We start from the raw sequence: 67953 nt of genomic DNA, 5'->3' as shown, positions 1-67953 counted from the left end.
CTCTAAAACATAGTAAAAGGACACGGCAACAATATTGGAGACACAAGAAAATGGAGGAAAAAAAAAAAAAAAAAGGCCATAACGACACTAGGGTCATTTCTGTAAGCTGTGGCTTTGAAAGTGGTGGATGCACTTGGTATTTGGTGAGAAACACCCTTGATTCAAATCTTCAGAAGTCCAAAGCAATAAAATGTAATCAATCGAGTTGTTCTATGCCAGATGTGAATAGCAGGAGTAATTTTAAATATTAACTCTCGTCTTATTCTTATTTTATTGGGCTGATATGACATTGTCTATCAGCCTTTGGATTTATTTTATTTTTTAATAAATGTTGGTCTGAGAGAGGATGAGCATTGCCACATCAGTCTAGTAAAAAATAAATTGAGTATGTAGCATTTCTCGAAGAGCAGGGATGCATTTGTTCCTCCAAAGCCAAAAGAGTTTGACAAAGTCCCTCAAATTGGCATTTTCTTTGGAGTCAAAGGCATGAAAACAAAGTTAAATATAGGATACAACTAATGTATTTTAAGTTGAAGATATTTGAGGAAATCTCCACAAATCTTTTCCTTTTCAAGTAATATAAACCCATGAATTGTTTCATTTATCCATGTAAAATCCAGTGTGAAAAAGATTCGGGAAAAAAGAAATTGTCTTGCATCAGCTGATTTGATGTTTAAGCAAGCAACCTTACTGTGCCCTAATGCCCTTGTTCTATACTATCATTTAGGAAAGCACACAATAAATTATACGGCTTCCACTTCAGTTATATAGGGAACAAGCAAACCACAATTACTCACATGTTGTATGGCCAAAACTGCAAAAATTGCTTCAATAGCTCTAGCTGCTCTGTCGGAGGTGGGGTCCTCAAGGAAGGACAACAATGGTTCTTTGAATAGGAAGCGTTCGGGCGAACCAAAAAAAGACTCTTCCACAACTTCCTCAACTTGAATGGATATGTCGAGTACCTAGGTGGATGCCGAATGAATTGCCAGTGCATAAGAGAAAGGGTGGCGTCTGGATGATCCCAAGTCCGTCGTCCGGGGGGTTCAGTTGGCTAAGTTGGGCTTCCAAGTAAGAGAATGAAGATGAAGCTCAATCCCTCATCAATGTTTTCGTCTGTCAAGAAGGGGTATTGGGCCAAGTCGTTGGGCCTCCCTCTACTGGTCTTTAGAAGGTACGCGCCGCCAAAGGTGAGTGAGGGATGCCAAGTGGTTGATGTAAGTGAGCTCGAGGGGGATTCCTATAAGGGCGACAATGGTTCTTAGGAAGAATCCGCGAAAAAGGGTCATGATCCTACGGTACATTGTAAGTGAAGTTCCCGAAGATAGGCCAAGAAGCTATAACTGTAAGGTGGTCAATGCTCAACCTGTTTCAAAAGCTCCAACCTCAGATGACATTGGGGTGATGTGAATGAGTGTTTCCATGTCCGAATTTTGAGGTTATGTATAATTTTCCACAACTCAAGACAATAGTACAATTACTTTCGTGGTTATCACAATATTACCAGTATATTTATTTATATATAACCGCGTGTAAGTCTACATGGGCATTTTTACGACACCTTAATGATTATTAAGAATGAACAAAGAGAGCTCGTGAGATATACGTCTCGAAATATTGTCACACGAGCACTTCCTCGCTTTGTACATTAAGTTTTCACTTTTGTAAGGCTCGCTACTCAACAAACTCTCCTCACAGCCTCACTTACGCTCAAGAAGGAGAAGTTTGGTGAGAAGTTATGAACGTTTGGGCCTCTATTTATAAAATTTCTTATTGATGCTATAGTGCTCCGTCAACCAAGGTCTGGTCTCAGTCGATCGGGGTTGTGGCTAGGTCGACCAAGCCATCATGACTCGCATTTAGTCATATTAGGTCAAATCAGAGACAGGTCGGTTTAACACAACGGTGTTGCGGAGGCTCTGGTGACTGAGCACCCAAATTTCCCTATCAAAATCCAGAGCCTGCCATGTGTCCTATCATAAGTCCAAAATCTCGGTCGATCAGACTTCTCGATCGATTGGGCTTACTTCTCGGTCAACCCTGCCTTCTGTAGAAAATCCTTAACTTGTCATTTTGGCTTCATTTTTCTATTTGTTTTGCCCTATCTCTCCCAAGTCCTTTCGTTCTTAATTGATCGCACATGGTAGTGATTTGGGAAAAACGCGCATAAGACCCTAATCTAGAAAGCTATTTTCTACGCACTCGCTATGGTCACTGAGCCAAGCTTGGTGAGTGCATGAAACCATCGTTTTCGCTTCCAAAACACATTTTTCTTCCACACTCTATCTTATTTTAACCTTAGTGGGTATTTTATACATTTCTCCATTACCTTAATATGTAATATGTACTTTCACTTCCTGGGTGTTACATATGGCAACTGGGATGATATTCCACAAGAGAAGACGGATCATGACATATTCCCCTTTGACTTGTATGTATTTTTAGATCTAGTGGACGCAGGTAACCACTATTAATGCTTAATAATGAATGTATTATAAATTTCTAGAAATAAAATTTTATAAGAAGGGGAGGATGTGACACCCAACTTGAGGAAAATACAAAAATAAATAAAATATAGAGAATATATAGTAGGATAAAAATAAAGAGAATTTATGGTGTAAATAGATAAAGCGGAAATGGCTTGTAGGCGTTCGATCATTAGGATAATCAACAATGGTTATTCATTTTAATTAATAAAAACAATTCTAGGCAACTTCCTTCAATCGAAATCGGATCTCCACATGGTAGAACGACGCACAGGGGTAGTGAAAATTGACCCGTATTAAACGGGTTTGAATTACTTCGTTCGATTGAACTTGGTGTTTGTGTGAACAAAATGGAATCTCCATATGGTAGTATCACACGAGTGGGGTAAGTGAGATCAGATGGCTGAATTATTGAATCTGTGAGGTTCATTCGATTGAAGTACTGTTCATTTGAATGAAATGGGAACCACATGCGAGTATGTGAGATTTGACATGCAATTTAATGCACGTTGCCGCGTCTCATTCGATCAAAATTAAGTTCACTCGAACGAACTTAAATTTTAACACGCATCAGTAGACTCTTAAAACATAAAATGTTAAGGGAGAAAGCTCATTTTCTCCCTTCACATTCGAAGCAGACTAGAGAAGCCCCCCCTCCCACCCTTTCTAGACTTTGACCATGAGAGAGAGAGAGAGAATGTTGTAGGAAATGAAGAAATGAGGAGCTTGGAGGAGGGAACTTCAAGGGTAAACTCCTTAAAATTTGTTTTAGATATATTAGGGTTTTTATGTGAATTTGTTGGGTGGTGTAGGGAAGAACGATTGTTAGTGTACGGATATGTTGTTGTTTTGATGGTATGGTGATTGGAATGGTAGTGAGGCAACTGTATTTTTTTTTTTTTGAAATATAGTTGGTGATATTGTGTTGTTTGTAAGATTGTAATGGTATTATGATGAAGTTGAAACTGAGTTTGCAAAGTAATTCTACACGGCGAACAATCGTCCCTCACCTGCTGACGTGGCATAGTCCACGTCAGGCCTTCTTTTTTTCAATAAAAAAAAAAAAAATTGAAAAAACCACCGTTGAAAAGTAAAAGACTCCCCTCCCTCTCTCGATCATTTCCCCCCCCCCCCCCCCCCCCCCCAAAATCATTTTCCCCCCCAAAAACCTCCCTCTCTCCATCTCTCCATCTCTGTATCTCCTCCCTCAATGCCACCGTCAACCACCTACGAAGCCGCCACCAGTACGTCCAGCTCCATCTCCGGCCAAAAGTCACTGGATTTCCGGCCATTCTTCATCTCCGGTTCGACTCCGACGGTTCTCCATCTCCGGAACGTCCTAGCTCCAAGCTCCATCTCCTGCCAAAAGTGACAGGATCTCCGGCTGTTCTCCGCACTTTATCACAAGGTGCTTCCATACTTTACTGGGTATAAATTTTTTTTGGTTGAACCATACCTAGTATTAGGTTCAGGGGATCTGATTCGTGAGAGAGGCAGAGAAAGATTGAGAGGCTAAGAGAGTAAAGAGGAACTGAGAAAGACTTGAAACTTGACTGTTAGTGGGTGTGAAGGTAAAGAGTTGAAGTCGTGAGGTGAGGGCCAGATTTGTGAAAGAACGGAAGGAACTGAATTACTAGTCTATGAGAACCATTTTATCTTCATAGACTCATAAAGAAATTAGTAACTAACAAACAAAAAAGGGCCATCTTCCAGATCTCAATTTTGTGGTTTATTTGTGTGCTAATCGCCTGTATTGTTTGTTTGTATAGCTTCACTCATTAGTCACTCATGAGTTACACAAGCATATACATATACACACACATGTATGTATATATTTTTGTATAGATCAGTTCTATAGATACCAATGAATCGTACAAAAGATATTTTTAATGATGGGGTTAGTGGCAGAGCCAGGGATTTTTACTTGGGGGGCTGAATATTGTTGCCAGGCAGAAGAGGGAGGAAAAGGCGACTTGGAGTTGAGAAGAAGAGACAAAGCAGAGGAGAGGGAGGGAGGAGTTGAGGGGAGGATGGATGAAAGGAACACACGTCTAAGTTTTAGAAAAATAAATCTTTTGGTTTATAGAAACTTTTTAAGGGTTAAATTTTTTGATTTAAAAAAGAGCCCAAATGTTTTATCATATTTTTTAGGAGAGGACTTTTAGATTTTAAAAAGAAAAGAAACCCAAATATATTTCGTGATGGTGCATTTTGTAAGAAAAGAATTTCCTATGTCTGTGTTAGTGTGTGCGTGTGGTTGTTCTTGATGAGGAGTTGCATATATTTACAATGTGTGTGTATTTTAATGAGTTGATATGAGCTATTTGTTAGTTAAAGTCCTAGTGTCGTTATCATTGATTCTGATTTGGGAACTCATATGCAATTCATGTGATTGAATATACGAATTTGTGGGTTCAACTGTTTGCTCCAGTAGATCTTTGTAAATTGTTGACAGTATTGGTAGACTAACATGGGTTCCTCCTCCAGAAGTTTAAATTAGTGAATTTTGAAATTTTTTGAGTTTGAGCACAATCAAGTTTGTTGCTCTTGTTGAAGTGTTGCAATTGTTTTCTTTTTTGGGAACTGAATCTATGCAGTTTGTTAATTGGGTATAGAGTGGACTGGTAATTACCCAGGTTGTTTAATGACTTCGCGAATATGTGTTATAAAGATAACTATTTTCACCTATTTCTTGGATGGACCTAGTACTACAGTCACTCCAGGTCCCAATTGCTTAATTATGGACTAGATCTTTAGGATCCATCCGTTTTCATGTTCAATGAACTTTTCGTTTCTTTCATTATGGATTCTACATTTGGCTCTTTTTATTAGCCAAATATGTAAATTTTCATATTTTGTATAATTGGAGAGGTTTATTCTTCTTGAAGAAATGAGTTGGAAGCAGAAGTCAAGGCTTTTTGGTTGAAAGAGGGAGATAAGAACACTAAAATTTTCCACTGGGTGGATGTCATCTATTTTACATTCATTACCAAAAATTACTCCCAAAAATTACTCTATTTTACATTCATTTACATTCATAAAATGATTATTGGGATTATAGTGAATAGATTCTTTAGCTCATACTTGTTCAGAAGTGCACATAACTTCTTATGAATGCTCCTGTAGGTTATATGTGATCATTTGAAGTTAGGAATCAAGACTAGTCTGCCCTACATATGGCACAGCAAAGCCAGGAATCTTTTGTTAACCTGAAAAATGAGTACAATGGTATCTTCTAGCAAGAAGAGTTGGTCCCATTCTTTTGATCCCCTGTCCTTCCAAAGGAATGCACGTCTGTTCAAAAGTGCTACATTGAACTCTCCCAGCAGGTCAGGGCTAAGCTTTAGCAGCTCGATCCTTACTTCAACAAGCTAGTCGATGCAATGGTGACTTGGATTGAAGCTTGGGAAGAGCTCAACTCCCCTAGAGGAGGCTCTGCCAACCAACTAAATGTACCTACAAAGTAGACTTTGATTAATTGTGATTTGCCTTTGATTGCTTTTAAAGCTTCCTAGTTGCTGACTATTATCATCATCATCATCATTATTATTATTAGTTTTCCCCTATTGGGTTGAAACTTATAGAATATTTCTTGTATGGTTGGTGGATGTCATTCATCTATTTCTTGCTATAATGTAATGAGTTTAAAAATTTTGGGGAACACATCAGACATCAAGCACATTCCCTTCTACCTTTGAATTATAAGCATTTAACTAAGGTGTTATCAAGATAGACAACTTAAATCTAACATTATTTTAAGTAGACATTGCTTATTTAACTCTTTCTTAACTAGAATAGTACCTCGGGAAGCACTAACACAAGTATAGATCCGAAATGAGAAAAATTGATTATTAGTTAAAAACAAGACAGTGAACCCGTTTGATCCGTCAATTGAAATCTATGTATATTTGATCAATTGAAAATTGCGCCACACTGATTTATGAATATCAAGGCTCTTGATATCAGCTCACAGAACAACACATTTGAGCAACAATTGGTGTCTTTGTCCTGGTTATTTTGAAGAACTTTTTTGAGCATGCAGAATTTGCTGATAAACCAGCAACTGACCAACATCACCAACTGCTTCTAGAGCACAAAATACATTTGACAAAGACGAATGGAACCTGTACGAATCTGGGCTGATTTGCATGCTGAATTCCAAATTTCAAAACTATCATGAACTACTAATTTTTTTAATTTATGCCCTGATTTACCACCATCACAATGTAAAAGTCAATTACTATTTGTATATCTCTTTATAATGCTGACGTAATACTTTAAGCTATACGTTAATCTCACCAAATCAACCAAATCAAAATACATTAACACAAGTGAGTTCAATAAAAAAAAAAAAGTGAAATAAAAAAATGCATTATGGTTCTTAACATGCGTCTCATGTGCCTCCATAAATTTTGATTTTGAAACATGTAGCCTAACACGTTATGGTAATTGTAGCTGCTACACGTCGCCACATCTTCCCCCCTCTGATGGAAGGAAAAGAACTATTCTCACTGTTCTCTGAAGACCACATTTTTGTTGCTAACTAGGGCCTTCGTTTTTCCAACTAAATAAACTGATTGGAAAGAACTGATAAATTGAAGTGCTTGGAGCACAGAAACTTGACAGAAAGATGTGCTTAGAAATATCCCTGAAACAAACAAAAATTGTTGCCTATCAGATACTAATAAGTTATAGGAAGAACATCACAACCTCAAGCTCTTTTGATTGCTGAAAAAATGTGGCAAATCATAGATCAAATCCAAAAAAAAAAAAAAAAAAAAAAATGAAGAACCCACAAAAATGAGATTCCACAACTTCCACAAAAAAAATTTGACCCCACAAAAATGAGATTCCACAACTATTCCACAAGTTCTTAAAGATCGTTACGTAGTGAGAATTACAAGACCATGAGATGAAACAAGAGACTAGGTTGGCCATTCGGCCAAAGCAAGAGATCCATTTTACCCATGCAACCGAATTCTTACCGGCATACCTCTGTAAACTGAAAAGAATCAGCCACCAAAAAATTTTAACTGCATAATTTTACGATAACAATTACATGATAACAAGGTACAAATTAATGATCCTACAAAGTACAAAAAACCCAACCTAGAAACCATAAAAATGAGCATAACAAACTCATACCCACAGCAACATAACACTTACCAAAAGTGAGAAATTCTTTTCTTACAAAATGCACCATCACGAAATATATTTGGGTTTCTTTTCTTTTTAAAATCTAAAAGTCCTCTTCTAAAAAATATGATAAAACATTTGAGCTCTTTTTTAAATCAAAAAATTTAACCCTTAAAAAGTTTCTATAAACCAAAAGATTTATTTTTCTAAAACCTAGACGTGTGTTCCTTTCATCCATCCCCTCAACTCCTCCCTCCCTCTCCTCTGCTTTGTCTCTTCTTCTCAACTCCAAGTCGCCTTTTCCTCCCTCTTCTGCCTGGCAACAATATTCAGCCCCCCAAGTAAAAATCCCTGGCTCTGCCACTAACCCCATCATTAAAAATATCTTTTATACGATTCATTGGTATCTATAGAACTGATCTATACAAAAATATATACATACATGTGTGTGTATATGTATAGGCTTGTGTAACTCATGAGTGACTAATGAGTGAAGCTATACAAACAAACAATACAGGCGATTAGCACACAAATAAACCACAAAATCGAGATCTGGAAGATGGCCCTTTTTTGTTTGTTAGTTACTAATTTCTTTATGAGTTTATGAAGATAAAATGGTTCTCATAGACTAGTAATCCAGTTCCTTCCGTTCTTTCACAAATCTGGCCCTCACCTCATGACTTCAACTTTTTACCTTCACACCCACTAACAGTCAAGTTTCAAGTCTTTCTCAGTTCCTCTTTACTCTTTTAGCCTCTCAATCTTTCTCTGCCTCTCTCACGAATTAGATCCCCTGAACCTAATACTAGGTATGATTCAACCAAAAAATATTTATACCCAGTAAAGTGTGGAAGCACCTTGTGATAAAGTGCGGAGAACGGCCGGAGATCCTGTCACTTTTGGCCGGAGATGGAGCTTGGAGCTTGGACGTTCCGGAGATGGAGAACCGTCGGAGTCGAACCGGAGATGGAGAATGGTCGGAAATCCAGTGACTTTTGGCAGGAGATGGAGCTGGACGTACTGGTGGCGGCTTCATAGGTGGTTGTCGGTGGCGTTGAGGGAGGAGATGCAGAGATGGAGAGATAGAGAGAGGGAGGTTTTTTTGGGGGAAAAATGGTTTTGGGGGGGGGGGGGGGGGGAAATGATCGAGAGAGGGAGGGGAGTCTTTTACTTTTCAACTGTGGTTTTTTCATTTTTTTTTTTTTTTTTTTGAAAAAAAGAAGGCCTGACGTGGACTATGCCACGTCAGCAGGTGAGGGACGATTGTTCGCCGCGTAGAATTACTCGAGTTTGCATGATAGCTTGTAGAGTAGGTTGTAGTTGTGTTTATTGTTGTTAGTGATGTTGTGGTTCTGTTTAGGGTTTTGATACTGTGATTATAAATATGGTTGTTGAAGTGTGAAGAAGGAAGTGTTTTTGGAGTTGAGGATGATGTTATGGAGTAGTGTTGATTTAGTTTGATGAGGTGTGGTGTAAAGGTTGAAGAAAGTTAAGGTTTAAAGCTTTTCAAACGTGGAAAAACGCATGGTAGTGTGGTTTGTTTGAACGAACATGGGTGTCGTTCAATCGATACTAGCACATAATGGTTCTGTAGTACCCCGAACATTAATTAGGGTTAAATACGCTCCAATTATAACTTAAAAGATGATAGGGTTTGTTCACAGTTTGTAAAGTGTGAGATCTTGAACTTTTTAAGAATTTCCTGAGTAGGCTGAACGTTTGAGTGTGATATCGAAGCTCAATCCGGGATGCTCAAGTGGGATTCTGAACGTTCGATGTTGGACCCCAAACGTTCGATGACAGCCTAGGAACTTTTATTTTTGCCACCTTAGCCTTTTTGGAACGTGCATGGTTGTTATTAATACCCCTTTCACACCCATTGCTTCATTTTGGTCGCCCTCTTCATCTCAGAACCCTAGAGTGAGAGAAAGTGGAGGTTTGGGAGTGAGAAGGTGTAATGCTCCAATGAAATTTAATTAATTAGTAATTAACTTCATGGTTCGTCTTCCAATCCCATTTCACAAGAAATAAGACTCAGGGATTTCACTCTTCGAAGAGAGCCTACATCGAAAGACTTTTCATTTTTATACAGAGATACTAATTAAATCCACAGTCTTTAAAACAACTAGAGCGATTCTAAAACATCATAACATAGATAACAAAATCTACAAATGTTACAGTTAAAGACCAGTCATCAAAACATAACAGGAATATTACAAAACAAAATCTAAGAGTCATATAAACGTCAAGTTTCAAGGCTTAGTCCTAAAAAGATAAACTAAATAGATAATCTTGATCAGAATGTAGTGAGTAACTCATCTCCATCACCGTCCCACATATCCTTCGGCCACTCAGAATCCAGCTCCTCAAAATTAATCCTGATTATGTCATTCAACAGAATCTGACGCCTCACGAGGTCTATCATCTGCTAAACTATATATAAAACAATACATGTTTTACTAGTGGAAAAGATAAAGTGTAAGTCCATGACTTAGTGAGTAAGAATATACATGAATTAATGTTATTTATGGAGTGAACTCAGTTAGTTATAAATCACAAGCAGTAATAAAGCAAGCTTCTCAGTTCTGAAGAGCTTCTTATGATGGGATGATGTAATATAGATATAATACATGATAATCAAGAGAACATATCATAGTTTAGCTCCATATAGGGCCCTTAACCCCTCCCACTCAGGTTAGTGCAGCACCGTGTGACCTGTAGTATAATACCGATGCCCTGGATATTGCCAACGTACCATCATATACTAGGAACCCGACTGAGTTTGACCTCGGGTGGTCCACGCTACTAGAAAAGATGAAATGGTGACCCATCCTTACATGTTCGCCCGTCATAAACAACCATTGAATCCAAGGCTAACCATAAAAGTAAATTTCTTTGACCATCGGACCATCCCATATAATAGTAAGCACATGACCGTTATCCCGCACGTATTGGTGTACCATGTCATACGATGCAATTTAATTCATAGTCTTTTACATGCATGCATTTAACAACTCATCATTTTCATTCTCTCGTTATTCATCAATCATTTTCACAAAATAGAGCTCACTCGGTTCTAAAATGTGTTTCATGTGAATTGTAAACATGCACATTTAATACCTGAAAGAATCATGTCATGATAGAATTAAAATAACAAGTATCCGTGTGAGTTTTACTCACTTGAGTCGTAGGTTTTCACCGGGTAATCCTTCGGAAACTCTCCAATCTATGAAAAGATCCGACATTAGCTTCTATCATCGAGCTAAAAATTCCTAAGTTATAAACTTAATTAGCTAAAATAGGATTACTGCCTGGCCATCAAACGTTCGGCCAAAAGGGGTCGAACGTTCTGCATTGGTATGGAACATTCGACTAGAAGGGGTCAAATGTTCGGTTCTAGGCAGAAACTCATTCTGAACCAAAAGTCCCTTCCAGACCTTATCTCGACACGACATAAGGTACTTATATGATCCCTAACATGGTCCTAAACAACAATAACACTCTCATGCAGAACGTGGTACGTCCAACATCATTAAGCTACTAATCTATCATTAAACTTGTATTTGAACAAAAAACCAACTAGAGATTCAAAACCATAAGCTAGTATACGAAAACTAACTAATTAGTAGATAAGCAATAAGATAACAACCTAATAACACTAATAAAAAGAAGCTAGGCTAAGAAAGCTAACTCATTTGAAGAACAAGGGACCAAGATAGCTCATTTTCTCTCCAAAACACACACACACACACACACACTCTCTCTCTCTCTCTCTCTCTATCTCTATCTCTCTCACACTAGGAACAAACTGAAAGAAGGGGTGTAAATAGGGTGAAGGGGTGAGGGTGTGGGGTATTTATAGGTTTAGATTCACACAAAAGAAGGCTGAGGTGTTATTTTTCAGTACTACTAGTCATCGAACGTTCAGGTTTAGGGTTACAAGCAAACGTTCGAGATGTACTATCGAACGTTCCAGTGGAATTTCCAATTTGAAAGTTCGGCGCTCCACTTCAAATGTTCGGTTGAGACAGAAAGTCAAATTTTAACCCCTTGTCGAACCCTATCATCCCTATCAGTTCAATTTAGGCTCACTTAACCCTAATTATTATTGGAGGTATTACAAAAGGAGGTTATCTTTGGTCTTATCTTCTTCAAGAGTTAATATCCTAGCCTTAAACTCATTTGGTTTGATGTTATCCATATGTTTAGTTTCTGTTAGTTTTGTTTTGGTAATTTAGATAACTTTATCTTGTAGATCTAGCTTAAGGGTTGTTATTGATGGATTGGTAAGTTAATGATTATGGACGTACTTTACTTTGCATGAAGGTGTTATTGTAGGTTAGAATCGTGGTTAGTACCTTAAAAGAACATTAGGTTGGGTTGAACTAGGAGGTTTGGACCATTGTTAGAAATGGAGATTCTGCACGATTACCAAATTTTCAGTAAAGTTATCGAATGATCGAGGTTGAGGTCAAACAACCGACAGGATGACCGAATGTTTGATGGTCAGTCAGAATGACCATTTTGCCCCCTAGTTTAGAGTTTACAATAATTTTGTCTAGATCAGGTGCTGATATTAGATTGTTTCACAAATTACATGGTTAGAGAATACCCAGAAGTTTACCAAGGAAAGTCTTACGAACATGGTGAGTAAAACTCACACGGATACTTGTTATTTAAATTTCTTCATAGCATGATTATTTTATGTATCAAAAGTGTATACTTACAACTCACATGAAATACATTTTAGAATAGTGTGAACTCTATTTTGTGAAAATGATTAACAAATAACGAAATGATGAAAAATATGAGTTTGAAAATGCATTCATGTAAAAGACTGAATAATTGCATCGTATAACATGGTACACCAGAATGTGCGTGATAACGGCTATGAGTTTACTATTATACATGTTAACCATATGATCAAAGATATTTACTTTTATGTTTGGCCTTGTATCCAATGGTTCTTTGTGACAGGTGCTGACGTGGTCGTTTTGTGTACAAAAATATCAATAATAAAATTACCACTCGCAATAGAACGAATCCTTGTAGCATACGGCTATAGAGAGGGTGTCGAACCTCAAGGATTGCGTAGAAATTGCTATCAAGTTTTTCAAGATTAAATATAACTTAATTAAAAGAAGTTTGATTTGGTTTTGTTTATAATTAAGTTAAATGCATAAATCTAAAGACATAAAAATAAAGATTGTAGTGATGAGAGAAAGAATAGGGGATTGATTTCTCTACTCACCACATAACAATGGTCAATCATAAATTAACAAGGGAAATTCATACTATGCATGTGACGACCCATTTTTTTTTTTATAAAATATTTATAAAACATAAAAGGGTCATCACAGTGGCATGACTACGTGTCGCTCAGCCAACATACATACATGCTCCATATCATGTACCTGATATTCAGAGTAATATCTAACAGCGAAATAATCATAACGCTACATCTCATAACGGAAAGCACATCTAAATATGCATGTGGTTCATACAAAAGTGCCATATATCTGTCTAACTGTTTAAAGCTTACAATTATCCACTAATACAAAAGAATGACTACACAAAAGAATATGTGACACCTACGTCACTAGCTATATAGAAAATAGCCCAAAAGAATGAACTCCATAGTCCAACTCAATATGACTGTCGCGGTGTGCTTTAATCGTAATATCCCAAATACGTAGCTACGGGGTCCTCCTCTAAGTCAGGTGTACCTGCAGTCAAAGGGACATCATCTATAAAGTTGTGGGGGTTTGCCACATCCGTATAGGTGAAATGATGAGTTCACCGCCTCAGTACATAATACCGAGACCTCAGTGATATTAAACTAACTGAGTTTTCGCAATGAACCAACTTTTCCTTTTTAGTCTCGCGCACACTATAACAGCTACCAATTTATAAACTTTTGTTTGAAAACCCTTATAGCTAATATAGCGAACACCGACTATCAGAAAACATTTAAAACATACTATGTAGTTGGACTCATACATAGAAGTTCCAATGGTTTGGAAGCAACTACGTATACACCCACCTACAATAATACTTTTATGTTGGTAGCTTAAATGCACAAAGAGCAAACGTTACTAACTGTGATATCACGTGCCTCAGGGCATTACAACTTCATGTCTATGGCACATAGTTGTCCATGCGGTTACTAGAGTAAAACTCTGATATCCAAGCACTTCTTACAGATGTACCACGACAATCCATTTACCTACTCCCAAGTCACACTGATATCACAACCAATAGCGTCACAACCAAGTACACCAAGCTTAAAACATGCCATCTTGCTCTTTAGTACTAGCTTACTATCATTTTCCGAATATGGTTAACACCGAATCTTAGGGCATTACAACTGCATGTCTATGACAATCCATCTACATACTCCCAGGACACTGTATTACTCATACCGAACAATGACAATACTCTTGTACTTCTAAGCTCAATGTTCTTAAATCATGCAACTAGACGATAGTAATATGCATAAGCTCTTTGCTATTAAAACTCTTAGGCATATTAATACGTCTAGCATAAAAACCACAATATTCTACATCATGAAAACATCACACAATTTAAATCATGCTATATATGCTATGCATGCTGATATGCTGTTGAACTGAACTGTTACTGGGCTGCTGCTGGGTTACTGTATGCGTATGCTTATGCTCTATGCTCTATGCTCTATGCTCTATGCTCTTTGCTTGACTAGTAAATATTGTCTTACTGTATCATGTGGATAAATCATACTTTGCTAAACAATTCAATACTTCATCCAAATCATGCAACACACAATACTAGATTCTGAAACTATCATTGTTATATTTGAACATACTCTAAAGTACTCAAATCAAGCAAAACAAATATATTCAACAATACAGTTGGTTCTGATTTATAAAACAGCATATATATTTTGCAATCCTATAATATATAAAAATAACAGTTTCTCAGTGAGTAAAATATCACCTGACTGCTTGCACACCAACACTAACCAGTCCTAGGTTCAATCCACAAAGTGCCGCTGTACATAACATATTGCATCCATTTAGTTTCCATCCAATAATTACACTAATTTTCACTTTGAATTGCTCACTGACTATTTACCCATCAATTGCCTAAACTCATACTTAACAATATTCTTAGGCTTATAAATAAAACTCTAAATTTATACAAATTACCAACATTAAAACCTAACCCCACAAATATTTATTTTTTACAAAACCCATGGATAATTTGGGGTTAATCATCACTTTCACTACAATTAGCCCATAAATTAACAATCTAATTTTAAATAATTACAAACCTCAAATTAATTTAATCCATCAAATTAGGGTTTCCCCAAACTTAACCCCAATAACAATATTATTAACTCAATGACATTTACTAAGGGTTAATCTCATAAAATCTCACAAATATCAAATACCCAAAAATTAAGGCTCGAGGAAAAGCTTACCCCAAATTCACCAAACTTCAACCCAAAGTTTGGGTAGCCTCAAGTAAGCTCCAATAAGCCCAAATATCTAAAAAATATAGAGGATTAAACTCATATTTAGGATTTTACCCAAAAATTACAAAATCATGAGTTTAGTGTTTTACCTTAAAACAATCGGTAAGAACGTAGATCCGAGTGCAATGATAACGTTTCCGAAAACGGATTGAGGATTCGACCGTTGGATCTTCGTAGATCGCAGTTTTTTTTCTTGTAGGACTAAGGGCTTACTCCTTTCTTCTTCTTCTTTTTTCTTTTTTGGGTCTACCAAATGAGGCATTTTGCCTCTTTTCTCTTTTTCCCCTAAGGGGCGCACATATGTGCGCCACCTCACTTTTTTTTTTTTTTTTTTTTAAAAAAAAACTGAAGAGCCAGATGGCCCTTCATCATGAAATGGCTGAATGGCCATTTCCTATATTGGTTGTACGACCTTTCAAATGACAGGCCGTGAGGCCCCATTATTATTATTATTATTATTATTTTCTTTTTTTTTAATAAAGAGGCATGACCTGCCTCTTTAAGATGAAGGGCTGTACGACCCTTCATGTGTTTTTTTTTTAAAGGACTGTGCGCCTCATCTTATTTTATTTTTTATTTTTTTAATTTCTTTTCTTTTTATTTTTCAATTATTTCTATTTCTTATTTTCTTTTATAATTTCTAATTCTTTTAGACTTTAAAAATATTCTCTTACATTTTATTTTCTTGGCTACAATTTACTAGTCTATAGGATCATTTTGTTTTATTTTACCACACTAAATAGACTTATTTTTATTTTATCTTGACAAACCCACTAAACATTTCTAGGACATTACAATGCATAATATAGGGCTCATCTCACTCAAGTAGTCAAGAAATTATCTTTAAAGAATAAGTATAATCCATCTTCGATTGGTACGGACCGTTCACCTAACCACTAAGATGCGGTACGACCTGTCTTTCCTAGGTATGGATTAGCTACGTCTTTAATAGGATACACACAATCAATGGAATAGTATAACCCATCTTCAGTTGATACGAACTGTCTACCTAAATCACACTAAACTAGGGTGTAGTACAATCTGTCTTCCCTAGGCATGACCTATCAACCCTCTTTATCATATATCAATTAAAACTGTTGTATAACAATCATTCACATAATCACAGAAAATATGAAGGATTGAGTTCAATCAATATAAAAGACTTTTTAAGACAAGATAAGAAATTCATAATGATTGAATATAAATATTAAGATCAATTCTCACAGTTATACAATCATCATGCATATAGAAAATACTAAATTAAAATGCAATTAAACAATTGTTACTTGGAAAGGGCTACATCAACACCCTATTAGGAATTTAGCCGCTCATCGTGGTGCTGTGATGGCCTCCTGCCATGTTATTCTCCTCTTCAACTTTTCAAGCCTCCAAGAAGAATTTTTTGTCTAAAGCTAAGCACACCTTCTCTTGAAGCTTAGGGGTCTATTTATAGAGATTATGAGAGGCCTAAAAGCTAGGGCTGGCAAAACGGGTCACCCGACACGACCCGTTAAGACCCGCGACCCGTTTAGCATAGACCTAGACACGACCCGTTTATGTTAACAGGTCGGGGCTCCAGACACGACACGAACACGATTATTTCATGGGTCACCCGACAAGTCCCCGTGAACCCGTTTAACATAATGGGTCGAATCGGGTCGACACGACCCGTTTGACCCGTTTTTTTTTTTTTTTTTTTTTTAAAAAAAAATAAATATTATTATTATTTTGGGGGGATTTTTTAAGTGAAAGTCCAGCCAGTTGTACAAAAAGCTTACCTCAACCCCTTCTGGCATGCAACAATAAGGTCTGTATCTTTTGTATAATTCTCCGCAACTTTTGATAAGAACTGGCTGTTGTAGAAAGAAAGAAAACACATAAAACATTCATTCTATTGACGAGTAAATCTAGAGAAGTGATTTGTAGCTTCCTTATTGTAAGACAATGTAGGCACACCACTCCACCAACCCCCTGCACAAAAAATAAGTCAAATTTAACAAAGTAACCGGCACAAAGTCCAAGGAAATTTATCCTAGACTCTAAGCACTAAAATTAATACTCTCCTGTAACCAGTGAGACATGACAAAAATGTTGTTAAAAGACCATTCATTACGCGATTTATTAACTTTCGTACAAAAAGAAAAATATCAATTATGAAAGACTAGATAGCAAAAGTTGTTTGATACCCATCGTGAAATTAGTGATCTTTGTGGGCAGAGTTCCAACGTCAAACTTGGTATCAACATCAAAGATTGGAATCCAGGTTGAGCCTTTAACCCACGCCTTCAAAACAATGAAAAGTTATGATATTCAAGAATCATGACAATAAAAATAACTATGGAGACATTATGCTTTGTAAAAATTACTCCAAAAAAACACAAGATAAAAATAGAAAATAGTACCCAAAAAAAGATACAGTTTAGCAACTAGAACTAGTTAAATGAGTCTATAAGAACTAATCAGTTTATTGTAATAATCTGATATGATGCTCAGAACCTATGATATTTACCACTATTGCAATCAATCACACAAAATCACCCTAATAACCTATAAAACAAGACAACAGGAGTCGAGTGATAAATCACATTCACATTGAACTAATAAGAAGTGAGCCAAAACAAAGCAAAACTCAAACTTGATTCCTAGAAGATCTGAATTTTAAAAGTAAAAATAATATCCAAAAGAATCAAAACATTAAAATAAAAGATGTCCACCTTTTTGCGTTCAATAGAGGGACGAACATCAAGTAGGGTTTTGTTAGATAGCTGAATTGCATACCTAGCTTCTCTTGGCGTAAGAACTTTAACCTTTTCTTCCCTGACCTATAGAAAACAGTCAAAGCATTATATAAAATTCCTAAGCCTCACAACTTGAATTCATTTAGGCAATTCAATCACAATCAGACTGAATAAAATGCAGTTGATACAAAGATCAGCATAATCAAGTTATTAAGGCAAGAGCAAGTAGACCAAAGACAAGAAATACTGAAATAGACCACCTTCATAAAATGGGTTACGAACAAAATGCTTTTTCCCATTGATTTGCACATCCCAATCTTCATAAAATGGGTTTTTTTTAGATGAATAAGTAATCAATATTATAAACAACAAAAATCATCACACAATCAAAGTAACAACATTACAATCACAACAAAAGAACAGCAAACAACAGCAAACAAAACTGCAGTAAGTTCAGTAACACATTCTGCAGAAAACCAACCAACAACTAAACCAAAACCCAAAACAAGAATTAGTCTAGAACAGAATTAGCTAAGTTCCAAAGCTGACAGATTCTAATTTCTAATATTCTCTCTGCCGCTCTCTCTCTCAGACTCTCTCTCTCGGGATTGAGCCTCGCGGGAGGAAGAAGAAGGGGCGGCAGTGCAGAGCTGAAGAAGAGAACGGCGGCGGCGCGGCGACTCGGCGAGGCTGAAGGAAAAATCAAAAAAGAAAAAGTTAGGGTTTTCTTTCACTTTTCTCACTTTTTCGGTTTTGTTTGTGTTTTCACTGTTTTGAATCTTTTGAATCTTTTGAGTTTTGATTACTTTTGAATCTTTTGTTTTCAACTTTTCACATTTCAGATTAATTTCCCCCCAATTTCCTATTCGGCGGCTTCGGCCATTCTCCTTTTTTTTTTTTTTTTTTTTTTCTTTTTTTAACCCCCCCCCCCCCAAAAAAAAAGAAAAAAGGTAATCGTGTCGGCAGGTCACCCGACACGACCCGTTTAACTGAGATAAACAAAATTGCTGGCCCTACTAAAAGCCCTAGGAATCAAAGAAAAATCGGAACTTAGTCTCTTAGTCCAAGTAGGAGATTAAAAATTCAATCCAAGTAGGGAAAGAATTCTACATTTGTCCAGATTTGCAGTCATTTCTTGCGGGGCGAGTTTGGCATAGTAAATGTCAGAATTAGGAAAAATCTATTTGCTGACATATTTGTTGAATTTTTTATTAGCTTTCTAACACCATCAATTTCATTGCAATAAGAGACTTGAGCACAAAGTTATGATTGAAACATTGAGCCATGTGCATAATCCAAATTTGAATCCAATCCGATTTTGACTCTTCTTATTGGAAAAATTCCTATTTAATCATTTCTTTGATTTTATTAAACTTAACCACATCATATAAGTCTTCTATTATGGTTGGTTAAACTTAAACATATCTTATAGGTCTTCTCAAAGTGTGCTTTAAGCCCAAAATCAATGAAATTAATTGCATGTTTATTTAAAACATGAAAACAATAAAACAACACAAAATCATACAAATAACAATGTAATGAATTAACATATTAAGGAGCTTGAATGTGCAACATTCGACGCTTATCAGGCGCACCATAAAATGATAGGTCACCATTACGGTTTTAGTAGTAGTGTGGGCCACCCGAGGTTGGACTCAGTCATATGACTAGTATATGAAGATATGAGACAACATCCGAGGCACCAGTGTTGTATTATAGGTCACTCGAGACACTGCAAATCCTGCCGAGAAATTACAAATATCTCAAGTAGACTATATGGATGTTTGACATATGACACGTTTACTTAATATATTATATACTATATCTATAATGCATTACTATGAAATTGTTTTTATTCAATAGAGGACTTCATTTACATTACTACTTGTGATTTACCAACTTTTGCTAAATAATTGAATTCACTACATGATAACATGTACACCTTATGTATTACGACTCACTAAGTTGTGGACTTAGGCTTGTATCTTTTTCACATGTAAAACATGTGTTGTTTTATAGTTGGTCTACTTTAGGTTTCGAATTCAAAAAGGACCTTGAGGCAGTTGTGGCTGTTTGGAGTAATGTTAGAGATATAGTCAATGCTTGAAGACTTATTACAGGATTTTTGCTGGCTGCTCATGGTAATTAGTATTCTTGGGTGATGTTGTAGACTTAAAGTTTTGAGGCATGTTTATATATTGAGGTTTAGGTTGGATCTTTTTATCGACGATATGCATAATATAATTTCAATTAATGTGATAACTCTTAGTAGATTTTTTGGTTGTAATATTTAATGTTAATAGAGATATCATGTGTTTCTGCTGTTTAGTAATTTCGTTTGAGGAGTAGAAGATCCCTTAGTACTTATTTAATTGGAAAATAAGTACGGGGAAGCATACATCTGATAATTAATTTCTCGGGACGTTACAAGTTCGTTTGACGAATCAATCGAAGTTAATTTGAATGAATGAGTGGCAGTGTTGAAGTGTGTCATACGTTTGAAAAAAATGTGGTGTTTTGGGTTTGTTTGTTTGAATCTGCCATAGAAGAAAAAATAGGAGTTTTCCCATAAGGGAGGATGTGTTTTGGGTTAGGTGTTAGGTAGAACTTAGGGTTTAGTGATGAAAATCCTAACTAATAGTACGATAAATTTGCAAACGACAAAGTGGGACATTTCAAGGAATTTTAAATAAGGGAATTTAAGCAAAAACCATAAGTAATCTCCGTTCAAAATTAATTTCAATTTTATTGTATGATTTGTGTAAGTAAGCTTTCTTTTGAAAGAAATGAAATGTTATTTATGCATTATGTACATAGTAGAATTCTTCAGCAGAGAAAGTTGTATCATGTTTTCAATGTGGTATGAGCCCCAATATTACTATGAATTATGCATGATTAGAACTTCAGTAACAGTTTCATGATTACTCACAAAGGAAAAGCTTTATGAAAGTTATATGAAAAGTTTTGTGGAGAGTATATGACAATTTTATAAAGTTTTATGAAAGTATGAAAGAAGGAAAAGACACATGTATAAAAAAGAACATATGCCTGTTTTCCAATATAGATGTTGAACCCTACGGCAAGCAAAATTTGTATGACAGTCACCGGTACTGTACGTCAACCACATTGAAGTATGTTCAGAGGTGATGTGCAAATTTTAATACTCGTAAGCGCACTAATCGTGTGTAGCAAAGTGTAGGCAAGTGCGAGATCAAATCCACATGGAAGTGTGTGCAAACAAAAATCAATTCTTATTTAAATGAACCTTATTTTAACCTAGTTTCGCATTTTGGATTTATTTTTATTTTTTTTTTTAAAAAAAAAAAGTAAAAATGAGTAAATAAACAAAGAAAAGTACTAGGGTTTTGGAATCTACCAAACCAAATCAAACACTACATTCATGCACTCTATTCATAAATTCAATTAAAATGTGTTTGTTTTTCAAGTTCTTTAACAATAAATCGTGAAATCATTCGATAAATTCAACTCAAAGATAAATCACAACGATTACCCCTTTGAGATCAAATCATCCATTCTATCAGTTTGTCAATCAAATCACAATGGATATCCATTTTCAAAGAAATCAATCGAATTCCTATTTAAATGAACCTTATTTTAACCTAGTTTCGCATTTTGGATTTTTTTTTTTTTTTAAAAAAAAGAAGAAGTAAAAATGAGTAAATAAACAAAGAAAAGTACTATGGTTTTGGAATCCACCAAACCAAATCAAACACTACATTCATGCACTCTATTCATAAATTCGATTAAAATGTGTTTGTTTTTCAAGTTCTTTAACAATAAATCGTGAAATCATTCGATAAATTCAACTCAAAGATAAATCACAACGATTACCCCTTTGAGATCAAATCATCTATTCTATCAGTTTGTCATTCAAATCACAATGGATATCCATTTTCAAATAAATCAATCGATGTATCCATCGGCTAAAGCACAATCAAATATCCATTGAACAATAATAAAATTTTCAATATAAAGACATGAATCAATAAGCTAAAATAGAACTTGAATATAATCTTATAAATATCGAATTTACAAATATCATGACAAGAATGTAGGTGTTATCAATGATGAGGTTTTTCATCCTCAACCTTAGTTGATGATTTTAGCTTCTCATGATTAAAAACACCAAACACACTTATAATGAAAACATAAAAATAAAAGAAACTAAAATAGAATAGAGAAGATAGAAAGAAAGAATTAATCTAAATTACAAAAGAAAGAAAAGAGCTAAAAATATGCTCTGAAAAAAAAAAAAATGTAAATCCTTAAGTGGTGCCTATCATGGGGTTTTTATAACAAATTATTAGGTTAAACCCTATATTTTCAAAATGATACATCTACCCCTCAAAACCCTAATAAGAGAAAATAATGCTAGGGTTTGGGTCAAATGCATATATTTTCAACATGGCACCTCCACCACTCAAAACCCAAATATGAGAAAAGAATGTTAGGGTTTGGGTCAGATGCATCTACAAAGAGCAAATAAAAATATGTCTTTTTTCGTTCCCAATTAAAGAAAAAAAAAATGCCATTTTGGGGAAGAAAGTCTCGTCTGCCCAGTTCTGCCACGTCTGCGCTATTGCGCTCGAGCTCACTTGGTTTCGACAAAACTGCTGCCACGTCAGCCCTAACACCCGTGCTTGAATGGCTCTGAAGACTTCTTTTCCCCCTTCTTTGTAATTCCACATAAATACTGCAATTTTCTCTCAATGATCTGCAAAACATTGAAATACCAAAACTAACCAAAAATATTAGAAAATTACAAAGTTAAAGGTTTAACAAATGCAAATTAAGGGGTCCAAATATACAATATTTGACACTCATCAAATACCCCCAAACTTACATTTTGCTAGTCCGTTAGCAAAACAAAATCAAAGCATGAAACATAAATCCGCTGTCATGGGAGAGACAATTGCATTTAGCATATGCAACAAGCCTTTTAAACCTCTAGGACTCCTTAGAGGACGAGTGAAGTCTCTTGAGGGTTTGCCAGAAATGATACTCACAAACATTTCAAAACACTTTGTTGTTGACAAACAATGACTTCCACGCGAATACATGGTTCATACATCATGAGCCGGTTTAACAAAGTGAGCATTACAATTACATCAGGACATCAAAAATCATTCAATTCAAAGTTGAAAAATTGAGACAACATATGCTCAAATAAGTTTAAAGTGAGATTAACATAGATTCATGAGGTTTCAATTTTTCTCAAAGTTTGTGTACCCGAAAATTCATTGGAATTTTATCAGATGAAAACAACAAAGGCTTAAATCAAAATATGCATTTTATTATTATTATTATTATTTTGTGTTGGTTGTGCAATGCCTAACTCCCTTAAGCTTTCTAATTGACCTACGTAATGAGTGTTGGGCTAGTGACTCCCAAATCAGATGGTTTTAGGGTACTAAATGTAGAAACATCCCTAAAGACTTAATTACTCAAGTCAAAAAGGCTATGAAGTCAAACTAGCCATACAATCAACCAAATTGAATTTCACATCTTTTTACACGAACACTCAATGCTTAGTGAGGTAAGAGGTCTGGTTACTCAATGAGAACTCAAGCTGATGATTTTTTTTTTTTTTTTTGTAGGCTATGCAATGTCTGACTTCCTTAAGCTTTCTAATTAACCTATGTAACGAGTGTTGGGTCAGTAACTCCTAAACCAGATGAATTTAGGGCACTAGATATAGAAACATACCTACGAGCTTAATTACTCAAGTCAAAAAGGTTACGAAGCTAAACTAGCCATACAATCAATCAAATTGAATTTCTCATTTTTTTTACGCGAAAGCTCAATGCTTAGTGAGACAAAAGGTCCGGTTACTTAATGAGAACTCAAACTGATGATTTTTATTATTATTATTTTTTTTTGAATCTAAGCCAATGTTTCATCAACAATTCATCTTACAAATCTCAAGAAACACATTCCTCAATTCAAATCTCATACCTCACAGACCCTATACTAATGTGCTTGTGATAAATAACTCAAACAAATGAAGTCTCTCTAATCTATCAGATGAGTTAAAAGATTCAGATTTCTAATAACATACAGTGTTCAAGATGTTAAACCAACCAATAACATACAAACCACAGTTGCGATGTAATCATGCTCAATCAGCAACATAGGACAATTTTTTTAAATTTTTTTTTTTCCAAAATTTTCTAGGACAAAAAGACAAATAAAAATAAACAAATAGACAAATTGTTTTTCCATACCCCCAAAATTGAATTACACATTACCCTCAATATGTAGCATAGAAATACATTACCAAAAGGGAAGGAAAATCCGAGTGTGCAAAAGGTCAGGGCGTTCCCCAAACTTAAACACCAAAACACCTGTCAAAAACTAACAGCAATGTTATCTCACAGGAACAAACATAAAAAGATTAATTGCTGTCAAAAATAAAATGACAAGAAATAAAATAAAAAAGGAAAGAAAGAAAATGTGCAGAAAGTAATAGGGAAATTTTTTTACAGTGCTTTCCCCGATCATTTGGATGTCTAACCAATCTCTTTCACAATTTCTTCTTTAGAATTTGATAGCCCTCTGGAAGAATGTTTCGCCATCTTAGATAGCCTACTTACTTGCTTTGAATGATATTTTTAGGAAGATGGTTTCCAGATTTGTGACCTTGTGTGCATAGATTCTTGAGAATTTTGGCATAAGATGGTTCTTTGAGACATTGAAGAATTGAAGCTTGGGGCTCATGAAGTGTCTCAAGAGGAATTGTGATGAAAGAATGAGTTTCAGTACTCACTTCCTTGTCATTGGACAAATTTAGAGTTGATGGGGGCTCAGTTTGCTCTAGGTGCTCAAAAGACTCTAAGTGGTCGTCTTTCTCTTCCTCCTCAACTGCTGATGAAGATGTGTTAGCTTGCTCATGTATCATGTCAAGGTCCATATCAAATTCGAGATGAGGAAAGCTCTCTTTCAAAGGATCTTCCAGACTTGGGTCATTAACAATCTCCTCAACAACTTCTTCACTCCCAAGTGTGGTGGTGGCTTGGATGTGCTCATGATGAGGATTGCTGGAATCATCCTCATCAATCATGTAGTGTCTTTCAATCACCAACTGACTCTGAAGCTCTTCTTCCTGCATTCTATTTAACTCAGCAACCAAACGATCAAGCTGTCCTTTCAAACTTTCAATCGCTGAAGTGTTGGCCATAGTGGCATTCTTCACATCACTAAAAGATTGGCCTGTGAGATGCATGAAGGCCTTGAGAGTGTCTTCCAATGATGACTCTAGTTGTGGCACTTGAATGGTGAATTGACTAGTTCTTTCCATAAATTCCTTCAATATGTCTTCCAATGAAGATTTTTGAGGAAAATGATCATATGATGAAGGATGGAGGACTTGATTTTTGAACTGCAAATATTAAGGATGGTGTAATTCATGAAATTGTGGAGTACAATTTTCCATGGCTTGAGCTTGCCACGAGAAATCAGGATGGTTGCTCCAGTCCGGGTTGTAAAAATTTGAATTTGATTCAAACCTTGAGCTGGAGACATTGTTGTTCATTTGTTCATGTTTCACCCTCACTAGTTAGCATGCAAATATCCCACTTAAAACGTGAACCATTCCTCTTTATTATTATTTTTTTTAAAGAAGATAAATTAAATAAAAAAGAAAAGAAAAGAAAAGAAGAAAAACAAACAAAAGATAATGTAAAAACAAAAACAAACCAAAAGGAAATTGCATATATTTTTCTTTTTTTAGACAATAAAGCAATAACAAATAAAATAAACGGAACCAATTTTTTTTTTTTGGTTTTTTATTTTTTATTTTTATAAGAAGATCAAATAAACAAAAATAAATAATATAAAATCAAAAATGAAAACTAATACAGAAGCATAAAACAAAACAAAAATACCAAAAATTAAAAACTAAAACTTAAAAACTCACAAAACGGATCAAAAATAAGTTTGGCAAAATTTCAGGTACTCATCCGTTTTGATGCAGTCTGCGGATGTGTGCTCGAGCGTAAGATGGGTGGGTTTGAGTTCAGGCACGCTGATGTGCTGATGAAGTTTCAGCAAAATTGCAAAACAATGATTATAAAAAAAAATAAAAAAATAAAAAAAGAAAAAAAGAAAATCCTTTTTTTTTTTTTTGGTTAGATAGTGAAACAGAAACAAATAAAAATAAAACAAAAAAATTGAAAGAAGAAAAATAAAACAAAAGTCTACCTAAATTAGTAGAAAAAAAAAATCAATTCAAACAAAAATTAATTTTCACAAATCATCAAATTCCCCGGCATCGGTGTCAAAAAATTGATGTGCAAATTTTAATACTTGCAAGCGCGTGATTCATGTGTAGCAAAGTGTATGCAAGTTCGAGATCGTATCCACAGGGAAATGTGTGCAAACAAAAATCAATTCCTATTTAAATGAACTTTATTTTAACCTTGTTACACGTTTTTATTTTATTTTTTTTTAATAGAAAAAGTAAAGATAAGTAATTAAACAAAAAGAAAAGTACTAAGGTTTTGGAATCTACCAAACTAAATCAAACACTACATTCCTGCACTCTATTCATAAATCCGATTCAAATGTTTTTGTTATTCAAGTTCTTTAACAATTAATCGTGAAATCATTCAATGAATTCAACTCAAAGATAAATGACAATGATTACTCATTTGAGATAACTTGGTTTCAACAAAAATGCTGCCACGTCAACCCTAACACCCGTGCTTGAATGACTTCGAAGACTTTTGTTCTTGCTTCCCTGTAATTCCACTAAATACCGCAATTTTCTCTCAAAAACCTGTAAAACACTAAAATACCAAAACTAACCAAAAACATTAGAAACAACAAAGTTAAAGGTTTAACAAATGCAAATTAAAGGGTCCAAATATACAATATTTGACACTCATCATTTGGGTGTAGACCATCACCTGAAATTCCTGTCTTGAGTAGCCCACCCATGGGGGAGTACATTGAGAAACCATGGACCTACCCATGGTGAAGTACGTTTAAGCTGCCATAGTTCGACCCATGGTGAAGTATGTTAGAGAGGAGTCATGACTCGATCAAGAATGTCTCTCCAGTTTACTTTAGTGCATCCTGCAGCCATATGCTATGGTGAAGTACATTTGAGAAGTCATGGTTCGATCAGTTTATCAAAATAGCTTGCGATGATAAATTATTATTATTATTTTAATTTTTAAGTAAGTGTTTTCTTTCATGGGCATTGCCACATGATATATAATCACAAATCCACTACTGAGCTAATACCTCTTCACTTGCCCATAATGTTTTCATTTTCGTGCATGTACAAATTCTTCAATGGAATGAATTTAGATAAAAGTCACATTTATCAAGTCATGAAATTCTGTTAAAATATATATGAATGAATGTGAACAATTAAATAGTAATTACAAAAATAATCAAGAAATATAATTTAAGACATCACTGAAAAGTTAATTTTTTTTGTTAAAATAATAGTAATTGCAAAAATGAGTGAGTTTTTTAGTTGAAAATTGGAGGAAAACAAGTTGGGAAATTTTGGTTGTGTGGAGTTTCATTTTATTTTGCACGCTATTTTGGCTTTGTCTCGCTCAAGCACGGTTAAGGATCTCATGGACATGCTTAAGGATGGGTAGCGTTGTTTTCTCTAAGATCTCATGGTTGGTTGTGTGAAAAAATGGGCATTTTTGTAAGAAGTTGTTAATTCAAAGTTGGATAGTTTTCAATATACAGTGTTTATGGTTATGTACATGATTTAAAGGTATTGCATATGAGAATCTTGTTGAAATGTTATAGATAAGCTTGTGTGAAAATTCTACTAGTAATTCATGATTTTAAAAGAAAATAAATTAAAGTTTGAACTGTTGGAAAATAATCCCACTCAGACCAGCCCATTCCGGAATTATGGGCTGGTCAAGTTTGCATAGGCCCAAGAAGACTTCTTCCTCACTTGAAGCCCGTAAAGACTCGATTACTCACAGACATATTTGGCTCAATGCTGACCAATCTCGGATAGAAGATGTCTTAGGATTTCCATATCTTGAAAACACCACAAAGAATACTCGAACCGAATAACCCCAAAGGCAGATACGCCTCGAGAGACGATGACCGATGAGTATATTGCAAGCTAGTCTCAGGATAGCAACACCCCAAGACAACAGAAAGAACTCATACAGTATGCCCCGGCCTAGATGGTCCCAGAACCGGAGTGTTATGGGCCCAGCAGAGGAGTAGCAGCCCAGCCCACCTTTTGCAGTGAATGTTCCAGAAGAATAGCAGCAATTGGGTTTTCTTTTAAGTTCCTGCGTTTTATGCTTTATACTTGGGCGTTTTGATATCCTGTATAGCATGCGTCCATGTTAAATTTGCTCTTGTAATTTGCATTCTAGAAGCTTTTGGTATCTAGTGAGCTGTAGGGTATCGTATGTGCTGTCCCAATTCTGTTAGAATATTTTCTAACAGAATTGCTTATTTAAGAGGAATAGCGACGGCTAGAGAGGCAGAAAAGAAAATACTGAAGCTTGTTGATTTTCCAGAGAGATTGGGCCTCTCAAAGTGCCCTCAGCTAGTGAACTATCCTCATCTTCTCCAATTTTCTCTGTTTTGATTGCTCTTTTCTCCTTCCCTAATCATAACCATTACATTTGGTATCAGAGCCGGCGATTCTTTCCCTGTTTTCGCTTCTTTTGACCCACAAATTTTTTTTTACTCTGTTATTATGGCTGACGGTACCCGCCTTGCTCAGCTTCAGGAATCTCTCCGAGATTGTCATGACGGTTTGGTTCAACAACAAACAGTGAATACACAGCAGCAGACCTTCAACGCCACTGTCGACCAGAAACTCAATGATCTCAGTGACCTTCTCCGTACGGTCCTCCAGAATCAGACTTGCCCACCTCCAGAGGACTGCCCAGTAGACGGTCGTGGTCCTCCTCCTCCTTACTACCAGGGTCGACATGACCGTCATCCACCTGGGTTTGAACGCCATGACGATCGGGAGGACAGGGACGACTTTCTTCCTCCACGTCCCCGCCAGGACCACTATGACCAGGACCGTCGTCCAGGTCGGGACCACCGGCATGACGGTCGGGATGACGATGACTTCAATGACAACTTCCGCGAGGAACGCCACATCCGTACTCGGTCCCTGCGTCTTGATTTTCCCCGTTTTGATGGTGAAAATCCCTCGGGTTGGACATATAAGGTAAATCAATTCTTCGACTACTATCAAACACCTTTGTATCAAAGGATTCGCATGGCATCGTTTCACATGGAAGGGGAAGCTTTGGTCTGGTTCCAGGACGCTGATGAAGCTGGACAATTTCCCACTTGGGATTCTTTTATTCAAGCTCTGCTGGTTCGTTTCGGTCCAGCCTATGATGATCCCATGGAATCGTTGATGAAGTTGCGTCACACTTCTACAGTCGCCGAATACACTTCTCAGTTTGAGTCTCTCTCTAATCGGCTCCGTGGCCTCTCAGACAAAAACAAACTCAGTTGTTTCCTTAGTGGCCTTAAGGATGATATTCAGCTGCCTCTTCGGATGCTTGCTCCCCGAGATTTGGTGTCGGCTTTTGGGTTGGCCAAGCTGCAGGAAGAATTCCTTACTACCTCCAGGAAACCTTTTCGGGGCTCTTATTCTTCACGCCAATCATCTTGGGGACAATCCATCGGAGTCTCTTCTCCGTCCAGTGGTTCTTCTTCACAATTCTCTCCTCGAACATCTCCGACTGTTCCGGTCCAGCGCATTTCATCGGCCCAGATGCGCGAACGTCGGGAAAAGGGACTCTGTTACAACTACGATGAGAAGTGGATTCCTTCCCATAAGTGTAAGTCCCCGACTCTTTATTTGTTACATGCTACTGAACCTATCATTGATGATACTGTGGTTGAGGAGTTTGTTGAGCCTTTTGATAAATGTGATTCATTAGAGCCTATTATTCAGGAGGTTGTTGAACCTGAAATATCCCTTCATGCTCTCTCTGGCTCTATTGCCCCTAAGACTATGCGTTTGGTTGGGTTTATTCGTCATAAACGTGTAGTCATTTTAATAGACTCGGGTAGCACCCATAACTTCATCTACCCCTCTGGTTTTACAAAACTTCCATTGGGTGACATCATACCCTTGCATCTTAGGGTTCGTGTTTCTAATGGAGACATGGTTTCTAGTTCGGGGAAATGCAACGCAGTCACATTACATGTTCAAGGCACTGCTATCACTACTGATTTTTATCTTCTGTCATTGGGCGGGTGTGATGTGGTGCTTGGTATTGAATGGTTGCGCACATTAGGGCCAGTCCTTTGGGATTTTTCCAAACTTACCTTACAATATACACTGGCTGGTCACAAGGTCTGCTTACAAGGTCTTAGCCCTACAGAATTCTCTTTAGCGGATGGTGCTCAATTTGCTAAATGCTCATTGTCTTTTATCAAGGGATTCTTCTTACAAATTACATCTCTGGGGCCCGATTTAGATTTTTCTTCTGTTCCTGACTCTATTCAGCAGTTGTTGCACCAATTTCAGCAAGTTTTTGCCGAACCTCAGGGGCTTCCTCCACCAAGAAGTCGTGATCATAAGATTTTACTAAAAGAAGACAAGCCGGTATCAATACGACCGCATCGTTACCCATATTTTCAGAAGGCTGAAATCGAGCATATTGTTCAGGAATTGCTCGCCTCTGGGGTCATTCAACCTAGTCAAAGTCCATTTTCCTCCCCAGTGCTGTTGGTTCGCAAAGCCGATGGGAGTTGGCGCATGTGTGTTGACTATCGTGCTCTTAATCACGATACAGTCATGGATAAGTTTCCCATTCCGGTGATCGATGAACTTTTGGATGAACTCCATGGCGCCATCATTTTTTCGAAGTTGGACCTCCGCTCAGGCTATCATCAAATTCGCGTGCACCCTAATGATGTTCATAAAACGGCTTTCCGGACCCATGAAGGTCATTACGAATTTCTCGTAATGCCCTTCGGTTTGACAAATGCGCTGTCCACCTTCCAAGGCTTGATGAATGACATTTTTCGGCCATTCCTTCGCAAATTTGTTTTGGTTTTTTTTTATGACATCCTGGTGTATAGTCGTTCCGTGGATGCTCATTTGCATCATTTACACACTGTTTTGACAGTTTTGCACTCTAACAGTCTTTTTGCGAAGGCTTCTAAATGCAGGTTTGGAGTCTCTAAGATTGAATATCTTGGACATCTTATTTCTAGCCAGGGAGTTCGGGCTGATCCTTCTAAACTCCAAGCTATGCTGCAGTGGCCGGTCCCTACTACAATCAAATCTCTCTGCGGATTTTTGGGTCTTACCGGATATTATCGTAAATTTATCCAAGGATATGGTTTGCTGGCTGCTCCATTAACAGCTCTCCTAAAAAAGAATTCATTTCTTTGGTCTCCTATAGCCACAAATGCCTTTCTCAAGCTCAAACAGGCCATTACTTCTCCACCTGTTTTACGGCTTCCAGATTTTTCTCTACCCTTCACCATCGAATGTGATGCATGTGGTAAAGGGATTGGGGTGGTGTTAATGCAAGAGGGACATCCAATTGCCTTCCTCAGCCAAGCTCTCAAAGGGCAAGCTTTGAACCTCTCTACATACGAAAAGGAACTCCTTTCCTTGGTGACTGCCGTTCAAAAATGGCGCCCCTATTTGCTGGGTAGTTCTTTTACTGTCAAAACCGACCAGCAAGCGCTCAAGTTTCTGTTGGAGCAACGCACAGCTACGGTTTTCCAGCAGCGGTGGATTTCCAAGTTGTTAGGCTACAACTTTGTTATTGAGTACAAAAAGGGTAAGGAAAACATGGTTGCGGATGCTCTATCCCGGTTGAATGAGCCCCAAGATTTTCAAGCTGCTGCAGCCACTATTTTTCAGTTGGATATTGATCTGAATTTCAGGGCCAGTTATTCCATTTCTTTGATTTCCTTCCCTACTCCAGATTGGATTACTGACCTAAAGGCCTCTTAACTCCATGATCCCGCCGCACATCACCTATTGCTCTCTCTTCAACAAAGCCTTCCCACACCGAAAGGTTTCACGCTGCAGCAGGGTCTCATCCTCATGAAAGGTCGTATCTGGGTTGTCAAAGGTTCACCCTTTCAGCAACAATTATTGGAGTTTATCCATGCCAACCCCAGTGCTGGCCACTCCGGCTATCACAAGACCGTCCATCGGGCGAAAAAAGACTTCTATTGGAGTGGTATGCGTCGCGACATCAAGCGTTATGTTCGTGAATGTGAAATCTGCCAGGCCAACAAACCTGAAACAATCCATCCTCCAGGGCTTCTACAACCCCTCCCAATTCCCACTCGCATATGGTCCGATATTTCTATGGATTTCATTGAAGGTTTGCCCCTTTCCCATGGATTTTCAATCATTCTAGCTGTCATAGATCGATTCTCCAAATATGCCCATTTCATTCCCTTATCCCACCCCTATGCAGCCTCCTCAGTTGCCCACACCTTCCTTGCCAACATTTTCAAACTTCATGGTATGCCCAATACCATTGTATCAGACCGTGATCCAGTTTTTACAAGTACTTTTTGGCGGGAATTATTTCATCTACAGGGTATTTCTCTTGCATTCAGTTCAGCATATCACCCTCAATCTGATGGCCAGACCGAATCCCTAAACAAGTGCATTGAAACTTACCTCCGCTGTTATGCAGGCACCAAACCCAAATCTTGGAGCACCTGGTTACCAATGGCTGAGTGGTTGTATAACACTAACCATCACTCTTCTACAGGCCTAACTCCTTTCCAAGCTATTTATGGCTACTCTCCTCCTTTGCTCTCCTATGTACCTGGTACCTCAGCTAACCTGGTTGTGGACACTCAGCTTCAGGATCGCAATGCTGTTATCAACACACTTAAGGAGAATTTGCAGCTAGCCCAAAATCGCATGAAGGTTTATGCGGATAAGAATCGTTCGGAGAGGGAATTTGAAGTTGGAGATTGGGTGTACCTCCGTTTACAGCCGTATCGACAAAAGACCATGGCTGTTCGGAAGAATTTGAAGTTATCACCACGATTTTTTGGCCCTTTCCAGGTGGTCCAACGCATCGGCCAGGTTGCCTATAAACTCGACCTCCCTTCTTCTGCTCGGGTGCATCCTATTTTCCATGTTTCATGATTGAAAAAGAAGCTTGGCCACAAAATCACTCCCTTAGCCACTCTCCCTCCTGTTGATGACAAGGGCGAAATTCTGCCTGAACCTGAACTTATAAAGGATCGTCATTCAACCAAACAGAGGGGTCGTGCCATTACTGAAGTCCTCATTCACTGGGCTGGCACATCAGCAGAAGAAGATTCGTGGGAGTCTCTATGGAAGCTTCAACAGCAATTTCCCCACCTTGTGGGCAAGGTGCTCTAAAGGGGGAGGACCTGTTATGGGCCCAGCAGAGGAGTAGCAGCCCAACCCACCTTTTGCAGTGAATGTTCCAGAAGAATAGCAGCAATTGGGTTTTCTTTTAAGTTCCTGCGTTTTATGCTTTATACTTGGGCGTTTTGATATCCTGTATAGCATGCGTCCATGTTAAATTTGCTCTTGTAATTTGCATTCTAGAAGCTTTTGGTATCTAGTGAGCTGTAGGGTATCGTATGTGCTGTCCCAATTCTGTTAGAATATTTTCTAACAGAATTGCTTATTTAAGAGGAATAGCGACGGCTAGAGAGGCAGAAAAGAAAATACTGAAGCTTGTTGATTTTCCAGAGAGATTGGGCCTCTCAAAGTGCCCTCTGCTAGTGAACTATCCTCATTTTCTCCAATTTTCTCTGTTTTGATTGCTCTTTTCTCCTTCCCTAATCATATCCATTACACGGAGTCTCCCGGGACTATCATGAGGTGACTGGAACTAGGATATGCGGGTTCCTTATCCCGATATTCTAGGAGGGATTTGCGGGAAGAATCTATCATGTAATCCCCGAGAAGGGTGCAAAGAGGTCTCAATCTCGGGTTCTTCAGAATAAGCTCTTATCCCACACGATTTGGGATAAGAGATCTATCTGAATTCAACTAGGGAACAATCCAAGCTGAACAAGACTCCCTCCAGGATGAACTCTAATACAACACGATTTGGGATAACAGTACTACTTGAATTCAAGTAGGGATAGTCTAGGCTAAACATGACTTCTTGCTTATAAATAGGCTCATACTTCTGATATAAATTATTGTGCTTTGACTACTCCATACGTATTGTTTATAAGAATCTGACTTAGGCATTAGAGTGAGACTTCGCTGATACGCCTAGCAAGCTCATTTGTTTAATCGTATTGTTTTGCAACAATCATAGAAAGCACCAATGAAGAGTGTACATCACCAAACCAGAAACTGTCCTAACATGGACTAAGATATGAAATCAACAAAGGACCACAAACCCCAAAGATGGAAAGATTTGGGTTAGGGACGATAGGTGAAAGTTTTGCCTTAAACACACACAACAAAAAAAAAAAAAAAAAAAAAAAGAGAGTGAAATTTTCATACTTAATGAGTGCGAAAACATCTTTTCGGCCAAGGGTGATTATTGGAAACTTTTTTGTGCCCTAAACAATAGAGAAAATATACTGAGTCAAGTGATTAGGGTTGCCATAAAAGTATTCAGCCAAGTCATGTTATCAATGAAAAATGGATGAAATTCTAGTTGATTTTTTTTTTTTTTTTTTCGAAAATTAATAGTAACTAGCATGTAACCCGCGTCATGCGCGGGTTTTTACTACTTAAAACTGTATAAGAATAAAATTAGAAAGAAATAAATAATATTCAAAGTAGTTTTTTTTTTTTTTAAAAAAAAAAAAAAATTAGAATGCTACATGTAATTTTTAAAACAAAATAAAAATTTAGGAATAAGAATGAAAATACGTAAATATATATAGATGTTAATTCAAGAGACCTTTTATACACAAAACATTATATATATTACTAAATTATATAATTATCAGCGTACATATTATGCTTAATTTGTGATATGAAAATTGAATGACGTAAACTAATAAAAGTATAAACACATGACTTCAAATTATTTAAGAATTTGCACGATTATTGCAAATTATTTTCAAATTAAGCAAAAGAAATCACATGTATTGAATATTTACATTTACTAAATTTAATTCAAGAGAACAATTACATAATATTGTAATGCACAAAATAGTGTAAAACAAAAAGAACCGGATAAAGACCAACAAACAAATAATTATCCATTTTATAAACTAATTTTTTTATTTATTATTTTATTTTATATTTTAATAATAGCCATCATCAAGCACACCCAATCCTTCTTATATATATCATAATAATAATAATTAAAAATACACTTATTAAAACATTGATAGACACCGAATATGAATCTATAATATTGTTGGTGTTATACCTATTACATTTCAAAATAATTAAAACCCATATATATATAAGAACATTCTGAAAATGACAATACATAGAAACAGAGATCCTTTTTCTTTTGTCTAATTTTTGCTTCATTTTTCCCTTAGTTGACCGATTCTCCTCCTCTTTTATCTTTTGTTTTTGTTTTCTTTTTATTTTTGAACACCTAAACAATTTACAATTATACACAGATGAATGACAAACACACACATCTATGTATTTTCCACCACACACACCCATCTGACGAACACGCACTCACTTTTACCTTCAGTTACTTTCTCTTACTTATCTTCTCTTTTCCTCTTCTACTCTTTTCTTTCTTGTCTGCACCTTTCTCTCTTCTATTATTTTCTTCACCGACACACACACAGAGCAGGTACCCGAGAGACAGAGATGAGAAGCAATTATCAACAGTTTGATCACTACATATCTCAGCAGACATTAAAAAGAATGCAAAGAAATCTGAACATAAAATCTGAGTATTCTAAGCATAATTTCAGGAATAAACTTTAAAAAATCTAAACATAATTTCACGGTCTCTCTTAGCAATATCGTGATGAAGCAGAGAACATTGTGGGATATAAAATGTGTTTGATTTTATTAATTGCAGTGCTTTAAGCATGTATTAATATTAGGTAGAACATGAATGATTATAGTTAGGATTATTATATATATATAAAAGGAATAGCAGAAGTTGAACAAAGATGGCGTTTGAACTTTTCGCAATCGAAACGTTTGGATCAACTGGTAATAGTTTTTGCATTTGGTAGTGATTGATATCTGACACAAAATGGCTAGTAGTTAATTTGCACAATGACCTGCAGTGTAATTAATGGTTTGTTGTAATGTTCAGGGAAAGGATATGTTAGAGAAGATCTAGAGTGCAGTCATTACATGAAAAATTTTGAAGTTGGTCATATCCCATTGAGGTTGCCCAGGGCAAAGCAACTGTTAGCAACTACGTATAATAAAAGCTTTTGACAAAAATATCTTAAAACCAAAACAAAGTGTAGAAGCGTATAATATTAGGTAGAAGATGGAGAGTTATAATTAAGATTGCCGATTATTATATAAAGGAGTAGCGAAATTTGAAACCTTGTTGATGAAGAGTACGTTGTTGGACTGTCTTTGCAAAGGTATCTTCGGTGCCTCTTCTCTGATTGATTAAATTGATGTACCCTCTATTTTCTTTTGTTTTCTGAGCAATACATGGAGAGGGGAATGGAGTTTCAGAGACTGTTTGTAAATTTTAGTATGGAGTTTCAGACAATTTTATAGCCTTTTCCTTCAAATATTTTAATTGGAAAAAATAACTGAATGTGTAGAAACCGCTTTTGACGGTTTGACATTTGATGTTTTCGAAGAGAAAGAAAATCCCTATTAGTAGGTAAAAAAAAAAAAACTGGTCGCATTTTTTCCTTTGTATTTTATTTCAAATACAGTTATTTTGTTTTATAGAATTAAACTGCACGCATGATGAGGTGAGTTAACGTTTTAAAGAGGTGGGTTATCCATGTTTAACACAAAAATAGGGGTTTTATTTTTTTTTTAGAGAGAAAAAATAGGGATTCAGTTTTTTATTTTAGCATGCAAATAGGGATTGAGTTTACAATTACATTTTAACACAAACCTAAACTCACCGTTTAACTTAAAATAAATATTTGGCAGCATTTTAGGACGCCACTTGTCACAATATTATGCATTCCTCCTACTGATTCTCCTATTATATATATATATATATATGATATATGACAAGTCTTGGTCCATGCATGGAAATGGAAGTTTTGGGTGTGAAAGTTCTAGTTAGATGGGATGAGGAACTTGAGTTAGGGTTTTAGCTCTAGCAAGAAAAGTCTGGAAATATTTCTCACGTAAAATAACAGCAAAATATAAGGAGGTAAGAAATTAGGGTTTCTCGAGTAGACTTCCATCTAAGGAAACTAGGGTTTGGTTATAAATGGGAAGTTTGGGTTTTATAGAAAAAATGTTACAGACGAGAAAACTTGATGAAAATGGTAGGTTGTGACGTGTTCGATGGAAGTTCGAAAAGGAAAGTATGTGCACAAGGTAAGTAAACTTTATTTGGAAACAATTGCAAATTTATTTTATGATTTATACAAATGAAACAATCCCTCTATGAAATTATGAAATTGATTATATTTTTAACAGGGTGACATGAACACTAAAATTTATTTACCGCTTTGATAATGATGACTTGTACACCAAGATATGTCATATTTGCATAAATTACATTTTAACATGAAAAGAGAGTATGCTTTATGATCCTATTATGATGAAGAGTATACAACCCAAAGAAAAATGCACATGCAAATGTACACAATGACATGTGGATGAAATGAAGAGCAATGTTTCATAATACCCATGAAAACGAATATGTATAACATGTTTTTTGAATGAGCATGTGCAATATTTTTATACAGGCTTAATCCCGTAGCACTATGAATGATGAAATGTTACCAATACCATGAAAGAATAAATGATTAACAGATGGTCCAACGAAAATGAAGGACGTAAGAGAAAATGTGGGCTATCTTCATGTATGTTTTGCTGGTGAAGGATGTTAAGAAAGCCACAGTTAATCCATGGGGTTTCACTCGTGACGACAATCTGCGGGCCATAATGGAGTCTGAGGAAGTCTTCCGGGGCGCGCCAACCCCTAAATCATACACAGTAATAGCACGAGTCTGACCAAGGCAGAAGGTTACAAGGATTTTGAAATGACGAATGTGTTACTAATATAAACGGTGTGATTCTTCAATCAATATTCTTTTAATTTAAAATTTTTTTTTAAAAAAATGAGTTTATATATATGATATAGTGATATACATTTCAATTAAAAATACTCAATCAATCATAAAATAGATGGACAGCAAGAGGCCGGGTTTGAAACGTGGACCACAAATAAGAGAAATTTCAGGGTCGAGTCTAAAATATATGAATTTATTGGACCGATGAGCAGCTAAGCACCCTTGTTGCTACTCCATGGCTTGATCACAGCCACAACAATGATTGCAACGATGATAAGGAGGATGATAATTGCAATGCACATCCATTTCCTAGAGTTCTTCTGTAGCTTCTTCGCCTTCTGGAGGGCAGTATTCCCTTGCTGCACATGGTCTACTGCACTTGAGACCTGACAAATAAAAAACAGTGAATAAACGCACAGTTAACAGGGTTATCTTCCAAACAAGGTCTGATTTAATTCAATTATTGCTTCACACTGTCTACTCTTGAAAGAAATCCAAGACAGGATCATCATTCAAGAGAGTTGTTCAATTACCTGCACTTCAATGTTGTCAAGCATGTCCCCCTGTGCATCCACCAACACCGCCATATCCATGAATATCTGCAATAGACATGGAATTTAATAAAAATTTCATCCAAAAATATGCTCTCTTCTTCTTCTTGCTCACTCTCTCTCTCTAACACGCACACATGCAAACTCTATTTTTCCATTCAATTCACTCCTGTGTGTCTATGTCACAGCAAATTTAACTCTATATGTCAATATGAATGTAAAGCAATAAGCCCCATCTAACTCAAAATATGGACGTGTTTGTGTAACTCAAATGTGGAAAAGAAAAAGGTATATTTTCAATCACAACTAGCGCAATTATATCCGCTGTCGGCGCTGTGTCAAAGATGTCCACTCAAAACGAAGTTCACCACATTATCCACTAATGAAAACCTGCCAACATTCCATATATAAGCAAAAGCTAAAGAGACTCCTAACATTTTTTGGGAATGGCACCAAACCCTTAGAAATAGTATAAGAAGTATATATAGAAACCATTAAACATCTCTTCCTAAATCAAACATGACCCAGCCATAGAAGAAAGGCCAAGTTGCTGTCATTAATGTAATTTTCCATTTTAGCAACCTAGCACTTTTCTTGAGCTTTTACATGCAACATTGGTTTGAGAAGAGTCATTTATGGTTTTGATTATCATGTCCTAATCTTTTCCCCCCTCTCTTTCTTGTGGCCCTGTCTGGCTCTTCGCAAATTAATTGATGTGCCTATCATTGGGACAATGGAACTAACATGTGTGCCCTTTAACAACTCAGAGACTCTTTAATGGCTGTGTAAAATTTTTTTTTTTTGGGAAAAGTAATCGCAATTTATAAAAAGCACAAAAGGCACTACTTAAGTACACACGAAATATACAAGAGATACACCAGCTAGAAGAAGAAAAAAGAATCTATCTTGATTGGTGTAATTCTATTTACACTATGGACTTTGCCAAAGAGCCTATTTAACACTTTGGCTTTAACACTCTATCTTGATTGACATCCAAATAAGGCTGAATCTCTGCTTTGCCATCACGTAGGACTTGATGACACTACAGCAGCAGAAATGGCAAAATGCTAAGCTCATGAGCTACTTGACTATGCTCGGGCTTGCATTAGCAAAAGCCAAACCCATCATCAAATTGACTATGTAGAGATGGTAGAAAACCCCATAAAGCAACAACCACAGTAGAATATTATTTAGGTAACGAACTTTTTCCCATTTAACTGTATGAGCATTGAAATTAGGGAGAAGCTATCTAGAAATTCCAGAAGCCTAGGTTGCATAGCTGCAGTATATCATAAATAGATATCTCGATACGTATCAATGCAAGAAACTTATAGTACCTGCTGTAAATCAAGAAGCTTCCTCTCCACTTCTCTAACGGCATCATGGCGCTCATGAATTTCTGCTACAGTGGCCATTATCTGTAAACAGAAGCAAGGTATACAAAATGAGGTGTACAAATTTGAATCACTTTCTCTTCGTGTAAATGTTGGCCTAGTGAACACTGATCCGGAATATCTTCATAAATAGATATCTGGCCTAGTCCCACCCTCCTTGACAAACCCCCACCCTAAAAAAAATTAAAAAAGAACAATTGAGAGAATCTAAAGAGATTGAGATTCTAGTCCAGCTTGCAGAGAGGTGGGGTGGAAGCGTACCCTAAATTGTCTCTAGAAAATGATTGCTCCTAAAGAAAGGAGTGACAAACCTGGCCTCTCCCTTGTTCCTGAATTGCCTTCTGGAAAATTTGTTCACTATCTCCAGTCTCGATCAATCTCTCAATTGTCTGCATTTCGTTTAAATGATCAGAACAAGATCTCAAAAAGTTAGAAATTTACTTGGGAATTTTAAGAATGAAAAATTTCACCTCTTCATCAGCTCTTGTGCCCGTTACTAACAATCACGATACCAGGTGATTCAAAGAGGTTAACTCCTTCTCGTGAAAAATCTAGCAAATCAAACTGCAGATATATGACTTATTGATCAGCAATGGGTGAAAGTTCAAACCTGTAAAGACACGCCTCTCAACGACCTCTCGATATTCTTTATGCATTGTTTCCCGTAGAGTCTGCAAACATTTTTAAATGTGAATTTGAGATGACATAAGAGCAAATGGAAGAGGGAAAATATCATCCAACGAACCATGTGTCTGACCACCAACCTGAAATTCAGCCATCTTGTCCTTCAACTTCTTTTTCAAGGAACTGCCATAAAAAAATAATGTTGACTTGATCAATAAAATGTGTTGAGCCATGAAAATATTTCAAAGCTGGTGAATAAAAAGAATTTCACAAAGAATTTCAACTTAATGACAACAAATGACTTTTCCATTGACTTCCCTACCAATTGCCCATTATATTAGTCATATGATCTGTAGATTGGCCGCATCCGATTAAAATTAGTTATTGACATATTGGATTAAATTTAGTGATTCACATTTTGAACGCTCTTTTTCATTGCTTGCTTTCAACTAGAAATATGACGACAAAATATAGAACACTTATTCTCTCCTATTTCCCTTGCATCCTACCTGCAGGAAGCAAAACATATATGCACCGAATTTAAAGATCAAACTAACAATTTTTTTGTTACTTTCTCTTTTATTGATCATGACAAAACACAAAAACCTTGTTATTTCTGATGAAACTGTAGAAAGTATAAGAGAGCCAAAATTGCTCATGAATTTCAGGACCCATCCAAAGACTAAGAAGCTTAGTAAGATCATCCAAGTTCATGTACAAGATTTAACAAAGGAAGAAACCTTTCATAACAGAACAAGCAAAACCTATATTGCCTTTCGAAAAGAATAGAAAGTTTGAAATATTTTATTTGCGGAGACTTTAGAGATTCCCCAGAATAACCTACCAATTAGATGGTTTCAACCAACTGCAGGTGTTAAATAGTTGCAATAATTGTACCATGCATAATAGAAGACTAACAAACATAACGCCAATGAGGTATTACAAAGTCTCTACCGAGCATGTTTTGAAAATATTAGAATATTAATTAAATAATTAAATCGACAATGTCCTATATTTATGCTTAAGCTTTTGGGTAAGTAGCGATTTAACAAAGTATCAGAGCAAAGATCCTGACTTCGAACCTTATCCCTGTCATTCAAATCCCATTTAAATTAAATATTTCACGTGTTAGGCCTCACTTTAAGAAAGAGTTTGAGCCCACATGTTAAGAGAAATGTTAAAATATTAATTAAATAATTAAATCAACAATTTCCTATAAGCTTAAGTTTTTTGAATAAGTAGTGATTTATCAGGGAGCAAATTATTGATGATCTCATGATAGCACAGCTCATTCTTTTCTTTTTGTTAAGTCTAATCATAGCATATCTCAAGCAACAAAAAAAGGGGGCCAAGTTTGAGTATAGCTTACACGGTTGTTGCCATTCTCGTGCGGTCCACAGCTGTTCCTTTTCCACACCCAGGCTTCTGCCTATTCCCTAAATTCTGGAGCACAAAGAAAAGAGGAGGCATGACGGCTGCAACATGAGCAACCCAGGTAGTACAAAGCACTGAAAAGCAAAAAAGGTCTAACCTCTTTGTCAAGTTCTTCAACTTTTGATTTAATGTAACGAGAAACTTTTCCAACTTCATCAATATCTTTCTCCATTCGCTGCTTGATTGCTGCAGATGACAGCAGGATCCAACATAATTAGTGAGGTAATAGTGTAAGAAAATATTAAAGCGATAATTCCATATTTCCTCAAAAACTAAGAATCACTTTACCACATAAATTCACCATATGAATCTCTAACAAACGCACACACAGACTATGAAGGATGTCATCCCATCCCATTTTTCAATATATAACGATTTTTGTAACAATTTAAACTGTAGAATGTTATGTAACTTTCTTGGATTGGTGTATATTTTGGTATTTTCGTATGGAAAGGAGATTGGAATGATGATTTATGGATTGATGATGAGGAAATAAGAACAAGATAATGGGCTATTCGAGATACCCAAGTCTCCAAGCTGATTTGAGAACATCAATTCTCCTAAGAGAATTAATTTCTGTAATATTCATTTCATGCCTTTCTTTTCATATTTGGTTCCCTTTTATAGACTCTAAATAACTAACTAAAGCATCTTCTAGAAGCATATCCTAACTAATTCTTCCTAGCTAATTTACCTATTTACCCCTATATTATATCTTCCTAGAATACCCCTAGATTATATCCCTTACATTCTCCACTCCTTTTAAGCACCTCGCCCACGAGGTGCGAGTTTTAAAAAAATACAAGAGAAAAAATAAACCAAACAATTAAGCTATCTAAGGGAATTAAAAATTCCATTATTGCTGGCCCACACAGCATCCCTTGCACTAGCCCATGAAATTGCAAAGCCCAATCTCCCTCAGCTGCCTTGTACTCAAGTGGCCCACAGCTGGTCCACACATCACCCAAAACATAAGCCCAACTAGGGGTGTAAACGAGCTGAGCTACTCGTGAGCTTACTCAAGATCGGCTCGAATAAAACTCGACTCGTGCTCGAATCGATTATTAAATGAGCTATTCGTGAACACGAAAATCAAACTCGATTATTAAACAATGCAAACTCGTATAAACTCGACTCGACTAAAGCTCGTGAACCCGCTCGTATAAGGATCGACTCATTTATCAAGGCTCGACTCGTATATATATATATATATATATATATATATATATATATGTTAAAAATAAGTTTTAATTTGTTAATATATAACTTATTTGTACAATATACTATATATAAGCATGAATTAAGTAACAAATAAAAATTGTCAATAAATATTAATTGGTTATAATTATTTGGTTGTATCAATATGTATATTAAATAGTAAAAGTGAATAATATTAATACGTAATTGTTAATCATATAATCATATGATATAATGACAATTCAAATACTTAATCATATGATTCATATTATATTATTTATGTAATATAATATGACTATATGATCATATAATAATATAACATTGTGGCATATAACATGTAATTATTGATTTACTATATTCAATGTTATAACTTATAAGTATTATTTTTTTTTTTTGATAAGTAATTGCAATTATATAAAAAGCGCAGAGGGACGCAACCCTTATACACGGGAAGTAAACAAGAGAACCCCTAACAGGGATGAACAGAGAATAAATTTAAAAATTCTACATAAGTAAAAGATCATTATTAGATACTTATAAATCATTACATCACCGTCATCACGTGATTCAAAATCTAAGATCATATGAGCATACAAATAAAATGATTAAGTATTTCGATACTTAGATACACTGATTAAGTATGATGTAAGATTTTAAGTATATAATAATTATTAATAATACTTGAGAGTCTTAGATACAATGATTAGGTATATAGATTATATACATAAGTATGAATTCATATTAATTATACGAATTATAATAACACTTTTTAAACTTAATCATATTATTCATATATAATGACAATGTAATTCATATAATCCCAAATTAAGTTATTAGGATTGGTCGATTGGTTCAATTGGAATTACTAATGTGTTAATTATGATAATAATTTAGGTGTTATCATTAGAATTTAGATCATATGATTTAACATTGTGCATTTGTGCTACATAACCATTAGATATGAATCATATGATTTAAAGAATTATCATTAGACTTTAAAAAAAGGAGGTATTATTATCATTAGATATATAGAACCATATGAAAATATAATAATTATAATTATTAATGTTTTAACTTAATATTTATATTGACCATTATTACATATTTTTTTTTATTTATAATTAAATGACATAAATTTCCTACAAACCAGTAGGTAGGAAATTTAATACAACTCACATATAAGATTAACATGTGTCCCTTAACATGTGAGAATCACATGTTTTAATAGCAAGTACTTCTTGTAAGAATTCAATGTCCCACATGACCTGACACATAAGACAACTTATTAGACTCGATCTTAATGTGGTTAATTAATCCTCCTTTATTAATTGTTGGTTAATGGTTAATTAATACACCTTAATAAAATGTTGGTTAATTAACTATGAGAAGTTAATGTTTCTTATTAATTAATTCTAACTTTAATAGAAAGTAGAATTAATGGTAATAAAAGAACAAATGTTAAACTCGTATAAACTCGGCTTGACTCGACTTGAACTTAATTGTTACCGCTCGAACTCGGCTCGAGCTCGTGATGAATGAGCTCGAGATCGGCTCGAGCTCGTGATGAATGAGCTCGAGCTCGTAATGAATGAGCTCGAGCTCGTAATGAATGAGCTCGAGCTCGGCACTGGCTCGCTCGAGCTCAGCACTAGCTCGCTCGAGCTCGGCTCATTTACACCCCTAAGCCCAACCAATTGGAAAGCCCACTCCCTTGTAACAGATGTGCATCTAGAAAGGACTGCCTCCCAAAGGGCAAAACTATCCAAGACTTCATTTGCTCCAGCTCCTGCCACGTGGAGCTCCAAAACCGCCCAAGTCCCACGCGTCAAACGGTTGATCTGGAACCTTCCAGAATCTCGCGGAAATGACGCCAAACGGATCTGCCGCCATGGCCGCAGCCCTTGTCCTCTTGCTCGCCGCTGTACGAAGGAAGTGCTGGCCGGAATGGCAAACCGCATCAGCGACCATGGATGCGAAATGGAGACCACCGTATTCCCTGCGTTCATGGAGACGGAGCAGTAGCTTCCACCAGGAAAAATCATCCTGGTCGTGCGATGGATTCCATCGACTACGCCAGCCGAGTCGTCAGCCACTGCATTGTCATTGTCGTTCACCGGCTTCCATCGCCAACGTTGCTTGAAGACGACAGTCGAGTTCCAAAACTCCAAGGAGCGTCGGATTTGAAACGTAGCCATCGGGGTGGTCACCAACGGCAGAGGTGATGTGGGCAGTGACCTTCTCGGCGTGTACAGACCTAGACGCCTGGCTGTATGGGAGGCAGCTATCGCATCGTGGAGGACGCCAATCGGCTGTGTTGGAGTCAGCGCCGGCACCACCGTCACAGACAGCTCGTCCACAGGCGCAAGCTGCGTGGCTGGATCAGAACTCCCGGCGTCGAGGACGCCAGTCGCATGGAGATCGAGCAAGATGATCGTCAGTTGCTCGATGGTGCGCCCAAATGGTTGAGGTAGCGGCTTCTCTGTATCAAAAATAGTCGAATCCGGTTCTGATTTTTCATTTGCTCGTTGGTTGCTTCACCTTTTTCCTCGAGTTCGTGCACAATCTCATGAAGATTGTCCAAGTTAAACCCAATTTGGCGTGTGTTCTCCACCATTACCTGCATAGATTCTTGCAATTGGCCCAACATCTCCAACGCCTGTTGAAGCAATGGTGCTTGCTATTGCCACAAAATGGCCATGGTATTGATTGTGTTGTGCAATGAAAAATGAGAGGAAAATTTAAATTTCGGAATCAGAAGCTAGGAAAAAAAAAAAATTTGTGAGGAAACAGAGAAAGTGGAAGCCATGGGAGAGGAAGGACTGGCTTTGATACCAATTGTTATGTACCTTTCTTGGATTGGTGTATATTTTGGTATTTTCGTATGGAAAGAAAATTGGAATGATGATTTATGGATTGATGATGAGGAAATAAGAACAAGATAATGGGCTATTCGAGATACCCAAGTCTCCAAGTTGATTTGAGAACATCAATTCTCCTAAGGGAATCAATTTCTGTAATATTCATTTCATGCCTTTCTTTTCATATTTGGTTCCCTTTTATAGACTCTAAATAACTAACTAAAGCATCTTCTAGAAGCATATCCTAACTAATTCTTCCTAGCTAATTTACCTATTTACCCCTATATTATATCTTCCTATAATACCCCTAGATTATACTTATCAAAAAAAAATTTTAAAACACTGATCAAAAAGAATACCCCTAGATTATATCCCTTACATAGAATAGATCAAGAAGTTCCTCTATAAAAGATAACGTGGTAAACATGTGAGTGATAGTTAATGCTTCTTTCCACTACTCTTTGACCTACGCATGCAATGTTCTTTACTGTTCAAATAGAACCAAATATGCTTTCCATTTGCTGCAACTAAGTTATGCAAAGTGTAAAAAGGTTCTCATCTTTATGGTTTTGTACATCTATCCGAATGAGATGGATCAATAAGGCTACATTTGTTTCAGTGTAAAATATCTTTTGTCAGTAGAAATTTTTTTATGAAAATTACTAATTTTCTACAGTTTGGCTGAAACCCTAAAATGATGCCAAAATGTTTTTGGCTGTTTGACTAATACTGAGAATAATTCACCACCATCACACCCAAAATAACCCAAAAGTGGAAATCTATTCCCGCAGCCAACAACTCCAGAAAAGCATAACAATTTCATCCACCACTGCACCTAGACAAACCCAGAACCAGAAACCATCAAACACAACCCATCCAAACCATCCTCTGCACTGCAATGATTCCAATCAAAATCAATAAAAGAATGTCACTGATTCTAATCCATTTTCAGCCGTCGATCCAATGCCTTCAATTCTTTCTGAGTTATGGACCAAATGGAGGGTTGTCCTTTCCCTCAATGCTCCTTCCTCTCGGACTCTTTCAAATTGTCATTGTCCCCCAGACCAAGGTTGACTGGAAGGAGACCTCATCACCCACATCTTTAAGCCCCAATGTTCCCGGGCCCAAGGAGGAAATGAATGTTGAAATTAAAGACATATCCTCCATATAAGCAAGGACAGAAGCCGAGAGGGCAACCAAGTCGATCTGGGAGGATGTGGAGAACGAAAGTGGAAGCTATAATATCTGGAAGCGGTGCAAAGTGGAAGTCATTTTCCACCTGCAAAGCCATAGTTTTTCTTTTATCCATATAATTTTTTCGTTGACCAACTTTTTTTCTAGTCACACCAAATACCAGAAAGTGTGAAAATGTTTCATGCCAAAACAGATAGTCTAAATGATCCTATCAAAATATGTTAAAACAAGTATTACCTTTTCAATTTTGATGTGCCGGCCTAAGTACAAGATTTTTACTACCTTTCTCTTATGAAGAAAGAATGATATATAAAATCATGTTTTAATTCCTTTTCCAACAGCGTGCTTTTTGCTGCAAAACTTCATTTCTAATTTTGTATAAAAGCATGTTTTAATATATCCCACAACCTAAAAGAAAATCTTTTTGTACTTCTTAGTTTTTCCTCCAAGTCATAGGACAGTAACACAACTGTACAACTCCTCGAAATTGTCTTAAATTCTATTATGATGGTCTTAAATTCATCCAAAAGCAAACTTATTATTAGATTTTTTTTAAGACTTAAAAGATTATATCTGGATGCTAAGTTCAATGTCCATCAACATTTCTGCTTAAACAATACGACACAGAAGTACGCAAGAATGTATCCATTTTCTTTCTTCCTCTTTCTTGCCTTTTTTTGGCAGGTAAATGCACAAATCACACACAACATGAGATTTTGTTGTCCACCTACCATTTGGTTAAAGGGGCAGGGACCATTGGCAACATAATCCATACTCAAGGAATGGTAACATGCAATAACAACACCAACATTCAAAACCTGAGACATGCCATGAACATTGTAGCTAATATAATGGGCTTCATACTCTGCTATCTGATACTTGTGCAGCTTTTCGCATGTAAAATTTGATCCTTTCTTCTAAAGCATTATTGTCATATTTATTTCACACCAATGAGAATATACAAATAAAACCGATCGGGAGGGAATATAATCCTTTCCATTTCAAGTGAAATGGAGAGGACCCATTTCATAGTCAAGATTTTATTTTACAGATCTAATAGTATATATGTTGTCACATGGTGAATATATTTCCATGTCGTTTAAAAATTTTAAAATAAGTGACACCATATACACTGATAGATGAAACAAAATAAAATATTTACCATGAAATGGAAAATGGAGAGGATCCTTATCCAACAGATCGTACCTGGTTCTTACCCTCATAAATGCCAAATTAACGTTTGGCTTTTCCTTTTAAAAGAAGAAAAATAAAAAAGAGCATAGCTACATATGGAACATGAAAACTTTGGATGAAATATCAACAGAAATGCTAAGTAGAGACTACCTTTCATGGCAGGAACCTTAGTTACACCCTTGGACTCTTCGTTTATATCCTGCATAAAAGATTTGCTTAATAAATGATAACAGAAACACATTTTACCAAATACTTTTCATCATGAAAGAAACCATTTCCAAAATGTAAGGGTTGGTTTGGTAAGGTTTTGAATAGTGATTTGGGTTCTGAAAAGAGTTTAGAAAAATGTAAAAATTGAGAATTGATTTGTTCGGGCCACATTTGTTTTTGATTAGTTATCAAAATTTTAATTAAAAACAAAAAGGCGCAACCCAAATATACAGGAAGTATACAAGAAAAACATCTAATCAGATAAAGAAAAAAAATCCAGAAAATCATGATATCTAATAATGCGAAGACAATTACACGCGGTTGTCCACTGGTAAAGGGTTTGAAGAAGAAGGCCTTTAGATCTACCACCAATCTCTCGCATTCCTCAATGCTACGATCATTTATTTTTCTCCAGATACACCACATCAAGCAAGACGGGATTACCTTCCACACTGCTCATTTGAGAAGAACATCGTTGCCCTCTCAAACATGCGAGGAGATCCACTACCCTCAAAAGCCTAAGCTTATTAACTACTCTTTTCCTTCATACTTTACCAATGTAGGACGCAAACCTCACAAATGCACTCATAACAAATCTCCTCCTCATTTGTGAGTCTTTTTCACATTGACCCAACTTCCTCTGGCGTGTGAGTCCTTTATACAAGAGTGTTAGGGAGTCTCTTGGAGAACTCTCTAGGTGTTTCTCCCCCTAACAATAGGTATCACAGCCATGGTTAGCTTCCGCTGATACGAGTATCTTGATTTGACACGTTTGGTTTGACTCCGATAAAGAGCGTGGTGGCTCTTGGAGTACGTGTGACACTCTTGATTTAAAAATGACTCACACGAGGAGGAGTTGAGTCAATGTGGAAAAGACTCACAAGTGAGGGGCAGATTTGTTATGAGTGCACTGTGAGGTTTGTGTCTCACATTGATAAAGTATAAAGAAAAAGAGTAGTTGATATACCTAAGTGGACCCAAGCCCATTAGCTTAGGATTTTGGGCTAGAAGTGACGTACTAATATGTATATTAACTTACTCTAGTGGGACTCCCTATATGTTTCTCTCCCTAACACAAACCTCTCTTGGAAGGGGCCCAACACAACTTGTCTTCTTCGCCCCGTCTTAGTCTGATGGAGTACAAGAGATCAAAGAACGTGGTGAAGACATCCACCAATTAGTCCTGTGTCACTCTGAGAAAACTGACGTTCCATTGTTGAGTCACTAGCAAGCTATAAATGATCTTCCACATCTTCGAAGCGAGCTATAGTTAACAACTTCGAAAAATCTACCTTGGGCTTGCTCTCCACACTACATGTCATGCCAAAATCTAATTTCAAAGCCATCCCCCTTGAATCTAGTGTATCTAGAGAACTCCCTCCAACCCTTTCTGATAAACTTTCAAAGCCCAACCCCATAGGACCCATTAACCTAACAAGAACTCCACCCACCCCTCAAGCTACCAAATTTACAGTCCACTACCACGCTCCACAAAGCCACTCTCTCAAAAACATGACACCATAATCACTTTCCCAAAAGAACTCGGTTAAACAGAATTAACTTTCTCACCTCCCAACCCTTTTCGAAATCAGAGAACAAACCTTGGACCAACTTACCAAGTGATATTTGAACTCTTTACCAATACCACCCCACAAGAAATCCCTTTGTAACTTCTCAATGCAATTGGCAACACCAACCAGAATGGGAAAAAGAGATAAGGAAAATTAGAAAAGGTGCTCTTAATCAAAGTAATCCTACCACCCTTAAACAAATACAACCTTTTCCAACCAACTAAGAGCACTCTATCTTCTCAATAATGTCATCCCAAATAGACCTAGCTTTAAAACGAGCTCCCATCAGAAGAGTGAGATACTTTATACGCAAGGAAGAAACCCTAAAACCCAGAACGCATGCCAAATCTTCTACATTACTCACATTGCCAATAGGGACCAACTCTAATTCAGCCAGATTGATCTTCAATCCAAAGATGACTTCAAAACAAAAGAACAAGCAATACAAATAACGGAGGTGATGAGGGTTTGCCCCGCAAAAGTTCAAAAGTGTCATCTACGAACAAGAGATGGGAGATGTTAAGCCCACCAACATTCCTAGACCCCACAAAGAATCCTGAAAAGAAACCCATATTAATTGTAGCAGAGATCATTTTGTTTAAAGCCTCCATAACAATGACACACAGCGAAGGAGACAAAGGCTTCGTTTGTTAAAATTCTATTCTTCGATTTTTTGTTTCCTATTCTCAAAACAAAAATATTAACAACCAACCTAAAACACAAAGTACTTAACACTGTTTTCAATTTTATGTCACATTAGAACACTTTTTCAAACCAAACACATTCACAAACATACCCAAAGGGTCTTTCAAGCCATGAGAACTACTAAAGAATCTCATCGAAGTGTCGTTCAACATAACAGAGAAACACACCGAAAAAAAAATACGAGCTATCCAATTACACCATTCTCCCTAAAACACACCTCCTCGGCAAATACAACAAAAAACTCTAATTCACATGATCATAAGCCTTTTCAATATCCAGTTACAAAGCACTCCTGGCTCCCCATATTTAATCTTGCTATCAAGGCATTTATTAGTAATGAGAACAAAATCTAGAATTTGCCTTTCCCGATGAATGCATTATGAGAGTTGGAAATGGTCTTCTCCATAATCATTTTAAACCTGTTGGCAAGAAATTTGGCTACAATTTCGTAAACCTCACCCACAAGGTTGATAGGGTGAAAGTCCTTAGTATCAATAGAGCCTTATTTTTTTTTTCAAAATAAGAGCAATAAAGGTGGCATTAAGACTTCTTTCAAACTTGCCTCTAGCATGGAAATCATGGAAGACCTTTATTATGTCATCTTTAAGAATATCCTAGCAAGCTTGGAAGAAAGCCATGGAAAAGCCATGAGTGCCTAGGGCCTTATCACTGTTCAAGGCTTTTACCACCTCAAGATCCTCACCTTCCTCAATGAACTCTCCAAGTAATTGGCCTCAACCTCACCAACGGAGTCAAAAGAAAAGCCATCCAACTTAGGCCGCCAACCGAGATGTTCAATATACAAACTACTAAACTGTACAATATGTTCTCTAATCTCAGCATGATTGTAGAAACTGTACCATTAACTATCAAAGACTCAATGGAGTTATTTCTTCTATTCGAGTTGGCCATTCAATAAAAAGTTATGTGCACTTGTCACCTTCTGCCTCCAACTCACCTCCTCTATAAGGGTGGGCCAATCCAAATTGCTGATAACTTTAGCCTTCCTCAAATTCTCCTCATCACATAAAATTCTCTCTTCTTCCAGAAGATCAAGATCTCGTAATTCATCCAAAAAAAACTTTTTTTCTCTCTATATTGCCAAACACCCCATTCCAAGCTTTTAAATCAGCTTTCAATGCCTTTAGTTTACTAGCCAAAATAGAACTCGGAGAACCCTAAAAGTGATACGATATCCACCATTGTTTCACCTTATCTATGTAAAAACCATTCGTTCTCTCTCCGGGAGCTTGGACATGGTGAGAAGTTGAGGGATGGATAGACGATTTCTGGTGGAGGCAAAAGCGTTTGCTTTCTCGGTTATTGAAGGGGCGTCAGTGCTAAGGGTGGAAGAAAAGCGGAAATTTTATTCCGGTGCGGTACTCCTCAGTAACTAGTGCATCGAATGGCTGGTTTCGACTATGGAGGTGTTGATGGGTGGTCATGGTCTATCTGATTTTGTCAAATCTTTCAGGGAGGGGGCGAAGGTGACCATAGTTCGTATTGGAGGTAACACTAATGGCCGGTTTGTGGAGGTAGCGGTCTATGGGGTGGGCGTTTAGAGAGGGTTCCTTTGTATTCCTGAGGGGCGGAGTGGTTGGCGTTGGCTCAAGTTTATTAGTGAGTTGCATCATAAGGCAATAGAATTTCTTGGTTCTTCGGTAGGGTGCAGGTTCGGTGTTTCTTCGCCGGAGGAGAAGGTAAGGGGGAAGAAGGTGGGGGATTGTATGGGAAATGCAGCGGGTCCATTGTCTTTCGCGGAGGCGGTTCGCTCGCCGCCAACCATCCATGCTCTTGGTGGCCGGATTCTGGTCTCGCAGGAGGAGGTGGCCTGGTGCGAGGAGGAGCAATTCCCGATAAAGGAGCGGTCTTGCGCGATAGTCCGGCGGGCGGTGGACTGTTCCGCCTGGGAGAGAAACCATTTTGATCCGGTGGGTAAAGACCTTTGTGTAAATGGCTCCAATGTTCGAAAAGGCAGAGAGTGCAAAACAAGGGACTGCGATGTCTCATTCTGCAGAAAGATCCTTGAGCAGGTTGGTGTATGGCTGGATTGGGTGAGTGGGTCTAACGTGGGCTGGAACAGGATTTCTTCTGTTGGGCTAAAATTGGGCCGGTGCAGGTTCTCATCTGCTGTGCTTAGAAGGCCACGTTGTAGGGATGGTTCTAGGAAGTTGGGCCTTAAGCCCAACCCCAAGAAGGCTAAGAGGTCTTTCCCGGATAAGGTTTGTGGACTCAATGAAGCGGGGTTGGACTCTGAAATGTCGGGATTGGGTTCTTCGGCGCCGGAAGCCTTGGACAGGTCGTCTTCTACTCTTCCGGTGTTCAAGTCAAGCTTGTCGTTGATGGGGGGTTCTTCTCCGGTGGAGAATCCGGTTTTCTTTGCTCATCCTGCTTTGGCCCAACAAGATGGGTCTAGGTCGGAGGTGAAGACGACGACTGGCATGGGTGGAGGGCTGTTGGATACTGGCGAGTTCTCCAGTGCAAGTCCTAGCATGTGCACGGTGGTGGTTGAAGATCTGTTCGCCTCAGAGTGGGCGGCGAAGCCCAACCTGCGGTCGGATGTGTCAGTTTGTGACTCAACCCCGTGTTTGCTAGGGGGGTTGGGTTCGAACTCTAAAGGATTTGTGGGTCCCTCTTTGGGGGCGGCTGCGTTGGGAGAAAGGATTCGCTTGTCTCTTCCGGTGATGGCAAATAGTGGGGCTCCCATTTACTCGTCCGAAACCCAATCGGTCATGAGGTATCAACGGAAATCGAAGGCCAAAGCTAGTAAGTTGGATATTTCCTTGATTGATGAGGCAATGACAGCTTTGAGGTCGCCGATGAAGCAGTGTTTGGGTACATCTTCTCAGGCTTTGGTCGGGTCTGTGGTTAAAAACCTACTGATGCCAAGTGAGGGAGTGGGTCTACGGCGCGGGTTCTTTCTCCCGAGAGTTCCCTCCCCCTTGAACGGCTGCAAATCGTTGACCATTGACAAGGGTGAGACTCCCAATACGAATGGTTTGATCCAATCTCAGGAGTGGCCGGTAGGGTTTAGCCCATCTGGGGAGATTGTTTTGTGGGATCAGGGAGAGGAAGGTGATTCTCCTCACCCCTTGGGCGTTTTTCCTCCCGACTTACACTTGGAGTGGGAGTCGGATGGTGTTGAGGATGAAGATTCGGCCCTGGCTTTGTTGGATGCCATTGAGGAAGATTTTCATCGGGGTAGTATGGGGAAGCGGTATAAGATCAAAGGAAGGAGAGAACTGCAGAATCTGAAGAGCTCCATAAATTACGACGTTGCGAGTGTGCATTCTAGGAGTAGGAGAGGAAAGGTTCAGGTTCTGTAGTTTGTGGGTTGCTTGTGGGCTGCGAGTGTTGTGTTTTAGGGTGTAGGTTCCTGTGGGTTTTTGGGTGGGTTTCTTGTGTGTTCCTTGTGGGTTGGATTGGGGTTCTTTGTGCTTGTAGGCTTAGGTTCTTGTGGGTTTGTTTGGTGGGTTTCTTTCTTTCTTTTTTTGGGCTTTTTTTTTTCGTTTTCAAGCATTGCGTTTTCTCTTGTATACTGCGGTGTACTAAGGGGCGCCTGATGTTTTTAATAAAACCAGGTTATTACTTATAAAAAAAAAAAAACAAAACAAAACCCTCTAATTTCAACCACATATTCTCAAACTTAAAAATAGTTTTTACCTCCATGGAAGTCTCCAAAATCAAAAAGAATAGGGTAATGATTTGTGCATAGCCTTTGTAAGCTCTTCTTGAGATACTTAAGGAAATGGAGCTTCCCAATCAAAAGAGACTAGAAATTTGTCTATTCTGGACCAAGCGAAGGGATCCAAGTTGTTCAACCGCAGAAAAGCCCTACCTACAAGAGGGATGTCCATAAGACCCTAATCAAAAATGGAATCTAAGGACTCCCCCATAGTTGAACACAAACAAGCTTCACCCAATCTCTCGCTAGGAAAATGAGAGACGTTGAAACCTCTCCTAATGCACCATTGGAAGTTCCACCAATTGAGCAGCCTAGCCAATTCATCCCATAAGAAACTTCTATCACATTCATAGTTAGGACAATAAACACCGGCAAAAGTGCAAGTGAATTGATCTTCAACATTCCTAAAAGAACATGCAACAATATACTCCCCCACAAACTCCACTTTCTCCACCACCCTATTGTCCTACATAAGCAAAATCCCAGCTGAAGCCCCTCTAGAGGCTACACAACACCAATCCACATGTTGGCATCCCCACAAACTACTCACAAGGCTATGAGACATGTGATCCAGTTTAGTTTGGTAAAAGAAAATTCATTTCGTAAACTTTTGAAGAGTGTTTCCACAATTTTTTTTCTTTTTAGAAACCATGGTAGTGGCCAACGCGAGGCTGCCAACCGATTATGGTAGCCAGTGCCACCAAGGTGCCTGCCACTATCACGGGTATGGCAGTTGCCACCACACCTGAAAAAATCTACTTAGACAGTATCCAGACCTGGAATATATATATATATATATAAATCTTTTGATAAGTGTGTTGTGAAAAATGTTTAATTTTTTGAAAAGTGAGTTAGTGGTGGAGACCACTTCTGAAAATCCGTTTGGATAATTGATATTTGAGAAGGGTTTTCAGCATTTGAGAAGGAAATTTGAAAATTTTCCCAATTACACTTTCTAATCATCTATGCAATTTCTTTATGAATTTCCCAAAGCTGAGTCAAATTTCCTCTATAATGCCCTTCATAACTCTAATAATTGTGCACTAAAACTACGAAGGTGATACTTTATGATTTTGCATATTAGGCTTCATTAAATTGCATAGAATTCTCTGCTATGTAGATTACAAAATTACACCCAATAAAATTTCAATCTTCATTTTTTGACTTTTGAAATGCTTATATTTATTTTCTTATAAAATGATGTAGGACGGAATTTACTAATATTTTCGGTGAAAACGAAAAATAGAAAAAATGTAAAAAATAATATTGGAGCAGCGCCGTTTAAGTAGAAATTTATATGTTCTTAGACAATGAAAGTACAAAAGGAAATACTTGATCGTCAAGCTAGGATTTTATTTTATTTTCTTATTTACAATTAAGACTTTATTTTCTTTACTTACTAGGACTAGATTTGCTTTATTTATTTTTTTTCCTTACTAGAATTAGGTTTACTATTGCTACTAGGAATAGGTTTACTATTACTACTAGGATTAGGTTTACTTTCTCTACAAGTATTTCTCTTCTATAAATAGGCTTGCTTATTATGTAAAAGTCAATCAATTGAATTATTATCAAATCAAAGAATTCTCTCTCGAATACTCTGCGGAGTTTTATCTTTCTTTTAACATGCGGGCTTGTTTTATCTTTTTGGGTAAAAGACGAAGACGCTTCTCCTTGCAGAATCATAGACGCTGCTATTTGATCCGCTACGTCAGCTAGTATCAGAGCAGGCATTATCCTGGTCATGACCAATCAGCACAACGGTGACGACCTTCTCCAACAACGCCGCTTGTAGGGGAGGGACTCTTTTGAGAGCCGAATTCATGGGGGTATCCGAGCCGGCGTTATCCGGATTCGATGGCCAACTTATACTACAATAACAACTTCTATAACGACGTCTTTTTTTTTAGAGAGGTTGTTTTAGGAGCCGACTACCAGCAATACATCAAACAATCAAAGGAAGGATCACAACAAGCACTATATCAAGAGCAATTGCAAGTGATACGTGAACTCTTGGACGACCTCATGCGAGTGGTGAGCAAACCCATTCAGTCTCACTGTATCTTGAGGGCGGATTTCCTGGAGTTAAAGCAAGGGACGCAACAAGTGTTCCACAACATAAAAGACGCTATCATTAGATTGATGGGAAAACCTTTTGTAGACAGGTTCCTTGACAATGATGTAAGTTGTGTTCGACTTGTTTGTAACTATATTTATGAATCTTTGAATAAAAAACCCGTATATGAAGAGAATGTTAGTTACGGTGAAAAAGTGGAATTGCCATCAGAGAAACAATATATGCAACCACAACCATTGGTTCCAACTACTGTACCAATGGAAGAATATCCACCACAAGCGCAGCTCATCACGATCACCACAGAAATAAATAACAATGGTGATTCCTTTGAAGAAAACAATAAAGTTGAAGATGACAAAAAAAATATATATATATATATATTTGGAGCAATTTTTATTTTTTTTTTATAAGTAAGATGATTTCATTAAAAAAAAGCGTAAAGCGCCCCTAAGTACACAAGGAGTATACACATGAACAACCTAGCTAGCCTACATAAAAACCCATGAAAACCCACAACACCCAAAACCCACATGAAATCCAAAAAAATTAAAAACCCCCAACAAGCACCATCGACCACCCAAGATACAAAAGAAAAGAAGCCCTCCATAATACAATAAAATCCCCTATCAAGCACCCAAAGCTGCCCTGAAAACCCCGAGAACCCACACAACACCCCGAACAACCAACGACAAAAACCACAAGCCCAAAACCCACGAGAAACTGCCAAAACCCGAGCCGACTGAAGCCGAATTACAAAGCAAACCCAAAAAACAAAGCAGACCCAAAATACACAGCAAACCCACAATACAAAAAAAAAAAAAAAAAAAAAAAAAAAAAAAAAAAAAACCAAAAAAAAAAAAACAGTGGCGCCGGCGCGTGGAGTCCAAGCGCATCCACCGGTGACGGCACGTGGCTACCACGCGCGCCGGCGAAGAGCGGAACCACCCGGGGACGATGCGGAATCAGCCGGAGAAGCCACCTGTGATGCGCGTGCGCGGAGAAAATGCCCCAAACACCGTAGATCTAACTCCCAAGCTTCAGAACCTCTCTTGGCCACGCGTGCCAGTACGGCGCGTGGCGGCGGCCAGCTACTGCTCCGACGAAGGGGAAGGCCCAGAACACGACGGAGAGTGCCCCAGTGAGGCACGAGCTCGGAGATGAAGTCCCATTCACCGTAGATCTACCACCCAAGAAAAGACCCAAAATCCACAAACACCGGCACGGCGGCGATTCACAGAAGCGGCGTCGATGGAAGCAGGCCGGCGTGGCCGAAGGCGGGACGCGAGAACCCTGAAGAACACCCAACCACCGCATATCTAGACCCAAAAACAGAGAAGCCCAAATCCACAAGACCAAAACGAAGAAAAGAGACCCCTAGACCTAAACCTGGAAGAAAACAGGAAGAGGATGGAGGGAGGAGAGGCTTACACTAGACGAAGACTGGAGCAATTTTTATGAAAGGAGACGAAAAGGAAAAGTCATGTCTTAGTGATATCTACGTAGATTTCTCCAAGTATCTTTCTCCGAAAGAGCCGCGTGTGACATATCGCAAAGAAAACTTGAGGACGAGTTTTTTTCAAGTGGGGTTGTTTGATGTAGGACCGAATTTACAAATATTTTCAGCAAAAACAAAAAATAGAAAAAATGTCAAAAATAATATTGAAACAGCGCCGTTTGATTAGAAATTTACATGTTCTAAGATAATGGAAGTATAAAATGAAAGACTTGATCTTCAAGCCATGATTTTATTTTATTTTCTTATTTACAATTAGGAAAAATTACAATTTAGCATCCAAAACTGCTAGTTGTTTTGCAAGTAGCCCCACGAACTGCCAACGCTTAAACTCTGGCCCCTCCAAACAACCAAAACATTTCAAAAATGCCCATTTTGTCAAAATATGCCTATAATACCACGTGTCATTGTTCAATTAAAAAATAATAAAAAATTAAATTTTTTTAAAAAAAAAAAAAAAAAACTAAAAACTTAAATTTTAAAAAAGAAAAAAAAAAAATTGTTTGTGGGTGGTCGCCCGGCCACCCCGAAATCCACTTTGGGTGACTCGAAAGCCAACCCCAGGCGGCCACCCCCCAGCCACCCAGCCACTGAAGGTAGTCGCACGGCCACCCTCCTCCCTAAGGGGGATGGCTGCCGCCCCCAAACACCTTTTTTAAAAAAAAACAATAAATAAATAAAAAATTTAGTTTTTTTATATTTTTTCATTTTTCATTTTTTTTTTTCATTTTTTAATTTTTTTTTTTCTTTTAATTTTTAATTGAAAATGACACGTAACAGGTGTATTACAGGCATATTTCGACAAACTGTGCCTTTTTGAAACGTTTTGGTAGTTTAGGAGGTCAGAGTCCAAGCGTTGACAGTTCATCTGGTTACTTGCAAAATGGCTGGCAGTTTGGGAGGCTAAATTGTAATTTTCCCTTACAATTAAGACTTTATTTCTTATACTTACTAGGACTATATTTGCTTTATTTATTTCTTTTCCTTATTGGAATTAGATTTACCATTACTACTAGGATTAGGTTTACTACTACTACTAAGAATAGGTTTACTATTACTACTAGGATTAGGTTTACTCTATCTACAAGTATTTCTCTTTTATAAATGCGTTTGCTTATGGGTTTCCTCAATTTACCCCCGATTGTTTCTGTCCCTCACGTTTTGCCGTGTGAGGTGAAGGACGTTGGGGCGGTTGGTCTCTCCTCTCCTTTGAGTGGATGCATCTTTCCATGTTCCATTGAGGGAAATGGTATCTCACAATCTCAGAGGTGGCCCATCGATTCTGATCATAACGGGGAGATTGTAGTTTGGGAGGAGGAGAAAGAAGATTATTGGGATGGCTTGCCCTTGGATTGGGCACTGGAAGGGGCTTTTGGGGAAGAGGCCTTGGCAATTAGGGATGCCATGGAAGAAGAGTTTCAGCGGGAGAAAATGATTGCGCGCCAAAAGTCTAAAGGAAAAAGGGAGCTTCTAAACCTACAAAGTTCCATTAATTATGGGGATGAGAAAAATCACTCTAGGAGGAGAAATGGAAAGGCACACTTGTAGTAGGTTTGTGTGCTGTGGTGGGTGGTGGGCTACTTTGTTCTTTGTTGGGTTTGTTCTTGGGTGGGGGGTGGATTGTTTTGGTTCTTGTTGGTTTTTATGGGTTTTTGTGGGTTAGCTTAGGTTTCTCCTTGTATACTGCCTGTGTACCTAGGGGCGCCTTACGCTTTCATTAATAAAGTCTTCTTACTTATCAAAAAATAAATAAATGGGTTTGCTTATTATGTAGAACTCAATTAATTGAATTATTATCAAATCAGATAATTCTCTCTCAAATACTCTGCGTAGTTTTATCTTTCCTTTAGCATGCGGCTTGTTCTATCTTTTTGGGTAGAAGACGAAAATGCTTCTCATTGCAAAATCAAAGACACTGCTCTTTGATTAGTTACCTTAACTTTCCGCTACGTCATAAAAACCATCTTACAATCAAATATTCTCAAACTGAGAAAGTCACTCTAATGCAGGACATCTTAAGTTGTTATTGTTAAAGCATCATTTTAATAATTGATTAAGGTTATTTTAGGAAATATTCTATTTCAGCTAAAGTTGGCAATTTTTGACACGACCCGCTAATCCAACATAAACACGACACAAAGTTATAGAATTTTGGTTTAGGCTAAACAGGTTCCAGTCATAAACGGGTTGACCCGTTTATGATATGTTTATAAACGGGCCAAACTGGTCAACCCGCGAGTTGACCCACCAACCCGTTTATGATCCGTCAATCCGTTTATGACTAGATTATATAAATGGGTTGACCCGCTAACCGACGGGTAACCCCCCCAACCTGTTTAGCTAATCGTGTCGGGTCCAAGTTGGCTAGTAAACCAGGTAAACCCAAACCCGTCTCGATAACCCGTTTTGCCAACCCTAATTTCAGCAGTGGGCCAACTTAATTGTTTTATTATTATGGACTTTTATGCTTCGTAATACACTGGTAAAATCATTTTTTTTTTTTTCTGATCAGAATTATTACTCCACCTACACTACAAGAGATCAGTTTCAGTTGCTGGTTTTGAGGCATAACAGACCTGTCCTTGGGACCTGTTTGCAGCATCAGTTAAACTTCAAACTACTGCTGTATCATCCTACTTATCCCTATTTTAAGATCCTTTGAAACACCACATCTTGGTGTCAAGCCCATTTGAAATTCCAAAATTCCATACTAATAACAAAAGCAGACAAGCATATAATGAGTGAAATATTCAGCACAATTGAACAAATAAGCACTGCCATGTTAAGACAGGTGAAAATGGCCTCTGGTTAGTCTAATATGCTGCATTCATAATAACCAATCTAATGAGCCACACTTTGACAGATAATCAATCATCAAAGCCAGAAAAAGGAATCCAAAAAAGTTAGCAGGCTATGGTGCAATGGAAAAATATGGGTACGTATATTTCCAAACAAGCCAGTTACAGGAAGACACGCATTCTAGAGCTACAAACCCTCCACCACATGCATAGCACATGGTAGAGTGCTTCTTCCCCCTCCCTCCTCTCTACAAACGCCTCATCCTATTTTTTACTCATACAATCATATGTGTGATGAGAAACACCTACTCCTCTACCCTCAAATTATTATTTTTTTTACAAGTAAAAGAAGTTCAATAAAAGTGCAAGGGGTGCAACCCAAGTACACACAAAGTATACTCCTCTAACCTCAAATTATATTATGACTATTGTTCCTTTTACTTGAGTTTTATTTTGTAACATTTTTCTTAGGGTATATCGAGCGTCTCTAAAAAGATAAATATTCAGCGAATCTAAAGAGCTATCTTCAAGATTTTAGTAATAAATGTAAATTGACTCAAACAGAATTCAGGTTATCCAAATATATATATATATATATATATATATATATATATATATATATATATATATATATATATATATATATATCTTTTGATAAATCAGGTTATCCAAATATATGGCAGTATAAATGCTTAAAACAAAGTTTGCTGACCAGCTAAGAACAGAACAAATATGTAAATTTTTACCTGTAGCTTTTTGAGTAAATTGTCCAGTTTCCCATATTGTTTCTCAATTTCTGTAACCTGGAAACACAAAATATATTCTTAGACTTAAGATGGTAATATCACAGATATGAGTTTATTAAGGACCATATACAGAAGGATTGTAAGACAAATAGATGAAAGAGAAGAAAGAGAAAGAGAAAAAGAAGATAATGACGTTGATCTTTTTTCTTGCCAGGGAGATCAGAATGACCAAAAAATCTAGCTAAAGCACCTTTTTGAAGAAATTCTCCAAGCCCAGTTCTCCTGAATTTATTGGAGCGTTTGCTCCTAACTCTATATCTCCACCTCTAGAAGCTTGACCCCGAGGGATCTCGAATGAGTCCTGCAACATCAAGTTGAAATATACAGCTCAACAAAGCGTCAAAATCCTAAAACTTGAGTCAACTACCTAAATGCTTTTTTTACCATTCAGATCAATGTAAAGCCACCACATAAACATGATTTAGACTGGAAAGGAAAATAAATAAATAAATAGAAGACTATGACTATAAATTGAAATTTTGTAACCACAGGCTAGGGGGGGGCATGTACTGCTATTCTGCCTTTCCTTGCACTTATTAGGTTCTCAAAAAACTTATAGTACGTAAACGCACTGGAAGCATCAACTAAACTAAGATACACTTAAGATTTCAGAGTATAGAGGTTATTTGTTCACAACTTGTGAGGAATCATTATGCTGAAAAGGGTCAACCTTGCAGCCCAATAGCAAAGTTTAATGTAAATGTTTAGCAATTTACTTCTTAGATATGAGGTAGAGTCATAAGCACCCAAAGTTTAAACACAAAAAGCATTCTGGACTCTGTAGAGATAGATCAAGCCCACCATTGGCAGTTGAGATGAAAAGTAAATAATACTCAAAATAAACATCTGGCACTTATATGATGATGCCCTGCTCCATCTCTGTCAGAAATTGGCAGTCACCCAAAGTTTCTCAGATATGAGGTAGATTCATAAGCACCCAAAGTTTAAACACAAAAAGCATTCTGGACTCTGTAGAGATAGATCAAGCCCACCATTGGCAGTTGAGATGAAAAGTAAATAATACTCAAAATAAACATCTGGCACTTATATGATGATGCCCCGCTCCATCAATGTCAGAATTTGGCAGTCACAAAATCTTTAAGTTCTCCCCTCTTGTTATGTTAATTCAACCCTCTACCCTTTGGTTTCAACTTCATGGAATAACCCATGTTGACACAATTGGACACAATATAGGAATACCTACTGAACCACCAATATGTAAGCTCATAGCGGATTACAGTCAGTGGCCAATCTGGATTTCTAGTTTTTCATGAAATCCATTTCAACATATTAACATGAAAGCTAAGGTGCAATACTTTTAAAACTAATAAATTCCAACTACACTGTTTATACTAAACGTTTCCATAAAACCTGAGCCAAAAAAAAAAAGAAGAATTATCCTAATTTTTTTTTTTAAAGTAGAATTATATAAATAAAATCTCTTTAGAAGGTAGCCTAGTGGCTATTCTGAAAACAAGAGAGTGAGAGGAGAAATGAAGGAAACTGTGATCTCGGATTGAGTTACATGTGACTTAAATGAGTAGTAGTATGGGTTGACCTATCTAAAATAACATGCATCAGCTGGCGCCAACAATACAGGAAACTGACAATAAGGTCAGAAAACTAAAAACAAATAGGTTTTCCACATCTATTGGTCTAAGAATAAAATAGGTTTTCCACACAAAGATGAAATTTCACTTCAATATTTTAAGGAAATAAACTTCAGGATTCTAGAGAAAGACAAGTTGAAATGACTTTGCCACTTAATTGTTTTCTTCTTTCTTTCTTTGTTTTTTAATTCCTAGCATACACTTTATCACTTCAAAAATTTTCTCTTTTTTTTTTTCTTGAACTTTCTGGGGTGTTGACATATTTGCAAATGAAGTACATTTCTCAACCAAAACTTGGTGGCTAGGAAATCACTATTTAAAACACCTTTCGTTTTCAAAGCTTCAAGTGCCATTAAACAGAGAAACAATAATATAAACATAGAATTTACACTTCAAGACATTTCAAACCCCCGAAAAACTAAAACCTTAACCTTTTGTATGTAAACTTTCGATAAAAGAAATTAAATTGCTAAATTACAATATGTTCAATGAATTCCCTGCACCATTTGGCTGCTGAGAGAATGTTAGGGGGAAATGTAACACTTTGAGCTTGAGGTTTTCAAATTTAAGGGCCCCTGAAAACTAGATCTTAATTTAACTGAGCCTAACACAAGTGATTAGCATGGAGTTTGGCAATAATCTCTTTTTTTTTCTTTTGTTATTTTTGGAAATCAAAGTAATATTAAACATTAGATTCATTTTTTTTTTTAAGCTCTTTAGTTTTCAGTAACCAAGACATTTATTGAATTCCAATCTTTCCAGACTCCAGATTAATCACTGTTCTTTTATATCTTTAGTCTTTCAGATTAACTAAATCACGGTCACCATAATACCAAGAAAACAACAAGATCTCTGACAAATTCACATGATTATTCAAAAACATAAAACATAAAAATAAAAAAATGATACCAATTATCGTTAAGGGAGTCATAAATTCTTAGTAATTCAAATACCCAAAGTGAAATGGCTGCTGACGAAACTGAACAAAACGAAAAAGAAAGTACAATTGCGCATCCCTGCTTCACGTTGCTTCAGCTTCTGTGCAACGTAAAAGGCTCAATTTTAACCAAATTCAGCGAAACTCATTATTAACTCGGGTCCCAAACAAATTGCTACGAAACCCACAATTTAAATTGTCAATGTTATAAATTTTCCCAGCTTTTCCCACCAACCAAACAGCAAAATTTAACTTAAGATCCCCAAAATCAAATGCGGAACCCCATCAATCAAAACACGGTCCAGTAAACTCAACACAGCTTTCATAATCATGGTCCAGATCAAGACAAACCCGGATCAAGAAACTCCCAAATACGTCCAAACAAACAAACAAAAGCGCCAAAACACATAGATTTAATAAAATAAAATAAATTTAAAAAAGAGATTAAATAAAGAATTACCGTTAAGAGGTCGTTCATTGTCGAAGCGAAACTGAGAATTCAAAACTGAAAAAATTACAAATACCCAAAATTTTTGTGCAAAATGAACAAAATAATATCAGGAGCTGGTTAAGGTTAAGACCTGGTTTATTTTACAAAAACCAGGTCTTAGGGGTTGAGAGAGAGAGACAGAGAGAGGGAGAACGTTCTTTATATGTTTTGAAAGTTGCTGATAGCCAGGAGCGAGACAGATCAGACCGTGAAGACAGGTTCTGTTTTAGAAATTGCTTTTTAATCTTTTTTTTTAAAAAAAAAAAAATTATTTTAAGGTATTTGTGTCATCAGTATAAGTGACACTGTACCATGTTGGAAACTGGGAAACGAGTGTCTCGTCTTTATCACAGGATTTCTCTTGCTTGTACAATATTTGAATTTTCTTTTATTTGTTACTTTGTATTAGGCTGTTCTTTATTCGAATTTTCAAATTGGGATATGATAGTCAGGAATATGATTACTTAAAATTTAAATATTTTGGCTCAGTTTAGTTGCAAAGATAACTTTTAAAAAAGGTTAAATACATTTTTACCCCCTAATTTTAATAATTTTATTTTTTTTCTTTATCAGTTTCACTTTCAATTATAGGTGGTACTTCGCGTCTGGGCATATACCCAAATAATACCTTTGTCAATCTGTCATCAAGAAACTAACGGAATTCCACATCAAACCAATCAAAACTTGACACATGTCATATTGCTTATTAAAAAAACAACTAAGAAAAAAAACTTAAATTTAAATATCAATAAAAAATAAAAACACCAAAGGGGTGACTCGAGCCATCCTTTTGAGCCAATGGGGGTGGTTGGCCACCCCCATTTTGGATAATGGGGGTGCCCGACCACCTCTGGCCACCCCCTACAGACAGTCTGAGGGTGGCCGAACCACCCCCATGGCCTCCGGAGGTGGTTCAACATGAACCACCCCTAAAATGGCAAAAACATATTGTAGGAGTTTGGTCCCTTGGGGGTGGTTGAACAATCTCCATGGGCTATGGGGGTAGTTTTGCCCACGCCTATGATGAGGGTGGTTCGGCTACTTCCTCATTGGCTGTAGGAGTGGACGAAATCACCCCCACTAGGCCATGGGGATGGTTCGGCCACCCCCAAAGGTCAAAAAACAAAAATGTTAAAGGTTTGACTCTTTAGAGATGACCGAACCACAATAATGGACTATGGGGGTGGTTCATCCACCCCCAAAAGGCCAAAAAAAAAAATGTAGGGGTTTGGCCACCCCCCATACCAATCGTAGGGGGTGGCCAAAACCACTACCAAGCCGGCAATCAAATTCTTGGCGGGAATCATCAACTTTATAATGTTTTAATAACGGCTCACACTTTTGAACAACCTTTAAGAGATAGGGGATGCCACAAGCCTAGGTCCCCCTCGGTCCCTCATTTAGTAGTTGATAAACATATGACTGGATGTGTACTCGCGTGATGGATCGATGGACAATGGAATTGCACGAATAATGAGACCGGCCTAATAACCTAAAGTAAGACTCTTTTCTCGGAAAAGGTTATCGTTCCCATGAATCTTGATCTCTGCCTCCTGGCATTGATAGTAGGCGCCAATTCCTAGTTCTTTCTCTTCTTTCTTTTTTTAGTTTAGTGACAGTTCATCAAAACAATTGTCCAAGATTGCTAGATTGAGCATGCGACGCAAATAGTCTTAAGTTCAAGAGCGGGTTGTCTCTTCTTCAACATTTCTACTACTTCCTAGAGCCGGTTGTCTTTCATATCGAGCCACTGAAGCAACGCATCGAGCTATAATTGGACAATCCCATCGTGCTATGAGCGGTGGAAGAGCCCATTTCTTAGATGGAGATATGAAAGCACAAACAAATAATAAAGACTTTGACTAGTTCTCCTGATCCTTCTTTCCTTGGTCACTTCAGTCGAATCCTGTTATCTGAAGTAAGGAAAGTGCACTTCACAAGCTCTCTGCCACTAACGTCAAAGATTCTAGTCTCTGTCCTTCATTTCTAGGTCTAGGCCGAAAATTATAGGGGTTTAGGATCCATGGATCCTCCCAGATGTTAATTGATCTGCCATTTATGACCGAGAAGCAAAGGCCCTTACTAAGGAGATTCCTTGTTTGCAGGATTCCTTTCCAACACCAGGAGGCGTCATTAAGGATCCTTCCTTGCATTAAATTTTAGTGATTTGAATTTTTCACTTTATTGGCTTTCCTGCCTTTAGGGTTAGGGCTCATCTTTACTTCCTTAATGTACAAGGACTTTCTTAAAGACTCTAACTCTTGTGTCCCCCATATTTTAGTTTAGTAGGCACCAGTCTTCCTCGATTCCCTTATGCATGTAGGGCGTGTGAATGAACTAACAAAGCTTCTGGTCACGGATGTTGCTCTCTTTTTCATAGTTGCTTGTAGTTTTCTTTGATTTCATCGAGATTTTGTTGCCCTGCTTGCTATTCTATCACCCCTTGCCTGGCCTTTACTTGATAGGGCTCTCCGGGAGCCGTACGTGGGCATTACCGCTCATACAACTCCCAGCCAACAAGCAGAGACAAAATACATTTATTGGTTCACACACCTTCTGTCATTTCACTTCGCTACCAGTGCAGTCGCAGTCCTCGAGTTCGACTACGGAAAGGAATCCTACCCGTCTCATATATAGAATAGAGAACTTGGGCCCGAGCCTAATACCGGGGACTATTGACTGAACTTGCATTCATCTAGTTTGCTTCTCTCACCAAGGAGGACCTGTGGGTCTCCTTATATAGAGAATCAGCTTACCATTACCCAAGCAAAGTCTAGCCCAAGTTCTCACTCGCTATAAGAGCGTGAAAGTGAACTGCTTTCTAATGGTTGATAATAGATGCGAAGCTTAATTGTTCGACAACATGTTGAGGTTGATCTTTGATAGTATATGATGAATGACTGAATTCGCTCTTGTAACAAGAACAGAGTGATGATTTGGCAAATGTCGCTTAAAGAACCAGAATAATTGAAAACTCTCATAGGCATCCCTTAAAGAACCAGAAGATTCTTTTACCAAGTGATTATCCTTGTGCTGCATGTTCTCAAGGTAAACTTGTTATAAAACCATTCATTCTAAGGTAAT

The 67953-nt window shown here is 37.2% G+C and overlaps 1 protein-coding gene and 1 long non-coding RNA gene across 2 annotated transcripts; both read right to left on the bottom strand.

Moving 5' to 3' along the window:
- Positions 1-9762: 9762 nt before the first annotated feature.
- On the bottom strand, positions 9763-15395 carry LOC133872374 (uncharacterized). The gene is made up of 4 exons (XR_009901011.1): positions 15228-15395; positions 15085-15151; positions 14598-14652; positions 9763-10055 (listed from the first exon to the last, which is right to left on the bottom strand). It is a non-coding gene; the product is annotated as an uncharacterized LOC133872374 (long non-coding RNA).
- A 22629-nt stretch (positions 15396-38024) lies between these two features.
- On the bottom strand, positions 38025-65089 carry LOC133874351 (syntaxin-132). The gene is made up of 13 exons (XM_062312248.1): positions 64840-65089; positions 62023-62133; positions 61773-61829; positions 48618-48666; positions 42122-42210; positions 41960-42033; positions 40731-40773; positions 40577-40637; positions 40437-40462; positions 40278-40355; positions 39910-39990; positions 38555-38620; positions 38025-38407 (listed from the first exon to the last, which is right to left on the bottom strand). Exons 1-13 carry the CDS (start codon positions 64855-64857, stop codon positions 38234-38236), a joined length of 927 nt encoding a protein of 308 aa, XP_062168232.1. The 5' UTR covers positions 64858-65089; the 3' UTR covers positions 38025-38233.
- Between the last annotated feature and the right edge of the window lie 2864 nt (positions 65090-67953).

The sequence above is a fragment of the Alnus glutinosa genome, chromosome 7 (assembly GCF_958979055.1).
Source record: "Alnus glutinosa chromosome 7, dhAlnGlut1.1, whole genome shotgun sequence".
In the NCBI taxonomy this organism is placed as follows: Eukaryota; Viridiplantae; Streptophyta; class Magnoliopsida; order Fagales; family Betulaceae; genus Alnus; species Alnus glutinosa.
The sequence above is the reverse complement of the archived record's forward strand: the minus strand, read 5'-3'. Positions and strand labels throughout refer to the sequence as shown.

What these genes read in the sequence shown, in the direction of transcription:
- LOC133874351 (XM_062312248.1), bottom strand. An exon ending in TGAGAGGCGTGTCTTTACAG is followed by an intron (nt 40,463 to 40,576) that starts GTTTGAACTTTC and finishes CGTGATTGTTAG; the next exon opens with TAACGGGCACAAGAGCTGAT. An exon ending in AGCTTCTTGATTTACAGCAG is followed by an intron (nt 38,621 to 39,909) that starts GTACTATAAGTT and finishes TGTCTATTGCAG; the next exon opens with ATATTCATGGATATGGCGGT.